General features: G+C 46.4%; 3 protein-coding genes across 7 annotated transcripts in view; 2 read left to right on the plus strand and 1 right to left on the minus strand.

The window, feature by feature from the left end:
* Positions 1-3,608: 3,608 nt before the first annotated feature.
* Positions 3,609-35,643, minus strand: tp53bp2a (tumor protein p53 binding protein, 2a). Of its 3 annotated transcripts, XM_056608815.1 has the most exons (21): positions 35,324-35,643; positions 34,944-35,095; positions 25,016-25,163; positions 23,347-23,460; positions 21,626-21,696; positions 20,727-20,828; positions 18,159-18,333; positions 17,564-17,745; positions 16,474-16,638; positions 15,921-15,959; positions 14,341-14,388; positions 13,493-13,676; positions 10,935-11,057; positions 10,713-10,834; positions 10,025-10,445; positions 7,930-8,774; positions 6,712-6,849; positions 6,193-6,326; positions 5,650-5,816; positions 4,755-4,954; positions 3,609-4,434 (listed from the first exon to the last, which is right to left on the minus strand). In XM_056608815.1, exons 2-21 carry the CDS (start codon positions 34,968-34,970, stop codon positions 4,393-4,395), a joined length of 3,447 nt encoding a protein of 1,148 aa, XP_056464790.1. In that variant the 5' UTR covers positions 34,971-35,095; positions 35,324-35,643; the 3' UTR covers positions 3,609-4,392. The 3 variants fall into 3 exon arrangements, with proteins under 3 accessions (XP_056464790.1, XP_056464789.1, XP_056464791.1); XM_056608814.1 differs by having other exon boundaries at positions 34,944-35,643; XM_056608816.1 differs by lacking the exon at positions 15,921-15,959 and having other exon boundaries at positions 34,944-35,643.
* LOC130404172 (exportin-5) lies at positions 35,583-52,224 on the plus strand. The gene is made up of 33 exons (XM_056608812.1): positions 35,583-35,981; positions 36,489-36,610; positions 36,700-36,772; positions 37,094-37,231; positions 37,672-37,854; positions 38,389-38,415; positions 38,547-38,732; positions 38,988-39,064; positions 39,363-39,407; positions 39,546-39,645; positions 39,930-40,013; positions 40,178-40,303; positions 40,415-40,505; positions 40,881-41,009; positions 41,245-41,351; positions 41,731-41,886; positions 42,310-42,354; positions 42,459-42,548; positions 42,995-43,194; positions 43,671-43,770; positions 44,203-44,384; positions 44,660-44,760; positions 45,020-45,116; positions 45,219-45,354; positions 45,612-45,710; positions 45,795-45,841; positions 46,265-46,371; positions 47,043-47,102; positions 47,193-47,287; positions 48,257-48,364; positions 48,794-48,931; positions 49,562-49,726; positions 50,576-52,224. Exons 1-33 carry the CDS (start codon positions 35,880-35,882, stop codon positions 50,720-50,722), a joined length of 3,663 nt encoding a protein of 1,220 aa, XP_056464787.1. The 5' UTR covers positions 35,583-35,879; the 3' UTR covers positions 50,723-52,224.
* Positions 52,225-70,072: 17,848 nt separating this feature from the next.
* efemp1 (EGF containing fibulin extracellular matrix protein 1) overlaps positions 70,073-71,417 on the plus strand; it is an 18,087-nt gene continuing 16,742 nt past the window's right edge. Inside the window, exons 1-3 of one of the 3 annotated variants that reach the window (XM_056609624.1) lie at positions 70,073-70,265; positions 70,712-70,821; positions 71,019-71,064. In XM_056609624.1, the coding sequence (XP_056465599.1) occupies positions 70,735-70,821; positions 71,019-71,064 (133 nt within the window). In that variant the 5' untranslated portion in view covers positions 70,073-70,265; positions 70,712-70,734. Of the gene's footprint in view, positions 70,266-70,337; positions 70,822-71,018; positions 71,065-71,417 lie in introns of those variants that run through there. The other 2 variants (XM_056609623.1, XM_056609625.1) reach the window with 2 other exon arrangements.

Below are 71,417 nucleotides of genomic sequence, written 5' to 3' on the forward strand. Positions count from 1 at the left end.
ATAGCAATACGCCCTTTATTATGTTGTCGATGCATTTACTGAAAACAAGGACACGTCTGTAACACTGGACTCTCTTTCAAAAACTCATAATAGAATAACTTTGGTTGTTAAGCATAATGCAAAGGGGATTATATTCATGGTAAAAAGAAAAAATCCTAATTTTTTGGAAAATGTTTAAATAAAAATATGTGTAATCAGATGTCTGAAGTATGTCAATCAAATAACTTGTGGCCTCTCATGAGACAAGCACACAACCCAAAAGCCACGACGAGCAACCCTGATGGGGACCGGGAGAACCAATCGTCGCGTCAAACACCTTCGTAGTAGGACAGTATTACGCGTTGATGGATGACTTGGTGGCTTTGGTGCTTCAGTATGAGTCATTTTGCTACATATCATGCGTCGCACCGTCCAATGTATGCTCAGCTGCTTAATCCCCATCGCTGGCACGTCATAAACAAACACCACGGGATATGATTAGTAGGCAAATATGATCCACGTCAGAACACAAGCGCATGTCGAAAGCACCAGCAGCTACAAGTATTGTCAGTATTTTAACACTTTTCGTACAATTTCCGATCATGATAACTTAAGTGAGACCAAATAACGTACTCGTATTCTCTATCATTTGGGATATCGCCTATTATATATAGGTTGTACAATAAATAGGATGTATAAGACACGGACTCTTCTTAAATGTATAGGCTACGACGTGCAAGATCGGCAGTGGTGGTCTGGTCCCTCTCTGTCATATGCCGCGGACTCGATCCATGTTCATCCGGATGCGCTATACTTCCTATAGCGCATCAGGTAGGCCTATATTGCTACATTAAAAATATAACTTATTAATAAAACACCATGTAGAGCTCAACTTACCTATATCGGGTGTGGATTCCTTTATAGAAGATCGGGAATAGCCAACCAGTTGCGAAAGTCACTGAGGGTAGTAAAAAAAAGTGGACTTTTCACCCTATAACTGAGACGCCAGACTCTTGAATATCGCTGTAGTTTCGTCTTTTTGTCACAGGTGGCACGCCCTCTTCACTTATTGGAGACGAGACTGTCACAATGGCACGGGTCGTTCATTTGTTTCATTGATAGCACTGGGAAACAAAAAAAATTGCTCTTCTCTCTCTCCCTCTCTCGCTCGCTTACTTGTAGTGTCCGCGACGCAATATTGAGCGATAACCTACGCAGAGTGTTGGTGTGAGAAAGGTAACGCAACCTGCCCGGTAAAGCGGGAAGGCGGCGTTCCACTGCCACCTGCTGGACAGAAAGTGCACATTTTCTAATTAGGCTTTATTGTCTTTATGAAGGAACACATTAATCAAGACTAGTTACATAAGACTACAAAAACACAAGATACTTAACATATAAAAAATAACTTTGTTTGATGTTTTGACCTACATAGGTCAGTTATAGGACCTAACACTCAGAACCACTTAAATAATAAATGGTGATAACTGCTGGTCCTTCAGAAGAATGGACCAGCGGTTGCATTCATTTATTATTTATAGAGCAAGCAGACAGTTGTTCATTCTTTTGCTGCAGTTCAAATCACTTTTATCTGTGTTGCATCGCTTTGTGTAAGGTAGGCCCGGGCTACTCTTACTGCACGGCGCAGTTTTAAAATTATTTTACTTATTAAAGTGTCTGGCTCCCCAGGGTAAGAAGAAAGTGAATCGTCTAAATGTTTAATAACAGCCCATTTGGTGTTATTGACGGATTCAGCCCAGCCGCAGAATCTTCTCTCAGCCATTATAATGGTTAGGGGGCACACAGACGTTGTGCTTGGCTTTAATTCCTCTCATCGTGCACAACACTCACGTTATGGTCATGTTGAATTCCTCTTCAAGACTATAACACTAATGCAGTAACTGTAATGCAACTCCTGTTATAATCTTTGACTGCAGTCTGTAACCTATATAAAAAGATTGAGAGAGCAGCATGATCTTACTTGATTTGGTTCAAATATACATTCAAATGGACCACTGTGTCCTAGTAAAGAGTAGACGATTGAGCAGATATTAAAATTGAATAAATCTGAGGCTTATTATAAATTATTTGAGCATTTGAAAATAGGCCTTTCAATGATCAGTTATTAACAATAGTTGCTAAATATATACTTTATCTTTGGCAGCATTCTTAAAAACCTTTTTGGAGAGTTGATGTTTTTGCTAGCAATGAGAACATGTGTAGCCGACACTTCTTAGTACAAAGTATTTTATTGTAAATATCTGAAAATCCTACATGTGTGGTTACAACATAGTCTTGACAAGAAGAAAAAAAAAAACAATAGTAAAAGGTAACAAAAATAAATACATCTGCTTTGACAGTGATATGCTTTTGGTGGGCTCTCAGTAACGTAAGCGGTGACTTCAATAGAGGATTCATCAAAATCTCTTCAAATATGCTTGGACTTGTCAGCCCGAATGAAGTGGGTGATATTACTGTTTTGACAAAAAAAAATGTGGTTCTTGTTACTTTTTCTACATCTGTAACCAGCTGGGATAAAAAAAACGCAAAACAAAAAATTAGTTCATACATTTCCATTTTAGTTGCCAATGGATGTATTTCCACAAAGCCGTCTGTACAAGTGTTGCATTCTGTAGCATTAGCTTAATGTTTGCCGTGACAACAATTAAAAGAAAGGAAAAACAATGTGTCCTCTGGTATCTCAACCGTATCGCCAAGTCTGTGCAAAGGAAGATGCGTCAGTTTGGTTTCCAGGCGTCATACACCAGGGAGGAGAGTGGAGTGAGTGAAAGAAGCAATGTTGTTATAAAACAAGGAAAAGCCATGTTTATGCAACAACAGCGCTGCCATTATTCCTAGAAAACAACGTATCTCATCTCATCATCTCATTTTCTTCCGCTTATCCGGGGTCGGGTCGCGGGGGGAGCAGCTCAAGCAGGGGGCCCCAGACTTCCCTTTCCCGGGCCACATTGACCAACTCTGACGGGGGGATCCCGAGGCGTTCCCAGGCCAGTGTTGAGATATAATCTCTCCACCTAGTCCTGGGTCTTCCCCGAGGTCTCCTCCCCACTGGACGTGCCTGAAACACCTCCCAAGGAAGGCGCCCAGTGGGCATCCTTACCAGATGCCCGAACCACCTCAGCTGACTCCTTTCTAAGTAAAGGAGCAGCGGCTCTAATCCGAGTTCCTCACGGATGGCTGAGCTTCTCACCCTATCCCTAAGGGAGACGCCAACCACCCTTCTGAGAAAACTCATCTCGGCCGCTTGTACCCGCGATCTCGTCCTTTCGGTCATCACCCAGCCCTCATGACCATAGGTGAGGATAGGAACGAAAATCGACCGGTAGATCGAGAGCTTTGCCTTGCGGCTCAGCTCTCTTTTCGTCACAACGGTGCGGTAAAGCGAACGCAATACCGCCCCCGCTGCTCCGATTCTCCGGCCAATCTCACGTTCCATAGTACCCTCACTCGCGAACAAGACCCCGAGGTACTTGAACTCCTTCACTTGGGCTAAGGACTCATTTCCTACCCGGAGTAAGCAATCCATCGGTTTCCTGCTAAGAGTCATGGCCTCAGATTTAGCGGTGCTGATCCTCATCCCAGCCGCTTCACACTCGGCCGCCATGACGTATCAATGACTGCATTTTAGTTCTTCTTCCATTACAAGGGATAAGACATACATTTTTAGACATACGACACGCCCATGAAATCATGGTTACTCAACAGAGTTGAGGTCAAAGCCCCAAGAGGATTGTCATGGTAACCGAAATATATCCTACAATGAGCGGGAGTTCCATCATCACCGTGTAGTTAAGACGGGGCGGAGGGGGAGTAATCAAAAGCATAGCTCAAAGCGTTACAAATACTGCTTGTTCGATTTACACACCAACAGTTGAATCACAGTCACTTTTCTGTCTATACTGTCCCAGATGCTATAAATGTGATCATGACAAGGTTAGGAAAAAAATAAATCAAAAACATAAAAATAGAAACTAATTATAATATAATATATATAATGCCATTCGTCTCGTCCCCTCAACACATTACACAGACTAGCCTGGAAAATATTGTGGAAAAAGTGTGGAAATCCTCTGTTGGAGGTGTAGGAAAGTGCCAGGGGAGCCCTGTCCTTGTAGAAAGATACGGGGCCCAGACGTAGTGTATACTAGTGTTCAGTCTTTAGAAAATATCCTTCATTTCTTCTCGTTCCTCCATTCTTCATTTGCTTCTTGGCCCCATTTGTACGCCGGTGGTTCAAACAACTACGCCTGTGCATGTCTTTAGTACACGTGCCCACGCATGTGCATGGTTTTAGTGCACGTTTGTCTCTAGGACACATGGCGAGCTGTGCGTCGTTTAAAAGATACTTCTTCCAAATTTGGCGGATGAGTAATGTCCAGGTAGTTGTTGTTGTGTCTACGCGAGCGTTCTCTGCCGCTGTTTTATCCTGGGGTAGAGCTGCGGAGGACAGAAGAGGAAACACAGGTCAGACACAATTCATTCTCGCCCGTTTAGTCTGGGTGTGCGTAAGGAAAGTTCGAGACAGTCTATTAGAGTAGAAATATTCACGCTGGGCGACTTGATGGGTTAAATAAGAAAAAAACGGTATTCAAATATTCCTTAAAATACAGTGAGGAAGTTAGAGTTCTGAATTGAAACTCGTGATTCATTTCAAACGGTTTCCCTCCATGTCATCTCTGAGCCCTGTGCCACAGCTCCTCCGGGGGCGCTGTGTGTGTGTGTGTGTGTGTGGGGGGGGGGGGGGGGGGCTTCCTCACCCCCAGCAGGTTGCGGGGCACGTAGCCGGTGGCGTCGCCCATGCGCGCCCACCACCACTCCACCTCGTCCTCGTCCTCCCGCCGGACCACCGTCATGCTCTCGCTCTCCAGGATGGCCAGCTCGTCCTCGCTCTCGCCCGCGTAGTCCCACAGGCCGTACACCACGCCGCGGTTCATGATGCCCATCTTCTCCTGCACACCTGGGGGGGGGGGGGGGGGGGAGTTCATCAAAACCCCTCACCTGAAACTCTCAAACCATTCCTTTTTTTGGTTTGGCCATATTCAATCAATGGTTATTGCAAATGCTTAACTAGTAACTTGCTGGTTAAGTTAGTAGCTTAAAAGGGACATAGTATACAACCAGGTGTGAGTGTGACTAGCCTTACAAGCCGTTTTGAAAATCTGCCCCATATGACATCACTAGTGGGCGTGTCCACCTAGATCTGTGCTGGATAGATGAGCAACGTTTACTTCAGCAGTCCACTGGGTAGGCTGGTAGACTGATCTATCCAGCACAGATCTAGGTGGACACGCCCACACTAGGGATGTCACATGGGGCAGATTTTCTAAACGGCTTGTAAGGCTAATCACACTCACACCTGGTGGTATAATATGTCCCCTTTAAGTAACTTACTGACAACATTGTGTCCTCCAAAAAACGACATTGCACGAAATTTATTTCCTTTCTCATCAAATGGTACGTGTATAAAATGTATGCTTGCAAAACCCCGAAAAGCGCACACGCACGCGCACACACACACACACACACACACACACACACACACACACACACACACACACACACACACACACACACACACACACACACACACACACACACACACACACACACACACACACACACACACACACACACACACACACACCAGCTTACCATAGAGGAACTGGGAGCACTGGGTGTAGCCCTCCTCCATCTCCTCACACTTGTCGGCGGCCGTCTGCATGTCGCTGTAGGTCATGGCGAACACCGCCGCGCCCGACTCCACCAGGAACTTACACACCTGCACGTTGTTACAGGACGCCGCGCAGTGCAGGGGCGTCCTGGGGGGGGGGGGAGACGGAGGGTGGGTTAGAGAGGGGAGATGGGGGGGAGAGGGCACGTGGGTGGGTGGGGGAGGAGGGGGAGGTCGCGGATAGAGCCGAGGAAAAAAATAAAGAAAGAAGAATGAAGAATTGACAAAAGCACTGATAGGACTCAGAGGAGAGGGGGGGAGAAGGGGGGAGAAAGGCTTCTTTGTGCTGCCTGCTGGTACTATATACATTAGCGATCACACACTGTACCATAGCTCTATTATCGCCGTGGTGATGAACAGTGGGTTGATTGAGTAAGGCAGCGTGATGGGGGGAGGTGGCTTGGTGGGTGGATGGGGGGGGGGGTTGGGGGGGGGGGAGGGAGGGAGTGGACGAGTGGACCTACCAGCCGTCGCTGTCGGCCGCGTTCACGTTGACCCCGAACTGCACCAGGAACTTGACGATCTCCGTGTGGCCGGCGCACACGGCGTTGTGCAGGGCGGTGATGCCTTCGTCGTTGGGCTGACTGGGGTCCTCCACCTGACGGGGAGGAGGGTCGGAGAGAGCCGTGAGTCACGCAGTAAAGGCCTCTGCCCTAGTTATTGTTCAGCCTGCTGGTATCAGCACTCATGCACAAAAATACAGAGATTCCCCGAGAGGGTATACAAACAAAAACAACATAGGAAGCAAGGAATCAACACATGGGGGGTAGGAGGTTGGAAAGTGGCTACGGAGCCGAAAAGTTGGTTCTGGGTTTGAGTCCCATCTATCTGTAGGCATCCTCCAGCAAGGCTCCAAACCCCTACCTGCTCCTGAATTACATTAATCGGTATTCCCTTCAAGTCTCTTTGGAGAAGGCCTGCTAAATAAGAGAAAATCCTACTTTATTCAGCCCCCCCCCCATGGTTATAGATGGGTGTCTCACCTCGTAGATGATCCGCTGCACCAGGTCGTACTCCCCCTCCAGGGAGGAGTCCAGCAGCAGGGCCAGGGGGTTGAACTTCACCCTCATGCTGTGGTCGATGCGCTCCGAGCCGTCCTTCCGCAGATTGGTGCGCTTGCCCTGGAAGGGAACAAAAAAACACATGAGGTGAGAAAAGGTTCCTCTCGCTTCCACTCCTACGGTCTGGAGATGAGGAGTAGATATGATAGGTGTTCTCATTTCTGCGTGGATGTGGAGGGGCCATCTCTTGCAGAGGATCAGACTCATTTCGTCTTGAATTATACACACTCGACTGCCAGGCTTAATTGTCTTCCGAGCTCCACACTCACTCTGAGCTTTCCCTGTCTTTTGACAAAAACAACCAGTTCCTACAGTTCTTACTACATCTCTAATCCAACCTAACACAGCCCACTATTTGCTTGACTAAAACACCAATGGTTATGCAAGATGATTAGTCAAGTGGGCAATAAAAAAAAGGTGCATTCTTTACTTTATTTTGGGCTGGAACATGTGGAGTGGTTTAAGTGTCAGGGCCCTTTGAGAAATAATTGGGTCAAAAACCTCTGCGACCTGCAACACTACAGTGAAACCTCTTATATCCAACAGAGGATACAGAAACTGAGTTCAAGCTATGGATCAGATTATTTTAAGCTGAATAAGAAAACTTTCCATGACCAACCCTTTCCCACTTAATAGATTACTATGAGGGGAAAGAGTTTTGACAGGGATTCGTTTTGCAGACTACAGACTACTATTGACCCAGCCTGTAATTCCTGGAAGCTGGGTTTGACAATAACCCAAGACCAACAAAAAACAGACCAAGCACCTCAACAGTGCTACATGCTAGCTCCTAATGAGCAAACACCTCAACAGTGCTACATGCTACGTCCTTATGAGCAAACACCTCAACAGTGCTACATGCTACGTCCTCCTAACAAACAAAGACCTCAACAGAGCTACATGCTAGGTCCTCCTAACAAACAAAGACCTCAACAGAGCTACATGCTAGGTCCTCCTAACAAACAAAGACCTCAACAGCGCTACATGCTACGTCCTAACGTCCAAGCACCTCAACAGCGCTACATGCTACGTCCTAACGTCCAAGCACCTCAACAGCGCTACATGCTACGTCCTAACGACCCAGCAACTCAACAGCGCTACATGCTACGTTCTAGCACTAGCGCTCTAGAAGGTACGTACCGGCGGCAGCTGAACCTGTCCGGTGACCTCCGGGGCCCTCATGTTGAAGGAGTCCTCCGTCAGACCCTGCTCCTCCGCACCGCTGGGGTAGGGGGGCGGCGGGTACGGGGGGAACTCCTCCGGGAAGCCCTCCGGCGGGGGGGGAGGAGGCGGGCTGGCGGCCGTCTGATCCTCCAGGAGCGCGGGCGGCGGCGGCGGGAACAAGGACTCGTCGATCCTCGGCGCCGGGTGGGCCGGGGGGGGCGGGGGGGTGAAGTCCTCCCGGGCGGGCGGTCTGGTGTGTTCCGCCGGGGGCGCGGGGCCGGGGGCGGGGCGGACGGAGGAGCTGGGCCCGCGCTGCGCCGGAGTCCGTTCCTCGTCCTGGCGGGGGGCGCCCCGCTCCGGGTGGCTGTAGGGCCCCTGCGACCCTCCCCCGCCGCCGCCTCCGCCCTGGGGGGCCCTCTCGGGCTCCCCGCTGGGCGTGTTGATGATGGTCTCCAAGGCGGCCAGCGTGGCCTTCTGGTAGAGCAGCTTCTGGATGTTGGGCCCCGCGGGGCCCTCGGGCTCCGTGATGGAGCTCCTCTTCTTCAGGGGCCGCGGGGCGTTGTACAGCTTCTTGCGCAGGGCCTCCAGGTCGCCGTCGCTCTGGTGGCGGTAGGGGTTGGAGATGAACGGCAGCAGCTTGGTGGGGCTCAGGGGCCGCGGCGTGCGCTCCGTCTCGGGCGGCGCCCCCCCCTCGCTGGGGCCCGGGGGGCCCTGGAAGGCAGGGCCGGCTCCGTTGTGGTCCACCTCTTGGTCGAACGAGCGTTGGTCCATGTACGGGTTCTCTGGGTACTGGGGACCCGCAATCACTGGTTTGCCGTACACTGCACACACACACACACACGGGCACACACACACACACACACACGGACACACACACACACGGACACACACACACACGTTATTAATTGTACACAACACACACATTAGGTTTAGCGCTCTTATGGTGAAGCACAATGACGTGGTAAAATCCATCCAGCTCAATAAACAACACAATATGAATTGGCTTCGCATCAGAGCACTAAATGAACACTTATCGAATGGACGTCAAAAATGTACAGCCAATGTAAATTTTCTACATACTTTCACTATGTTTATGCAAAGGTTGTTAAGCAGTTCAAAGTTAATCAGATGAAATGAAGATAAACAAAACCAGACAAACAGGCCAGCGCATTACAACACAACCACAGGCATTTTGTGCATTACCTACACAAATTATGCAACACACGTTCCCATGAATCTAATTCACTGTAAGAAATGGTTCTATGAATAGAACCGGGCGCCGTTGACAAAACAATATGCCCTCATATCATTTCCATATTTGCTTCCGGCAAGCAGCATGAATGGGGGGCCCATCTCGGTGTGTGTGTGTGTGTGTGTGTGTGTGTGTGTGTGTGTGTGTGTGTGTGTGTGTGTGTGTGTGTGTGTGTGTGTGTGTGTGTGTGTGTGTGTGTGTGTGTGTGTGTGTGTGTGTGTGTGTGGGGAAGGGGCCAGCTGGCCTGGCCACCCTGTCGCTGCTCCTCTGCCCAGTGGCGCGTGGGTAATTGTTTTTCCCGTGTACGCGTAGATTCAACAGGGCGGTGTAATGCAACGTTCCTCTTCGGAGGGAAAGATCAGAACGGCATATGCAAATGAGCAGAGTGCATCTCCGTGATGTTAGCCCACCCCACCCCTCATACTGAAACAAGGGGGGGGGTCATTAAAATCATTAATATTACATATCTGTGAAACGTCTGAAAAGGGGGTTTATTTGATGGCTAGCAGCCTGCATCGTATACCTTGTAGACGCTATAGATGACATGGTGATGCATCTATTGAAAAAGCTTTTTCCGCAGTCCGTGTCTTTAGCGACATGTTTGAAGATGTATCCAACAGGATAAATAACAATTAATTTAAAAGAGGATATCCCATTTCCAAACGATTTTTTTCACCATCATGGAAAATGTATACATGATAGTAATTTGAATCATTTGCATTTCATTAATTGTGGAATCGGAACGGTTTGGTGACGGTTCGACCTCCTGAGCGCTACCACTAACCCCCGGAGGACACAGAGAACCAGGACGGGTCTCACCGCTGACGAAGCCGTTGCCCCGGGAATGCGCCCTGGTGAGGGCCCCCTGCACGCTGGGCTGGAAGGGCTTGGCCGAGCCGGGCTGCTGGGTGTACATGGAGTAGATGGAGCTGGCGGTCTGGGTCTGGGGCTTGGAGTTGGGCAGCTCGGGGGTGAAGGGCCTCACGGTGGCGGCCGGCGGCGCGTCCTGCTTGGAGGGCAGCGGCAGCGTCTGACTCTGGTTGGCGGGGAGGGGGAGCCGTCCCGGGGCAGGGGCCTGGGGCTGCTGCTGCTGCTGCTGCTGCTGCTGCTGGCCGGACGAGGAGGGCTTGGCCTTGGGGAAGGTGCCCGTGTTGAGGCCCGGCTTGCCGTACGGGGCTCCGTTCGGGCCCTTGGGTTTGGTGGGCACGGGCGGGGGCACCTTGACCGGGTGTTTGGCGGCCTGGGGGAGGGGGGAAGCACCAGACGGACAGGGAGAGCTGTGATGATGGGACTCGTACACTTTCGGATGACGGGGACAGATTTAAGATCATATACGAGATTACTGGTTTATTATCGGAGAAGGGGGAAGTTGTGTGGTCAGCTGGACTTCCTAGGGTCCAAAGATATCGCAGAAGTCACCAACTACAGTTTTCTAAGACTAAATAAATTAAGACAATAACTTTCAATGAAATAAAGATCACATTAAGACAGCAGTAGTTCCTCTCACCTGGGCGTCTCGGACCAGGTCGTCACTACTCTGGTTCTTGCGCAGGCCGGTTGAGGGCTGTTCCGTGGCCTCAAACATTGAGAAGGGACGCACCTTCCTGTCCCTCTTCTGCTCTGGATCATCTGGGACACAAACACACACGTGAGCCATCAAGGTCACATTTATAAACCATGAAGTGTGCATGTGCATGTGCGTGTGTGTGTGTGTGTGTGCGTGTGTTACCTGGCTCTGCGATGGGTGATGCGTGAGAAGGCATCCGTGGCAGCGTGGCGGACTGCCCGTGACCGTTGGTGTTTGACTCGGGCCCCGAAGGGCCCCATTCAGCCAGCTTGGCAGACTGCGGGCCTAGGGGGACAGAGAGGGAACGACATAAGCGCGTTTAAAAAAGGACTGGATCAGGGAAATCAGGTCACACAACGGCAAGTAAAACCCGACATGGGACCTAGATCAGACTTCATCGGGACACTTCCATGGCATCACACTGGATCAGGTAGACAGAGACTGTATTTAAGGCGTCTATTTGCTTTGCTGTCATAGCCATTCATTGTTCTGAACAGCAGTCGGGAGCTCTCTCTAAATATGCTCTCAGTCTTCTGACTCAAACGCACACAACAAAATAATAAGGAAATCAAAGTGGAAACAAGACGGCGGGGGACAGTCGGACTCCCCCAGAGCGTCCATTTGTTTCTGATGACCCAATTAGAAACACACAGACGTGCGTTGAGAACCGAGCGGAACAAACTGGAAACAAACCACAGCACAGCAAGTGCAAATCAAAGAGAAGAACAGGATACAATAGTCGATAAAGGGTCAAAACCCGCATCCTATCTTTCGAATGGCGCAAAGAAAACAACAAAGAAAAACTATTTTAAAAGAGTCACACGCACGCAAAACAAGAAATAATCCACACAAAGAAGACGACGCATCACACAGGTCCAGCAGTACCTTTTCTCTTGGCGCGGAGTTCTTTCAGAGGCTTAAGCAAGAACATGGCTTCTAGATGGGACAACCACGCAAATAAGAGACAAGAAACAACAGTAAAAAGATAAATACGAGTCCAACGGCCGAGTCCCCTCACTCTTCTCTAGGGACATGTTGCAGGCCGGATCGAGGCATAACGCAGCTTGGGTGTGGTGGCGGGTGTATCTCTCCCCCCCCTCCCTCCCACCCCCCTTAAGGATCCACACGTGGAGCCCAGCGACTCGGGTCTTGAAGCTCGATCCAGTGGCCCCCGCCCCGTAGGACAGGTGCTGGGGATGGGAATGAACCGGTGGCGAGACTCCGCCTGCCCACACTGCCTTCCCCCGCACCCCAACCCCGCCCACACCACACCAAGTCCTCAACCAATCCTCGGTCTTCATCCCTCCCACCCAAACTGCGTAACAGTTCACCCTGCAAAGGGAGATAGCATGCACCACCACAGCAGACCAAGAAACCCCCTCCCTTCTTCTGAATAACAGAAAAAAGGGGGAGAAGGAAGAGAGGTTTGAGAGATACAAACAGAGATAGAGAGACTGCAAAGGAGATGGAAAGAGAGAGGAAGAGGACGAAAGATAAAGAGAACAAGACAGAGTAGGGACGTCCCATAGCCGTTGTTTTTCGTTAGGAATAACTTTGGTGGGGTGTCATTCATTTTTAATAAAGCCGGTGCTCCGTTGGCACGGCACCCACCGGGAGGGGCGTGGGGGTACATTTTGGAAGAGGGCTGCGGGGGAAGTGCTCCGGCATCTCTGAATAAGAGATGTCTCTGCAGCCAAACACCAATACACACCCCCATGTACAGGGGAGTCGCCTATGGTCTTTTGTTTATTTTAATTTTTCAACTTTGCTATAGCAATTAATTGTAGCCATAAAAATAGATACCAGGCCAGCCGGAAGAGAACAGAAATTTTTCATTTTTCTTGACCTATCCTACAACACTAGCTACAAGTAATCTGCATTCCACCTCCACCTTGTGGTAGCATAGGGAAACAACAAGAGAGAAAGAAATGCTACACATTTGTTTCCTAATCGAGGGGGCATCCTGAGAGTGGAAGAGAACAACACACACACTGCAAACCAGAGTGCACATGGAACAGAACGCAACAGTGATCACAGATGTTCCAGGGCCAGTATTCACTGCAACAGAGCAGCAGCCAAGGCAGAAAGGGGACATAACCAACTACCTTCTGAACTCAGTGTAACATCACAACCACACGGCATCCCAGAATCCTCTGCTCCTAATGACGGACAGCACACTCCAGTCATATTCATTTCAAGACTTTGTTCAAGACCAACAAACAAATTTCAAATTACATTCTTAAATTACAAGTTAAGAATGCATTCATTTAAATAATTAGTACACAGAGTACTACAGGGTGTAGCTCTTAATCTAACCAACTTCTGCTTTGTGTTGCTCTACCAATATATATCTGCTCATTCAGCACTTATCGGATTCCTAACCCTCCCTGGAAGGAGGGGTCCCTCTTCTGTGCTCCTTCTTAAGCCGTCCATCTAAATCCAAGGGCTTACGGTTATATAGGGGGTGGCACATTATGTGGCGCTGTAAATCCCTTTGAGACCGTAAACTGAAATGAAGGGGCTATCCCTATAGACGGACCTGACTAGCACGTCCATTTTGACTTTGGCTTCAGTCAACCTGACCAGAAGTTACAGATGGTGTGTGTGTGTGTGTGTGTGTGTGTGTGTGTGTGTGTGTGTGTGTGTGTGTGTGTGTGTGTGTGTGTGTGTGTGTGTGTGTGTGTGTGTGTGTGTGTGTGTGTGTGTGTGTGTCTAATTACCGGTGCCCGCCTTGCCCTGGGGGTCTGGGGCCGGCAGCGTGGCGGTGCCGTCCGGGTAGGCGGGCTTCACCAGGAGCTCGTGTCTGACGGGCCCCCGGGGGACCGTGGAGGACTGGATGTAGGGGCCCACCGCGGCCACACGGGACGGGCCCGACTGCTGCGCCCCGGGACCCTCGGAGGGCAGCTGGAGGGAGGGAGGGGGAGAGGAAGAGAGGACGATGGGCAGAGGGGGAGATAAGGAGAGGGGAGAGGGGGGAGAGAGAGAGAGAAGGATCGGGAGAGGGGAAATAGAGAAGCAGCATGGGTTAGAAAGAGCCAGGCAACATGGAAAATAGAGGCTTTTCCATTTAAAGTAATACGTTTTTTTTTTATTCAAGGAAAAACATTTCCTTGAATGCTAGGACACCAGATCAACCATTACACAGTGAACCCTTTTCAGGGAAGTCAGACGGAACCAAAAGTACATTCCAAATTTTATTTCCTTCTTTTTTTGTACCTAGCAAAAAAATAATCCTAGACTTCAGGAATTTAATAACCACATTTAAAATTGCAAACAAAACAAAGGCCGTCGCTTGGCGCCTCTTTTTTAACGTACAACCCAAATATCGTGCAATCCGCATTTCCCTACAGAGCATTGAAAAGTGGCTTTGCTAAAACCTACACAGCCAGGAGCATTAAGAGGAGCTCACAGGCCCGTTATAAAAACAGGATGCACTTGATTTGCACTCTTCCCGCCAAGAGTAGGACGCCAAACGCGTCCCTCTGGTTTTGCAGAGTCATGCTGCAGATATTTAAAGTAGGAGAAGAACAAGAACAGGAGGAGCAGGAGAAAGAGCTGACTAAATTACCTGGGGGTGAGGGTCCTTTGATGCCCTCTCTTTAACGGGATAGCCATTCTTGAGAAAACAAAAACACAAAGCAGTTCAAGAACCCCAACAGTGCCATCATGTCCAGGTCTAATACGCTCCTCATCTCTCCATCTGTCCCTCTGCTGTGGGGGAACTGAGACGATGATAGGGGAGGACACCACACTGACACCCATGAAGAGAGAACCTCTGTTGGGTTGGTGTGGTTGGACGGGGGGGGGGGGGGGGGGGTGTTGGTGGAGGAGGTGGGTGGAGGGGATGATGTCAGCCAGGCCGGGGCTGCCCGCGTGGGGTCCGGGAGAAGCCAGGAGAAGGCGGGATGGAGTGTGTGGAGGGTGTCTTTGTGTGCTTGTGAAAAACAGCCACTCATTGTGATTCTGTGCAGGGTGTGGGTAAATCACCTCCCGACTGAGGGCCTATTCAGTGCTTCGTCACCATACACCCACATATTCATGCACACATATTCATGCACACACATTTAATGTCAAACTTTATGTATGCCTTAAAAGAAAGATGATTGACACATTTCCCATTTCTGATTCATTCAACAAGATTTGGGAAATTGTTATGTACTGTGAAAAAATAAATAAAAAAAGGTATTAAAAAGATACTTCAAATTGTGCTGTTAGTCATGAGAAGGAAACAAGACGAAGAACCCGTTGTGGTAAAATCTTTTTTTTATGCTTTTTTTTTATCATGTTATGACGTAATGCATCTCATTCCCATTCAACTTGCCGAAGATGAGGTTAATCCCCTCTCGGGTTCAAAGAGAAGTTTGTTTACTTTGAATTAGCAGTCCCCGTGCAGCGCTGTGGCAGACCACCTTAGTGTAGGCTGGGTGGAGGGGCAGTTCAGAGAGAGAACAGGCAGATCCGACGTCTAAAGGGAGCGAAGATGGCTTGGTCGTGGCCTCTTTACTTGTTTTGAGCCGTCCTCCGCTTTTACTGTTTAGCAATGACACTAGAATTGAAATTGTTCCAAAGCGAGTGACAGTGATTTGTTTTTGTCCCATGAACGAGCAGGTTGGGTGTTCAAGGACACTGGGAACATTGGGCTGTGAACCCGGAACCTTTCGGCTGGGAGTCAATCACCCTTACCACTACGAAACTATCCCTGTCTGTCCTTCTGTGACAAGTTGAGCGTGTGAGGGGTAAGGCAGATCATTTCAGCAGTTTCCTGTTGGATTAACAACAGTGAGCCAAGCTGTGATAGGATCTCTCTCCCTCCCTCCCTCCTTCCCTCCCCATTTCCACGCCTGATTTCTAACTGCTAAACTATTCGCTGTTCGCAGTTGAGGGGAAACAGGCATGCTAACCCAAAAAGATAAAACACCTCTGTCATATGGTCAAACAAATAAATAAAATCATTAGGCCTCCACCAGAATTGTTTTTCAAACAGAGTGAGGATGTAGAGAAATCAAAGATAAAAGGGGTGAGAGGAAAAACATAAAGAAAACGATGGATAGATGGGTTAGAAGGGAGTGTATCTCTGGTCGGTAAAGTCGTGAGGGGTCCCCCCGGTACAGAGAGGAGAGTGCTGTCGGGGTCTGAGGAGTCTCTTACGTGGGTAGAGGTCTGTTCTGAATGGCTGGGGTGCTGGGGCTTCCGGGGGTCAAACAAGACAAAGGGAGAGGGAGGGAGACAAACAGTATTTATTCTTTCTCTCGCCACTAGGGGGAGCTCTGATTGAGCCTGGTCCAGCAGGAGCATAGAACACCAGGGCAATGTGAGTATGTTTTACTGGCAAGGAGAAACTACCTGGGTAGACATCGAGGGAGTCTCAATGTGGATGGTGGATGTGGTGTGGTAGCAAGGTGTGTACGTCTCTGTGGGACAGGTTTGTGTGTTCTCTGTGAGACGTGTGTGTGTGTCATCCGAGATCACTGTGGTGTGATAGCAAGGTGTGTGTGCTCTCTGTGAGGCAGGTGTGCGTGTTCGCTGTGAGACAGGTGTGTGTTTCCTCCAAGACACACCTATGTGTGTGTTTGTGTGTGTCTGTTTATGCTCTACGTGAGGCATGTGACTAACATCTTTGTAAGACGAGTGTTTGTGTGTTTGCGTTTACGCGTGTGCGCGTGTGTGTGTGTACGTGCGTGCGTGTGAGACATCTTCTCACCGGAAGGTTCTCCTTGTGCTGCAGCGCCGCCTTCTTCTTCCACAGGCGGTCTCTGAGCTCGCTGACCCTCTTGTCCATGGCGGCCACCTCCAGGTTACGCTTGTTCAGGCTGTCCCTCTGCTGCTGCAGCTTCGAGTTCTGGTCCTGGTTCAGTTTGTTGCGCAGCTGCACAAGACACACAGTGGACGGGAAACGGGAGGGATTTAGAACATGGGTTAGGGGCTGGAGGGTGTATTATCGCTTGAATTCCAGCCTGAGAAGTACTGGGTTTGAAGCTTAATGTCAACCTCAAATTTATTTTTATTTTTTTATCGCCAACCCCAAAATGCTACTAAATGACATTTAAAGCCCAAAGCTTAAATTGTTCTTCTTTGTAGCGCAATAAGTCAATGTATAATGGAGAAAAGGTAAACCCAGGGAATATATTATTATATTGGACGCCAACCATAAAAACATTATGTTATGTCCGTCCCATCTATTTTATTAGTCTTGGTTTGTATTCACCATCAGTGACCACCTGTTTGTTACTATATGATTGCACCCTAATAATTAAAATACTATTGACGCATTGCACATAACGTCATACTAGCAGGCCTATAAAAAAAATGCAATGTTCTTTGTTGCAATTAAAACGACAGGTACTATCTGGTACAGTAAAAAGTTGATATCCAACTACCGGTAATAAAGTAAGTCTTATGACATTGGATCGAATCCCTTAAGAACAAGAAACAATCTCATAATAATGACATAACAGTTTGAGATCCCATGGCAATTTCCGGTTCAGTGCTGTTCAGTGCTCATGTCAACCACTGGTCTGCATCACCAAATGTTGGTGGAAATCAGGCTCTGGCTTGTTGCAAATATTGAAACATAACCATGCAGAGAATGTGTTTTCCCTTGCAAAGAACCTAGATGAGTTTCAACTCAACACATGGCTGTTGAGTTGTCGGATTGCCAGCGAGTTCCTTATTTTGTTTTCATTCCTCGAAACACGTGAGCACAGGGTAAAAAGAAACCATGCCAGAACATGCACACACACACTTACACACACACTTACACACACCCTCCCCTCCCACACGCACACACTCACCTGCAGCTCCTTGTACAGGCGGTCCAGCTCGGCAACGGAGCTCTGGTTGTCGTGGAAGGCGTCCATCTTTCCGTTCTTCAGCATGTCCAGCTGCCGGCTGAGCTCGTCCACCTTGGACACGGCCACCACCAGCTCCCGCTGCTTCTGCTGGAACAGGCTGTTCATCTGCTCGATCTCCTCCACTGCAGGGGGGGGGGGGGGGGCGCAGGTGAGCCAGGGGTCAGCTCTAGTGGACTACTTTGTTTGTCTCGTGAAGGTATATATAATAACCGTAGGAGTCGAGGGCAGACGGTGGAGAGGTGAGGGAGGCAAGGGCATGAGGGAATGAATGAAACCTCGCCATGTGCGTGTCTAACTGGGGGCACGCATGAGCAAGATGAGCCCTACCTGCTCACTGATGACTGATACTGTTTCTGAAAACATTTCAGATTGAGACTCGATCAGGCTAAATAACCAGATCGGTTTTATTTGTCAAAGTGTTTTTTTTATTTTTGGCCTGAATAAAATAAATGTTTACTAAATAAATACCATTTAGAAAAAGGGAACGTAAGCCAGATGTCGGAGCGCCACCATAGTGTTAATCTGAATGGCTCACCCAGCTTGCCGTTGCTGAGGCGCTTCTGCTCCACCTGGCCCTTGAGGGCCCGCACCTTCTTCAGGCGGCCCTCCTGGTTCTCCACGTTGTCCCGCAGCCGCTGGAGCTTCTCCTGCTCCGAGGCCTGCTGCTGCTGCCGCTGCTCCTGCTGCTTCAGGTAGCGCAGCCGCTGCTCCTGGTGGGGGGGTGGGGGGGGGGGAGAGAGGTCTTTAGCGGGTTACACTATGGATTAGTGTGGCGAAGGGATTCCCCCACCTTTGACTCATAAGTACGGCTCAAGCGCCGCTTCAACCACACCCAACCACAACACGTTTCGTCTAAGCTGATGTTGTACCACGGTATCATCATAAATATTGGAGTGGTGTTCTAAATCGAAGAGGCAGAGGCGTACCGTCTTAACTCTGGCCTCAACTTTATTGATTTACCGAACGTGATGGTACTTTGACCCATTATCTAAAAACGATGTAATGTTATTGCAGTGTTTAATTGGTTCTCCTACTGAAACACTGGCCAAGAACCTTTCGCCCACAGATAGGATCCCCATGCAAGCACATTCGATTATACGTTTGGATTACATTACTGAAATTAACAATTTCGGACCATGTTTAAATAAATACATTTCAGCTTCATCAGCAGCCCAATAATCCTTAACATCCTCTTTGATGACATAGTATATCTATACATCAACCCATGAATGCTGGACTCTTGTTCACACCTCATCACATAAATAAGCGGCCACAAAGTGGGGAGCCCAGCCTCCGTCTCACCGCCTCCCACTAAGGTACGCCATAAATCACATCTCTTCCTTCACATGTACGACAGCAAAACGCAATGCCGTGACCTAATCTTCAAATGCTGGGCGAGCCGCCCCCATTGGCCGACATGGGTCAAGGCTGCGGACGAATCAGATGAAACCATGTCCTGAATGAGTCATATCAGCCAACCGATGAATATCAATGGTGATTGGGAGCACCAGGTTTGGGTGCGACCACCGGATAGTTTCTCCCAGGTGAGAACAAAACAAGTCTCTATCCGGCGCTGGCTCGGTCGATGGTGGGAAGATAAGAGACATAATAGGGACGTCTGCTTGTTTACTCAACATGTACCTCTGCTAGCTTACGCCGTTGTACAGGGTCACATTCCTGCACTTGCTACACTATCCACAGGCCACAATGCTCCGAGGGCCTGGGGCGATGCACGTAAACCGGCTAGAGAGGCTACATGACACTGCAGGGCCCGCACAGAGGAAGCATGAGAAACAGAGACAGGGACAGTGACGGAGAGATTAAGGTACTGCTATTCCAACCATCACCTCACATTCTACTGTACTTGTACCTTATGTTTCACTTCATTTACCTTCAGTACGTAAGTAAGTAAACAGTGAAGATTTCCTGATGAACAGAGACAGGTCATACTTCATTTTCATACCGATCACAATGCAATAAGCAGTCTCAAAACATTAATATAAATGTAAAACAAAGAAAAGGTATACTTATATGTGAAATCAATTTGTTATGATTTTTTCCCCTCTTGTCACCGATCAAACCGAGCCGAGCTCAGAAATAAGTCACACACCAGTGAAGAAAACATATACTTCGAGAGTCTGGTTCAATGGTGGGCAGAGGCCACCCTGGGGGACACACACACACACACACACAAACACACACACAAACACACACACACACACACACACAAACAAACCACCTGAAGCCTACCATGGGGCTGTTTCTACCACTGCCTGGCCCCGTCTCATGCACTACATCTTCATCTCTACAAGTGCATCCATTCTGTCTGCATACCTTTTGTTGTTGTCTTCCCCTGCCTCCAGCCCCCCCCCCCCAACCCCACCACAATCACTCTCTCTCTCTCTCTCCCTCTCTCCATCCTCTGATGGGGCTGTGCTTTCATCTCTGGGTCTTTCAACCTTGCTCCGCACCATCAACCCATTTGTCTGTCTAGTCACATCTCCATCCATCCCTCTCCCTCTCCATCTCTCACTCACTCACAGCCTCTACACCCCCCCACCCCCCCCCACCCCTTTCCCCTCTCAATCTCTCTCTCAATTCACTTCAATTGCTTTATTGGCATGAAAGAAAAACATGGTCATAGTGTCAAAGTATAACAATCGAATCTCTTCCCGTCTCTCCCTTTTTATCCCTCTCTCCCCCCATCTCATGACATTCTCTCGACTACTCTCCCATCCTCTTCCTTTCTCTCGCATACCCCTTTTACACCAACATGGAATGGGTTCCATTGCAGTTCGCGCACCCAATTTTGACTGAAAATAAATAGATCGTTTCGCAGCTGGAACCAAAAAATGCCGGTCTTCCTTAACCTGAAGTGCGAACCATGGTGACAGTTGGTGTATCATTATTGTACACATTGCAAAGACAGGATGGAACAAAAGGAATGCTACAACCGTTTACCTCCAATGTGAATGGTGCAATGATGATTCTGCCCAAAACTTGTGGAAACGCGGGATGGTTCACTAGACAGGGCCTAGGTTCAAAGCATCGGTTCAAGAAGCAGAGCTAATTTGGGGGAAAAGGGCCATCTGTGTCCCTCTACCTTGGTAGCCAGCAGTTGTTGCTGGGCCTCTATCTGCTGCTGTTGCCGGGCGGCCATCTCCTGCAGCTCAGCCAGGGTCATGTCCATCCGCGGGGCAGCCACCTGACCAGACATGAAAGTCAGCAAAAAAAAAAGAAAACACAACACAGGTGCATCCCAGACTCAAAGTCGTCCCGAGTTGTTATTGCGATAGCACGGATGGAAGCCCTGGAGGCCAATTCATTAATCACCCGGATGAAGGTGACACATAGACTGTCAAAACTACTAGCTGTTTGCGTGAAGGACTTTTGGCCAAAAGCATACCAACACATTGATTGACTTAGTTATGCTACACTCATACACGTATAGAACATATACATGCATATCATCTTAATAAGCCTAAAGTCAAAACAACATGCTACAGTAAATATTGGATGCCTGTGATCGCACTCTGGTCTGCTGACACGAGCAGCAACCGACCAAACTAGTTTCCTTCTTCCTTCCCGACTACAAATCCTTCAACATCCTTCTGTCATGTGCAAAGGTGAAACCTTGTAATTATACTGATGGATGGAGAGTCGGAGACACTCAATATATTTGAAGCGAAAAAAAAAAAAAAATTCACACACACACACACACACACACACACACACACACACACACACACACACACACACACACACACACACACACACACACACACACACACACACACACACACACACACACACACACACACACACACCAGGAGACATTGTTTGTCATTCATAGTAACCCAGCAGCTTTGTAAATGTATTTTAATATCTATATAATTCATATAGGTCCTAAAAGATATCATCTTGGAATGTTACAACCATTATCATACAGTATAGAGTATTCTGAAATGACTGTACACAACACAACAGCAAATAGGAACTCACCCCGTTCTCCATCCTCCTGTCGGGCGGCCCTTTCACTCCGTTCCTCTTGGGCTCCGAGCCCCGTGAGCTGGCTAAAGGGCGACGGGCAGAACGACACATTGCCCAGTCAGACATGTTGTTCCCCTGAGCGAGCTCAAATCACCAAGTCCTCTCAGAACACAACGAACACACTGCTAGGACAACCCCCAAGGGACGCCTCCTCATTCCTCCGGCGGCCTGGTTCCCTTCTAGGCGCAACTAGTGAGCGCACACATCTAGGGGTGGGTGTGTGTGTGTGTGTGTGTGTGTGTTGAGGAGAGGCGAACGCACACCTATTAGCCAGGGGTCGAGAAAGAGCTTAGGAGACGCACTGTAGGAAACAAAGATGGGATCAGTGCTGCTTTGTGACTGGGTATAATCTTCAAGATTTGCTTCACTATACAATCCCCCAGCCAGCCAAGGACCCCTGTTAATTAAGCGCGTGTCCAAGTACACGTACGGTAAGCAGCATATGGTAGAGATTGGGGGAGGGGCCCACTGGACCATATTTGAAGTTCTGTGAGTGCCCTATGACAAAAGCCACTTAGGATTACATAACGGTGTGGGTTGACCTTTGACCAGTTACATACATAGGACTGTGTTGGGGCGGTCAAAGTGAACAACTGAGCCTTTTATAGGAAGGGGAGAAAAAGCGCGCACACACACACACACACACACACACACACACACACACACACACACACACACACACACACACACACACACACACACACACACACACACACACACACACACACACACACACACACACACACACACACACACACACACACACACACTTCAGTCAAATGAAAAAAAAAAAACAGTGACAAAATGAATGCATAACTAAGGGATGTTGGTAAAACGATCCCCCTTTTTTTATCATTAACAGTTGATACACGGTAAGACATTAACCATGCTGATATTGAATATAAGAACAAACTGCAGCAGTGGCAGAAGGGAAGATCTGAGCTAGGCTTGCTTGTACACCCTCCGTTTCTGTACCCTCAGAAAAATTCAGTTTAGGTAAATTTCCACCCTGGTATTACACAGCGGGCTTAGCTTAGCTCAGCTAGCGGAGTGGTAAAACAAAAAACAACAACAACAGGAGCGGGCCAACACAACAGGAAGGCGGTAAAGTGCCGTCTAATCCGGCTGCCAGACTCCAGCCCAGAAGGATAAGAGGGCTCAGGGTTACGCAAGTGGGGTCTGAGAGGATCGCAGGCGGGACAGAAATACTAAAGCATTTCTGTGTACTCGATGGAAAGTGAACAGTAACAGGCTTATGATGACATAGCTGCGACCGCCAGCACACCATATACAGAGCTAAGAGTGGAGGGGCTTGTCTAAGAGTCCCAGACCAGCTGATATGAACTGAGAGTCGTCCTTGGGTCTAGATGTCTGCTACAACAGCAATGAGAGGAATTGTGCATAAATGATTGCCAGGCGAACTTGCGTGTGCATGTGAATGTGCACTTGCGTGTGTGCGAAGTGCGTGAGTAGTTCGTGCAAACTCAAAGATTGCCAGATGGCCGAGAGATAAATGTGTAAAGGTTGGCACCTGTCGCTATACACTTCTGCCAACATAGCTGTACTTTAAGGTGTGTTTGTGTCTCTGTGTGTGTGTGCATATGTAAATAGCTATAAATGTGCATATTATGGTCTGTGTGCGTTAGTCTGCGTCTTTGCATGCGGCCACTCACCTGACTCCCTGCTCGGCGCGCGGTCATGGCGGAGGAAGAAGCGCACCTCCCCCCTGTGCTGCCCCCATCGTTGGAGAACATCCAACATCCTCTCTCCGTCCCCTACTGGCCGCTCTGCAGAACAAACACCACCACGAGATCACACACACGACCTACTCATGATCCCAAACACATTGTGGACGGACACACTCCCGCTCCCCCCAATACACACACACACAGAAGCAATGTTTGGGTTTGTGGGCAAAGGGTCGGCTTGTTTGGATAACTCAATCCCAACATCCTCAGTCTAGCTACAATACACCCATGTCTGTAGATGTCTGAGCAGGATGTCCAACCCCTACCTGCTCCTTAATGACATGATTCTCGAGCTCAAAATGACGGCTCGTGCCAGCTACTCACTCGCACGCGCGTGACGGATACGCATGACCATGGCAACGTGAGCGAGTGCGTTGCTCAGACGCTTTGTAAATCCTGTCAGACTGCACGAGCCTGCTCCCAGGCTGCCCTAGTTTCACAGAAGATTCCCTTACAGCACATCCGTCTCCGGCTGATCCTGAGACAAGGAGAGGCCCGGGGCCCCGGCGGTGCCGTCTTGAAGTCAATTATCGTGGCCTTAAGTTAAGCCATAGAGCTCATGGATCCATTCTTTTCTCAACCTCCAAGGTGTTTCATCATATAAAACATCCAAGATTACCAGCACAGCACTAAAGTGTACCCTCTTTCAAAACTAGATTTTTAGATCACAACATTACACAAACAATACATTTTCTGGACGGTATGTAAATCTAACTTCAGGCATCAGCCTTACAAAACGGTAACACACAATTAGTATAAAAAGCGTGCATACCAACATACTGAAATCTGTCCCGGATTGTTTTTCCCACATACAGGTTAGCCAAGTATACGACTTATCGAGGGCCGGGTTGATATTTAGCACCGGATACGTGAAACCACACCATTGACAGAAGAAACAGTATACTTCTCCTTTCACACCACCGCAAAGCATATTCACGTAGGCGGCAAAACTTCAGTGGAATAAGAGTGCAAAACCGTCCATCTTCTCCAGCCGTCTTCGGCCCTCCATAACAGCCGCTTCATGAATATTCTCCTAGTGAAGGTACTTGCGCACCATAATTGGCGTTCTCCTCTCGACTGCTTTATGGTGGCATTACCATGGCGACGGGGCAGCAAAGTCCCGCGGTCCTTGAGATGTGATTGTGTGATGCGACCACTTCCCTGGATTCGCCAATTATCTTCACTCTCCTCCGTGAATTTGCATCAAGGCGCCGCAAGACTCTGGTCGAGGCTGAGCCCCCAACCACAAGGACATCATTATACACCGTTTGCCGTTGTCAACGCAGAGGGGAACCGACAATAAAGCGAGTTCAAACCTGTGCGACGGGTCCCTTCACGGTGTACACAACCACGTGTCCATACCTCCAAAACATAATCGATATTTCTCAATCCTGATTTATATCCAACCCCACGATGACCCCTCCCCCCAAAAATAATCACCCACCTGCCATGATTCACAGCCTTCCTCCTCCTCCTTCCCACTTTCCTACCGCCTCCTTAATCCCCCCCCCGCCCCCCACCACAAACCACCCATCCTCTCTTCTGAGTGACTTTCGAGGTAGAGGACAAAGTGACCGACCAAGCCAACACTCACCAGACCCGCGCCACATCTCCGCCAGGTGACAGTCCGCCTCGCCCGGCTCCTTGCAGAGCTCCACCACGTCTCGACACAGCGTCTCCGGGGTAACGGGCACCTCAGTAAAATGCTGATCATTGTTACTAAGGTACACTGTCAGGAACACCTGAAGGAGAAAGGAGTGGGGGGGGGGGGAGAGAGAGGGACAGAGAGAGGAGGAGAGCGGGAGGGGGAGAAGGAGAGGGAGATAGAGGGCAAAGAAGGACAAAGAATCACAAAAGAATTGCATTAATGGAATTGCATATAAACATGCAGTTATGATTTGAAAGTGCTTCAATAAAAGTGATAAAGGCTAGATTAAACTGTTAAGGCTGATCGAAATAATGAAGTGTCTAAAATCCCCCGTTTACGCAGTTAACAACTAGAAGACCTCGTCAAACTACTGATATTGAGTTTCAATAGGGCGAAACTCGAATCGGTCAATATTGCCCAGCTCTACCTCTGCCTTCATTCTCGTCTATCAACAGAAAAAAGAAACCACACAAGCCAGAGACAAGCATTCCAGCTCCGGCCGCAAACTGCTAACAAGCGCTGTCACCACGGTGAGACCTCCCCCATCACCCACACACACAAGCCAACCAACCCCCGAAACACACACACACACGCTTAATGAATGCCCCTGCTGAGGGGGGCATCTTAAAGGGCCGAGACACACAGACACAAGCTGGCCGTCTGGACAAGCTGGAGTGGAGGGTCTGGCTGACAGAGAGAGAGAGAGAGAGAGGAGGAGGGTCGTGTTGAGTGGGGGCACACAGTCATCTACAAAGGACACACTCTCCTGGTCAGAGACTGACCACTGGTATGAGGTGGCCAACCTGCTATAGAGAAGCAGTCGGCCGATTCCTTGCAGCAGTGTTTTGTATGTTTGTCACGTAAAATGTTTCCTCCATAGCTGATGAATGATTAGCGAGTAGAAGAAGCCCGATGGAGTGAAGATTAGATAAGTAACATTGCATTGAGAGACGGTTCACTGGAAATATGTTTCTTACAAAAGCCCCAAAATATAAACAAAAGATTAACTAGAGTGTGCAATTTTTTTCCCCTGTGTCATTTCATGCATTGGAGACAAAGCTGATGTGCTTAAAAACCTCGGTCGGTGTGGGTCATACACAGATGTGTGCTAAGAAGCTTTTAGGGGCTTGCTGGAATATGCTCGGTGTGTAATCTGGCCATCAGTTTAACACAAGAGCTTAGGTTAGGCTTTGATAAAAGCCAATTTTATGACTTGAAGGCCATGGGGCGCATGGGTCAAGCTGATCTTATTGAGCCTCCACACACCTCCTGGGATGGCCTCAAATTAAAGAGAGAGAAGGAATTGAATAGAGAAAAACAATCAACAGGGCAGGGTGGCCCCCTTATTTGTTATTGACTCCCAGTAAAAGCTTTAGAGTTTGAATGTCAATGTGCCCAATATGCCCTACCTGCTCCTGAAGACATCAAAAAGATTCACTATGAGTTACAGATGAAGATGTTTCAAATCAGTTTAATGCCTCAATAGTAAAAAGGAAAATAGACTAAATGGTAACCAAACCAATAACTGAGGAATTTGTTGGCGGCCAATTTTAAACACGAAACAATCACCCCAGTGTAACGAGGAGCCCCCGACCATATACAATGTAGCGGCCCTGCGAGACCTTTCTATTCTGAGAGTGGCGGCGGCGGAGGCCTGGCCTACCAGGGCTTTGCCGGGAACATCAGGTCAGCTAGGTCACGCTGACAAAAGGGGGCAGAGGGGCCGGTGTAGAACAGTCAACAGTCAGACTGGGGCGGGGGGTTCAGATCCCCCGTGGGGCGCCCCATGCGTGAGCTATGTGCCTTCTAATCCCCTCCTTAACGTGGGCCTCTAACCCGGTGAGTAAGTAAGTAAGTGGGCAGGTGGGTAGGGGAGACGCCGTCGCCCTGGCAACTGAAACAGGCTGCTATTATCAACAGACTTTTCCCGCACCACCGGATGGAAGCCATGAAAAAAAAAAAGAAGGGATGGTAGGCTGGGGTCTGACTCACCCGGATTTCCGGCACAAGAAGAACAGTCGACCTCCCATTGGGCTGTAAATGATTTATCTGATCTATGGCGCTCAATGGGCTAATGAGTCATCCTATCAGGCAGCTCTACTGTACATGGGCTGTAAACACATTTAAAACACGCCCCCCTAATCCGTCACCACCGGCAGTGGATGACCCAATATATACACGTCGGAAGGGCCACCCCTGAGAACATTGCCCCGCAGAACTCGATCAATTAGGGGCGTTGTCCTCCCTCCCATCCGGCCCTGTCCGCCCACACTTAGAGGTGTCCATTGTTGTTTGGAGATGGTCTCAAGTTGTGGTCCAGACATAATGGGCGAGTCTCTGATGAGACTGCAAAGTAAATACTTCAAAAGAAAAACACACGAAAATGTACAAAGTTTGGAGACTGAACAGGTCAGTGAGCAAAAGACATCACTGGAAGCCGCCCAGGAATGCAGGATAGAGATAGAGATTGGGAGAGGTATTAGAGTGAGAGTGAGAGCAACATAGAGAAGAAAGAGGGAATATAAATCGAGAAAGAGAATACCTAGTCAATTGGAGAAAGCGAGAGAAGGGAGGAATGCGATAGAAAGAGAGTGTTAAAAGGAGATTGAGATAAACTGAGACAGACCGAGTTGGAGAGAGCAGAAAGAGACAAATGGAAGAAGGAACTAATGAGAAACAGAGGCAGAAAAGGGAAAAGGAAATCAATGGAGAAGGACAGTCGGAATTAAAGAAGAAATGGCGAGAGACAGAAAGAAGAGAGAGAAATGGAAAGAGCAAAGGATAGGACGGCAGCAAGCACAAAAAAAGTGGTAGGGGGATGGGGAGCTGGAGGGGGAGGAGACAGCAGCGATGGTAGCGGAGGCATTCTGGCCTCAGCACTAAACTTAATGATCCAGCCCTGCCACCGGCCACTCCCCCGCCCCCATCCAGATGAGTTGGCACTTTGCTGCATCTGCTGCTGACCTTAAAACACACACACGCATACATACATACATACACACACACACACCTCTCAGTCCACTGTGGACGCAAACCCAATGCTTTACATAGTGCTGAAAACAATACAATGGCTGGAAGGAAACACTGGCTGGAAGGAAAACAGAAACTGCCTCTACGTGTGCCTGTGTGTAGAGCACGAGTGGAAGTAATGTGGCCAAACTTTGATAGTAGTATTTTACCTAATTACTTTATGACCCTAAGGAGGTTGTGCCAATATATCAATAACATATATCGGCCAATATTCCACATGCCACAGTGGAATAGAACATTTATAGAACATTTCCCCGCTGATGGGGAAATGTTCTATTTTTGCATTAAAATTAGACCGCTAAGACCGCTTGTGTGTTCTTGGCTTAGCCAATGCTTTAATGAGACCAATAGTGAATTCAGATAAAAGGTCATTTAGTAGCAGGCTGGGGTCAGGGGATATTGCTCAAGGATAACTACTACAGGTAGACTTTGGACCTTAGTGATAGAACCTAGTATCTTTAAGCTGAGAGTCCACGATGCTAACCGATACACTATCCGGCCACTTGGATTACTGAATGGAAAATGCATTCACACACCAGCAAATCAATGGAAACCCGACAGGGAGAGAAATTAAAAACAAGCATGTTAACAAACACAATCGCGGGTCGTAGCTAAAGAACATTGATGCAGGTACCCGCAAAATTAGAAAAAAACATTACAAAAGGCCTGAACTAAAGCCACTTTCACACGTGCACGGCACCCCTGAATCGTGCTCTAGACTTTACCCAAAGGAGCTGTCGGTGAGAACTCAAATGTCCGAATCAGCTCGACCAGACATTAAGCAGTTCTCTGTGGTACCAAGTCTGTGCAATATCTGATTGAGGCCATTTGTGAAAAGAGCAGGTCATTGTCCAGAGAATTCACAGCCACAGATACTGTCCTGCATAATCCGCTGTATGCAAATGCATGCAATGCATGCAATGCATAGAAGAGTTTGCAGCCGATTGAGGTATTCTGCATGTGCTAAACCAGAAATAGGCAAACATCCACAGGATAAGGAGGAGATATCAATGGGTCATTATTTTGGATGAATCAGTAGTCTCATCTCCCATCGTCAATGTCTTAATGCGTCAGGTCCTGCATCCTGTGTAGGCTTTACCAAAGCGCCTCCCCTACATAAACCAAACATATTTCTAGTATGTTAGAACGGACAATCTCCTGACGTGCGAGTTTGCAAGCTCATAAGAGAAAATCATTCTCATTTCAGAGGGATTGAGGCAAAGATGTAGTTGCTGTTGTCTCACGTAGATTCCCCAGTGCTGGTGAATGGGAGCATGCTGCTGCATCATGCTTCCCCCTCTTTCCTCTTACCTGCGACAGAGTGGAGGAGGAGTAGCGCAAGGTTCCACTGCAACGCATGGCCATAAAATTTGAATTCCCCTTACGGTGTCAGCCGGAGGACAAACTTCACTGTGGTATTCTCTGCTTCAGAGGGCAAAGTATCACGACACGGAGGTGTCACTCACAACCAACAACAAATAAATTGAAATGTGAATGAACACAGAGAGCAATGCGCCAGTACGATCACACACACACACACACACACACACACACACACACACACACACACACACACACACACACACACACACACACACACACACACACACACACACACACACACACACACACACACACACACACACACACAGCATACCTGTGGGTATCCTTGAGCAAGATACCCTACCTGCTCATTAATTAAATGCTTGTTCAATTGGAAGTCCCTTTAGTGTCTGCTAAATGACTAAATAGTCAATATTTAACAGGTTTCATCATCCTCCATATCTCAGAGATTACTGAATAATCCACAAGAAAATATATAGTTCTGCTTTGATGGACTACTGGTAGAGTATCACATTTGAAAGCTAAAACTCAATAGCCTGTACCTAGGTTTCAGGCTGCAATACCTCTAGAGAACTTATCCCTGGTTCTCCACTACAACACACCGGACTCACAAATGTAATTTGAATGCAAGCGTCGTTCAGTTCCAACGCAGAGACACTCATGTGTTTTGAGTCATGACACAGCATCAAAAGCGAGTGTGTGTGCATGTAAGATTAAAGGCTGCAACATCAAATAGAAAAAGTCATATCTCATCGTTGGCAGTCTTGACTACAGCATACATCAGAGTGTACCACGGCATGCGCCAAGCGCTATAATTCTCCCTGGCAAACAATCAAATAAGTGTTACGGGATGAATTTACAAGATGACGACCTACGACACAGTGTATTATTGACTAATATACCTCATCTTCATGCCTCCCTCTCACCACAGATTCCTGCGGTCCGCAGAGAAACAGGATTTTCCAGCCTCTCTGGGTTGACTGATCACCTGTGTGACAGTCTATGACTTTAGGTTTCATAGATAAACATTTAACGTCACAGCCAATTACCGGGGGTGTGTGTGTGTGTGTGTGTGTGTGTGTGTGTGTGTGTGTGTGTGTGTGTGTGTGTGTGTGTGTGTGTGTGTGTGTGTGTGTGTGTGTGTGTGTGTGTGTGTGTGTGTGTGTGTGAGTCAAAAAAGCTCACTCCAACAAAAAAGGGGCAGAGTCAGGCACGTGTGTTTCCTAACGTGGGGAAAAGTGGATGAAAAATAACAGGAAATGGCTTTATGAGTTGATATTAAAAAGCGAGTAAGCAGACTTTGTCCTTGTTTGGGGATCATTGAGAACCGCGACACTAAACCAGAACCAATAAATATCCCTAACAGTAGTACAGTACTACAGTGAACAGAGACCCCGCCCACAGATGAAGTGCCCCATTATCCCCTTATTGTCTCCTCGTAAGGGTCAATTCCACTTGCGTTAGAGTCTCCCGAGGTCTGGGCACAAAGTCAATCGCCCTCTTATTAAGTTAGCACGAAGCGCCTGCCACTGCAGTTTCCCCATCGCACGTGGTCCAAAATAACACGCAGTACCATGGGTTTAACCCAATTACACAAACAATTCCAGATAAGTACCACACAAAGTCCCATTATAGAGAATACAAATCAATATCTTTATAGTGAGTCCTTGTATCCTTGGGGTATTTTGCAAAGTTTGTCTCGCAATTAAAGATAAACTGTAGCAAGATACTAAAGTTGGCCAACTATGTCCCATCACTAGGGAAAGTGCACTGCTCTCCATCTGTGCGTGTGTAGATCTGACGATGCAACCATCTGGCTCATGATGGCACAAGTATATATGCCATGATTGTTGGCGTATTCTCATTAGTACAATGAAAGGCATACAGCAACTGCACCAACATCTACATCATCAGAGTTAAACCCAGCCAGAAGAGAGCTCTTGACTTTGAGGGTTCTTGGGGAACTGAAGTAGCACAGTATGCCCAGTCTTAAAATAAAGATCTTCTACACCATCACCGAATAGACCGTGTATGGAAATTCTCCATGTGAATTTTGATCCCCAGGAATCTTCTGATCATCTCTAATGCACAACACTAATATCAAAGAAATATTGCTGTGGCTAGCAAGTCAAAGCCAACTAGGCCTGGTTGCGTTTGTAACCCCTAAATGTGATTACGAGGACTTTCTAAGAAGGGCTCCAGCTCCGAGACTGCGGCAGAGGCTCCCACTGTGTCTGCCCGCTCAAGCCACAGCACCGGGTTCCAAGACTTGAATCCCGTCCAGAATGGCAGCCCTTCAAAATAAAAAAATAAAAAGGGGGGCCTGGCAGCAGCAAATTCCCTTGCAGCTTTATGCATTATTCCTCTTCATCTTCCCTCTCTCTCTATCACAATCTACCCCATGGTGGTCAAGGAGGCGAGGGAGAAAAGGTCAGGAGGAGGAACAGCCGATGAACATAAGGGAGGAAGCATTAGATAACTATGCCAGGTCTAATTTTATCTACGGTTTATTTGGAAAGAGGAGTAGAACATACAGGAACTGGAGGGAGTGGGAACTGCTGAAGTAGGATTGGCCAGGCTCTATCCTCCATCTTAACTGCACAACTGTGTTTCTTTTCAAAATCTATAAACATTTTGTACACTGTTGTGCTCCTAATCTAATCTACTCATTTCCTGGATGAGATAAGAAAATATTTTCCTTGACCTATTCGGTGCAACATGCAAAAGCCTAATGCCTTTAGGTGACGCAAAGTCGGATCTAGGCACTGAGAAAATGCAATCATAAGAATTGCTCAAAAAATAAATCTGCAATTTTGCTGGGGGAACGTTTATCAAACCTTTTTTGGGAGGTAAATAAAAGCAAAAGATAATTAAAATGTAGGAAAATGTGCTTAGTTGACCTCTCTCGAGTATGGACACTTTGGGAACGCTATTGTGCTGATTCTACCAGAAGCCCAAGAAAAAACACTTGGTGAAGCAGGGGAATACATTAGCTGGCTGGATGGGGAAACACTGTTCTCTTTTCTCTGTCTATTCACAGAAGATTCCGGCAGATTTCACAACATCAAGTATTTTTTCCCCATATTAGGAAGTCGACTATTATAACAATGGCTTAATAAAAAAGAAAAATTGTTTGTTCATAAACTGCATGTCTTCTGGGGAGATTCTTCTATTCTTGTAATAATTAACTTCTTACTCTCATAACTCGTCATAACTCTTATGCATTAGACAGCATTTTAAAACATGGATTGATCAAGAGCCATTCTTGTCCACACAATCTGGTTTAGTTGTGCCATCTATTCATCTCCCCAAAGGAGGATGACAGTACAAAACATTTGCCAGGAATGCCCTTTATTATCCCTGCTATGAGAGTCTGGTTACATAACGACAGAGACCCTCCCAGAGTAAACACAACGATGTAGTGGCCACAGATGATTCATGCTTAGGTGGTTGTTGATACACAAAGCAGAGCCTGGGCTAATCAGAACATAGCATCGCTTTTCCCACCATCAACATAAGAATATAGTTGTTGTGGTCTTAACCTGCCAATGCATTCCTAGATCATTGGCATTCGTACTGTAGAGCAAACATTTAAATGTACGTAGGCCAGACCTGCTTGATTCTTATCTGAAGGAAAAATCCACCTGCCAAGCAACTCTTCCATGGGAGAGGGAAGAATGAACAATATTCACGATACAAATGAAAACAGAGGAAGGAACACCGAAACCAATTAGCATTATGCATAAAAAAGAGATGCAATGAGACATTCTTTATGGCCAGGATTCTGTGAAGAATCAATTAAGGCTGCAAAAGAATGGTCCTTTCACAGTAAAATACAGACAAACACATGCATTGAGATCAATCACTGCCAGTGGACCGACAGCTGCTCTTACTGCAGATAAGGACAAGTGGGGGGGTAAACAGAAAAGATAAAGAGTTGGGTCCTGTAATGGTTCAATAAATAAGGCACATCCCTTATCAGGGTGGGACCATGAGCAGGCGTGGGGGCCGTATACAATATGATTCTCACACACAGCCCCCCACCCACCACGCTTACATATTGTGCTCAGTTGGGGCCAAGTCATCCCCCCCTCACCCCCTCCTGTATCTCCTCTTTGCCCCCTGCCAGTAATCACAACAACAGAAGAGCTAACCCTACCCCCAAAGTCCCAAGCCTGCAGCAACAGGGTCATGGGATATTTGTCATGCTCACTATTAGACAATACCTCTTGTCCAACAGGGGCCATATATAGGAGCCCCCCGTTCTCTGCTGATGAGGCTGACACAACATACATGCGAAGAGAGCCAGGGCTCAATTATCTGACACCAACAATGTCCATACACATAAGGTACATGGGAGGTGCAGCAGAGAGGGGAAGGGGGGAGTGAAAGGTCTCAATGTGGGTATATAAAGAGATTCAGGGTAAACATGTCACAGTGACAATTTGTATGGATGTCGATGAGAACGCAGGCATGGCAGTCACAAGCGATGTGACAGAGCTTGGCTTGAATGACAAAGCTTGACCAATCGGTCACCATGAACAAGGTGACTAATTTACAGATCAGGACTGTTTTATCCAAGAGGAAGGGTAATAGAGGCAAACTGATTACACTTGGCAGACCACGGGAAAGAGGATTAAATGTAAAAAGTCTCATTTAGTGTGCTTCACAACATGATGAATTTAATTTCTTATTCTCAGCAACAAGACATAGAAAAGACGCAAATTGGTTACAAGAAGCTTGTATGTTCAAAATAAATCCATGGGTTTCATCCATTCATTTAGATGCAGTATCAGTGCCCAAGGAACTGGAAGTCTAGTCTGAATACCTATGTAATGCATTCCAGACAGTTATCTCAGGCCTAAGTTATATAAACAAAATACATCCTCTCATGTGAAAGAAAATGCAATCCAAGGGCAGCGGCTATAAAGGCTTTAATCCCTAAACCAAAAGTTCGTTTTGAAGCAATCCTCTCTCATACTCTCACAGATGCATTACTGACGTATCTAACATTTGAATAGAGTAATGAGAGATTGTGTATAACAGCTAAAATATGGACCTTTGTCACGAATGATGAAATCTCAAAACCATAGCTTTTTTCAGTAGTACAATGTCTATCTGTTCGACGTTTAGGTTCAGACTCAGTTAGTGTACTTTATATCATAATATCTGCACATCTCATTATAACATAATTCCAAAATGATCATCAATGACCCTCATACATTTTGTGCATAATATTACACTTTGTTCCATCGACTTAATGCATACAACTGAACTAAGTGGGAACTAACAGCTAAAAACGATTCAGAATCTGAATAGCAGATACAGAGATGCAGTACAACACGCGACAAAGTATCATGTTGCCACGTCCATTTAAATGCCCAGCCACCACTAAGTCTTCCGTAAGATAATTGTGGTGACAACACAGACTCTTGGCGACCAATATGATTAACATAATATGTTGAATATGTATATATAAAAAAGGGAAACTTGAACTCACCGGCATCATTTTAGCTTCGTACCGCATCTAGATGACCAAACAGAACGAATCCCACTGGTAGTTTCGTCGAAAGCAATGGAAAGGCGATCGCTTTAATCTCGTCGCCTGACCCGTAATGGGCAAGGCTACTTTTCCCGTTTCCGAATCCCGTCCTGTGTTTAAAACATAACACGTTGCTTTTACCGAACAAAACAAATTCACAGCAAAACCAAAACGACCTCCTACAATGCTTTACATTAACAACAATTGGACCTGTTGCAACAAATAATGAGGCCTTCACAAGAAAGTTTCCGTGGCGATGGTTGGCATCACTTAGAAGTTGTTTGACTAATTGACGAGCACGGTGCACAAAACAACTTTAATGTATATAATTAACGTACCTTAAAGCAATAACACGATAAGTAACTTCGTGGTGAACTATAATAATACTACTTGCCCGAGGAGGTTTATCCGTCTGCCCGAAACCCCGTTGACAGTGTTGTTCGGTGGCTTGTGAGCCTTTCCCAAGTGACGTAGTGGGAGGAAACTCATTCCAAGTGGGAGTCAAGCTCCACCCCCTGTCGCGAGGAGCACCGTCGTAACCCTACACTTCCCCCCGTTGTCATGCCAAACAACGCCTAGCAATTCATCGACATCAGAAATTGTTATTGTACTCTTTTTTTTTGTTGAAGAACTAAAAAAGAAATGTAAACGGTATGGCAATGCAATGCCAAGTATCGTATACCAAGCATTAGTCTAACAAGCTATTCATAAAAGCTCTTCGTATGAATTAATAGCCTTCAACTCCCAGTGTTCCTCATCGACGGCAAGCGAGAGTTTCCAATGTGGTGCAGCACGTTGTTGAGCAAAGCGCATGCTGTCCTGTGCCCTGCAAGTGTTTTGCGTTAGGGTACCACTCGCTTGGTTTTATACGTCTATAAGAAGCTACCCTTAAACATGTCTGATCAGGTGGCAACTATGTGCGACCAGCTTATTAAAGCTGTAAACGTGATGATGGATCCGGGAACAAACCAAATATACCGACTGGAGGCCCTAAAGGTAGCTTAATGTGTCTGAGATGCTCGTTAGCTGGCTAACGTTAGTGAACTGGTGCTAGCGTTTATAGTAATGTGTGAAAATAAGAAGCAAGTGCCGGGGATGGAATTTTAGATAAGAAATGCTTGCTCTAGCAATTGGTTTAACGATGTAAACAATCAATCTGTTTACACGTCGATCAAATCAATAATGGCTGTTTTAGGGAGAATGTCAGCCTAATACTTAGCAGGCTATTTAGCATTTCCAGCTGTTCAATCAACCAGTGAAGCTGTTTTTGCAGAATATTGATGAAACTTAATAAACCAAACATGTTTGCAGCCAAACTGTTCAATTTGATCGTTGGTCCCCGTGCCGTAGTTAACAATTATTTAAAGTCCCTGCAATGAGATTTTTTTTCTTCACAAAATACCAATCTGATTCAAACATCTAATTGTTAAGTCGTTTTAGCCACAGCATACAGAAAGGTATTAAAACGACTCTCAAGATGTCCATATTTCCTTTCCATTTCAGTTTTGTGAAGAGTTCAAAGAATCCTGCACGTTTTGTGTCCCTTGTGGCTTGCAACTTGCGGAGAAAACGCAAACATCTGTAGTGCGACATTTTGGCTTGCAAATATTGGAACACGTCATCAAGTGAGTAACCATCGTTTTTTTTATGTCAATTATGTATACAATCCTAAATCAATGCAGACACTTTCAGAGTTTTCATTCTTGTTTCACAGGTTCCGATGGAACGACATGCCGCAGCCAGAGAAAGTCCAGTTGAAGAATTGTGCCATGCAACTATTGTCGACTGTAAGTCTTGCTTGGTAATATTGGCCGGTATTCCTAGCATCCCAAAAGGGCAATAACACTATTGTCAAAGAGGGATATGCTGTATAACAAACACGCTTTTGTGTTTAAAAGAAAAGAGAAAAAATACTTGTTGACATTCTTGGTGTATAATTTTACAGTTGAGACAATTCTCTTACATCGAGATAAGACCCTCATTATATCCTGGTGTCGGCTTCAAAAACTTTGCTAGGAACTTAAGCGCATTGCACTCCCATACTTTGTACATGAAGTTCAATACAAACCGCAGCCACACTGTTAATTATTTGTTTTGGGTGTTGCCAGGGAACCCTCTCAATTCTGGAGGAGGAGAGTCACATCAAGGACGTCCTCTCCCGTATCACAGTGGAGATGATCAAGAGGGAGTGGCCCCAGCACTGGCCGGACATGCTGAAGGAGATGGAGGCCCTCACCAGCCTCGGGGTGAGTGACTCGTGCACTATTTGCATAAGGTGATTTAATGTGTCACGGAAATGCAGACCAAATATGGGCATTGTAAAACTCAAAGCATTACCTATGCAAAGTTAAATGGTTTACCAATATATATATTACGATGCCGTTAAAACTGCACGACAGAAGGGTTGGTTTAAAGCAAGAGGGAAATGCCCCAGGATGGACCCTTGATCCCCACAAGCATATGTGGTTGTTGCTCTGGTGCATGTTTTTTACATTGGTTGAATGATCGGCAGATTTGTTTTGAAGAAGAGAAAAAATGTGTGTTTGTTCCTCTCTCGATAGTAAATAAATAGTATTATATTATTATTTATATTTTTAGAGGAGCAACTGTGTGACCGTAACAATTTCCCGCTTGTATGATGCGATTCTCCGGATCAATGACGGATGCTCTTCTGTTGTTCCTGTAGGAGTCCCAGACGGAGCTGGTGATGCTGATCCTGCTGCGGCTGGCGGAGGACGTCATCACCTTCCAGACGCTGCCCACCCAGCGCCGTCGGGACATCCAGCAGACGCTCACCCAGAACATGGACAACATCTTCAGCTTCATCCTGGCCATCCTGCAGATCAACGTGGACGACTACCGCAAACTGGTCAGTGGCACCGCTGCTCACTGTCGTTCTCATACGCACATTTATTTTTTGGTCATTTAACCGATGCTTTAATCCAAAGTGACTGACAAGTGAGACTGATCATCATCCAGGCATGACATATGGTTTGGGTAGCTAAGAGAAAAAGTATATAATTTTTTTTTTTTTTGTTTGGTTGTCTGGACGGAGTGCAGCCATAGGAATCAGGAAAAACAAGGTTGATCATTTATTTTATGGTGGTGCAATGTAGACAGTCGTGTATTGTTGGGTAATCGGGAGCAGTATACATAAGCCGATTGTTGGAAGCTTTATATCCAAATTTTAAGTGGGTACATTCTGAGCATGGGGGGCCACCCAGTGGGAAATTAACCCCCTACCCCTGGTCAGCCTCTGCCAGCACAGCTTGGAAGTTCCACATGTGATTTATCTCCAAATGTATTAATTTGCAACTTTGGAATGTTACATTAAGTTTGCTCTTGTATATGTCCTTTTTATAAAATATTTTTGTTTACTTTTTGTCTTGTCCGGGCGTTTCAGAAAAGTATACCGGGCCAGGAATTGCAGGTAAACAAACCTCTGAGATTTCCTTTCTCCCTATTACAATATCATAAACATAGTTAGGACGCATTCACGGCTGTGATGATAACCAATGGCCCCTCGCCCGCCTTCCCTCCGTGTTTCGCCTCCTCCCGTAGGCCAAGGCTCACTGCCGCGTCGCTGTGACAACGCTGAACACGCTGGCAGGCTACATCGACTGGATCGCCCTGGCACACATCACCAACGACAACTGCCGTCTGCTGGAGATGCTCTGTCTGCTGCTGAGCGAGGGCGAGCTGCAGCTGGAGGCCGTCGAGTGCCTGCTCATTGCCATCAGCCGCAAGGTAGGGTGTGTGTGTGTGTGTGTGTGTGTGTGAGCCTCGCTGAGCCATATTTTGTCCGTCTTCTCGACTGGGATGAGATTGCACGTTTCTTATAGTGTCATTTTTGGCATATGTTTCTTCTCAAACGCCAAGGCATTATGTGACACAGTTCTTTCGGGGTTTTGGCTCCTTGCTCAGAAGGTCCATCAGACTAGGCTGGGACCTTTTTGACGTGAATATCCTACCCTCTATTTATGTGTCGTCTTTCTCCCCCAGGGAAAGCTGGAGGACCGCAAGCCGCTAATGCTGCTGTTTGATGACCTCGCCATTAACTACATTCTCTCCGCAGCCCAGTGAGTACACACACACCCTGAAGGCCCGTCCTTGGTGGTGTGGCACATCATCGACTCATATTACACACAAAAACAACAAGAATGAAAAGCGCAAAAAAATATATAAATGTATATAATTGTGTGTGTGCGGTTTGAAAGTGTGTTTTAATTTTTCTATGTTAGAAAGATATTGGATAATCAACAGAAATTTTTGCTCTGAATTATCAATGTGACCGAAAGAGGCGGTTTACTTTTGTCACTGCGATTAACCCTAAAGCCCTGGGCATCCCTAGTTACCATGCATCTGTTTGGATTGCAGGTCAGCCGATGGCGCAGCCATATCTAACCAGCCCTCGCCGACGCAGTGAGTAGCTCCACCTGCAGACAGTAGCGCTGTCTGCATACAGTGTTCATGCCAAGGGCTGTAGAGTTTTAGGTCTAGGGGAACCCTTTGAACTTAAAAAGTTCTGTGTGTGTGTGTGTGTGTGTGTGTGTGTTGTAGGCCAGTGGAGAAGGTGGTTGTTGTGGAGCGACATTACATCTTCCTCAAGAGGCTGTGCCAGGTTCTCTGTGCCCTGGGCAGTCAGGTGACCTCGCTAGTGGTGAGTATGTTCTGCATTAGAGATGAGCAATATCACATCCGCTGTACAGCACATTAGAAAAAAATTATAAAATGCAAAGTTGGTATTTATTGTGTTTCTTGTTATAGGTCTTTAGTCTGTATATTTCGAAAGCCTGACAGCCGGATTTAGAATTGATGTGTCCGATTATTAAAAGCTCATTCTCATTCTGTATGCAACAGGTTTTGCCAGGCCCACCACAGCTGTGTGAGTACAGCTTTGTGATTGGTATTGATGAACATCTTACTGAATGAATCTGTTCTCAGGGTTCAGACGTGGCAGTTGAAACTCCTGCAAACCTCAACAAGTACATGGAGGCCATGCTGTCCTTTACCACACACCACAGCCAGGTGAGATGCCAAGTCCAATGCTTGCATAACGTTGTTGTCCTTGAGCCAGATTCCCTAACACATACCTGCTTTTCATTTACCTATATCTGAATGCTCACTAAGTTGCTCTGCATGAAGGCATCTGCTGAATGGAAAATGTGAACCGACATTGTGTTCCTCTCCAGTTCTTGAAGTCGTCCACCCAGATCATGTGGGGAACCCTCTTCAGACATGAGATCCTGTCCAAGGTGCCCGTGGTCGTGGAGATGTCCTTGAAATACCTTAAAACGACCAGGACCAACTTAATCAAGGTAAGGATTGTCTGAATCAGTGCTACAATACCCTTGGTTTGCATCAATATGGAGAACAATAAGAAAATATTATTATGATAGAATATGGATATTTTTCATTCTTCCTTCCAGACGGGCTATCCCTCCAGGAATGACTGCCCGAGCTGTGAATACTCCCGAATGGACTTTGACAGCGATGAGGAGTTTGGCTCTTTCTTCAACTGTAAGTTTTGCTTTGGATTGCTTACATTTTGGTCAACTATTGGTTGACCATAACAGTCAACGATGCGTAAAGCAACACTAAATTACTTCATTAGTTATCCAAATTAATCCTATTGAGTGTTGTAAAACATTGGCAATCACATTACAAGAAAAATGTAATAAAAAACATCTGGTCAAGGAACGTAATCAATCGAAAACTTTCCTGGCCCATACAACGAGACATGAACAAATGGGTCTCGGATTCGGACAGGAAACCTCGGGCCATGACGTTGAACAAACGACTTGACAAGACGGTCAACAACCAACAGATGATGTGCTACAAACAACAACTGAGTATCGGTGAAAAGAGGCGTAAGACCGCCTGGTGTCTCCGCAGTGTTCCGCAGCCAGCAGGGGGAGGTGGTGAGGAGTGCCTGTCGCCTGGTGCCCATGGAGGCCCTGGGGGACGCCGCAGAGTGGTTAGGCTACCAGCTGTCCAGTCCCATCATCACCGGGATCACTAATGGTACGTGCCCCCCCCCCCCCCCGTCCTCACTCGAGTGTGTTCTGAGACCGGCCGTCATTGGGTTTTCTATGTCAACTGCTAATTAGTCCTTTTACGTAGTTCTGAAAGACTTCTAACCAACTGCAATTGAATACTAATTTGTACAACTTGCCTCTCACTCTAACACTGACTCCCTCTCTGTCTGGGTCTTTATCTCTCTATCCATCTCTCTTGCTATTTCTCTTGCCCTCCTCAGCTGAAGGGCTGTGCTCCATTCTCTCTCCATCGGTGGTCCAATGGGATGCCATGACGGTCTTCACCGAGTGTGTTCTCGGTCAGACGTTCCGCAATCTCACTGGAGAGGTATCCATATCGTCTAAAACAGGGCACAGTCTATACAGAACGTGTACATACTGTCAATGTGTACTTTATTAATCCCATATTTGAATATTTCGAGTGTCACAGCAGTACATGACAGTAATGTTAATACAAAAGGATGTATATTCTTTGTAATATTAAACAGGAAAACAACTGAATGTTGATGCCTACACATTTAATGTTTTGTCGTACATATTGTTTTCTCTATTCGGCTATTACCTTTTAATGTCTCCTCCTTTAAAAGGGGGTACCCATTTTGTCTACTCAAAGTAGACCCAAAGTGATTGCAACGTGGATGACAAGGTTGTGCTGGTCCACTGAAAGCCTGTCCCCCTCTATTACCCTCCTGTCTCGCCTCGTGCAGAAGCTGCCCATCGACCAGGGTATTGAGCTCCTCCAGGCTGTGCTGAGCTATGAGACCAAAGACCCCCTCATCCTGTCCTGTGTGCTCACCAACATCTCCGCCCTCTTCCCCTTCGTGACACACAGACCCAACATCCTGCCCCAGGTCCTCACCAAGGTCAGCTCATAGTCCGGGGATTCAGTGAATGCTTTTATGCTTTATTTTTATTTTTACAATGACTTAATGTCATTAATGTGCCTGGTGTAGGGGTTAGGCATTTTGCCCAAAGGTGCCTACATTTGGGAATCGAACCCTGGTCCAAAACGTCAGCCACTGCCCATTACACTATTCTGTCCCTTTTTTCTAGAATGTAAATTAATAATATAAGCCGTTTTTTTGTTAACTTTGACCTGAAGTTCCATACAATTCTCCTAACCTTGGCGAAGGGGATGCCACGCCCCACTTGAGACAAACAGGACCACTAATTGAGCATTCCGTCATCATTGGGTCTATCTTTAGCATTCAGCCCCCTAGGGCACCCAGAGGAACAACTGTGTGTATTTTGTATTGAATGTGCTAACCTGTGACCTTACTACTCAGGTGTTTGCAGCGATCGTATTCGACATCCCCCAAGGTGACAGCAAGGTGAGTGCTCCTTTTTGGTTCTGTGTGATCGAACTCTCCTCCTCACTGGTTAGGATGCAGTTAAACTAACTACGGTTAAACTGATTGACCGTGTCTCTCTCCAGGCGCCCCGGACCAGGGCGGTGAAGAACGTGAGAAGGCACGCCTGCTCCTCAATCATCAAGATGTGCCGAGACTACTCCCCGTTCATTCTGGTGAGATAACATCTGGGAGTGGGACAGAATGATATAAGGAGTTTGAAGTATTAGGAGTATCTGTTTTGCAATATGAATAGACCATGGAAGATTTATGGACAGGCGGGTGTAGTTATGTAGCATCCTCAAGCACGACGTCTGTTCAGAGTGTGAGCAGAAACCATAACTTCTTCTGACTAATGCAGACTTTCAAGGCAGTCAAATATTGGGAAATGTTTGTCTTCATTATCGGATGGAGGTGTTGTATCGTGATGCAACATATCCATTCTGTGTTGATTTCAGAATGAACGGTTAAGCAAATACTTACTAGAACAAAGCTCATACGTTACTATGCTAAGGCCAATATAGAGACATGTGCTCACGGTAATATGGACCAACGCTAACATTAACTAATGCTAATCCGTGCCCACTGTGAACACGCGCGTGTGACTTCTGCCCTGCTGCAGCCGTGCTTCGACATGCTCTACGACTACGTGAAGAAGCTGTTTGCTGACGAGGCGCTGCTGATGCAGATGGAGAAGTGCGCTCTGATGGAGGCGCTGGTGCTCATCGGGAACCAGTTCAAGGACTACGCCAAACAGAAGGCCTTCCTGGAGGAGCTCATGGCCCCCGTGGTGGCACGCTGGACCTCCAGCGAGACCAGCCAGTGAGTCTTTGGTGTATTGTTTTTATTTGAGGGTAGGCCAGATACTTCTTATTCGCATAGATATATTTTTTGGATGATTTTAGATTATTTTTGAATTTGTATATATATTTAGTTAATTCCTATACTTTCTCCGATATAGTATCTGAGCATATCTTTTATTAGTCCAATGGTATTTGTAGTAGTGCTATTCTATGCACAAAGGTGAATTGTTTGGTTATTTGTTTATGCGGCTACTATGATGGATTTTAATTAAAGTAGAAAAGGAAATAAATCCAACTAGAAATGGTCCACCTGCCCAAGCCATCAAGGCTGTGAGGTTTTCAAAAGCAGGACACGATTTGATATTATGAAAATTCCCAGATGGCACCGAGCCACATCAATAATACAAGTGAATAATAATAAATATATATATTTAGTTGCTGATATCACACAACCCCTTCTCACACGCGGCGCTCTGCTCCCCGTGTCTCTGCCAGTGTGCTGTCAGACGCGGCCGTCTTCCTGTCCTACGTGGGGGCCGACCAGGTCAGTGAGCAGACCAAGGACACGGATGTGTACGGAAACAACAGGGTGCAGGTAAGCCAGGCCACTTGCACTCCATCTGTATTCGTGTACGAGCCAACATGGAGGAGGATGGCATTCGATGCATGCCTTTTACTCGATTGCTTTCCTAACGATTCAAACGGAAAATGTTTCAATCGGATTTGTTCTTCAAACCAAATCCTTTTTTTTTTGCTTATCATTATTTTTATAACATTTTGTTTGATCAAGAACCCAACATTTACGATTATTCCATTTCATGCATTTATTTGCTTTAAGAAATATTTAAACTGAGAATGTTAAAATTAGCAGAATAAAGCATTTATTCCATATTATTAATTCTATCTTCTCTGTTGCTGGAGGAGCCAAAATGGAGGAAGACATCATTGATGCGTTTCATTTGCATTTCTCAATGTTGCATCCGTTGTAAATTGTGACATACATGGTGTTCTTTTACTCCTGGCCCAGTTGAGTTACTGCCTCCAGGCCATGCTGGCGGTGGTGAAGAGGTCGCGCTGGCCGGCCGACCTGGGCGAGGCCACAGCCGGGGGCTTCTTGGTGGGCTCCACCCCCTCTGGAGCCCCCCTCTTCAGTAACCCCTGCAGTAGCCTGGTGCTGGCCATGCTACCCAACGTGCTAACCCTCATCAGGTAGGCTAACGTAGCTCCCTTGGCTGACTGCTTCCTATGTGCTCATGTGTAAAGAGGCTATTCCTGAGGGGGAAGGGATTCTGCTTGATTTATGATTTTTACTATTAACTCATTAAGCAGGTGCGTTTATGCAAAGGGGTGTCAGATACATGTCATTAAGGACCAGGTAGGTGTTGGGGCATATGTCTTGCCTATAGGTTAGCTGTGGATATTAGCGTTAAAGATATCTATATATTTTTTTTAATGTTATGATTCCTCTGTCCTTCCTACGTTAGAACCCAAAACAACCTGTTTGCCCCAGAGAACCTTGCCCGTCTCAGTCCGGGCTACGCCAAGGCCTACGACCTCATCGATGTGGAGAAGAATTGTGTTTTAGGTGGGTGGTTTGCTTTCCTAAACTAACCCTGAATCACTTCTTTTTTTAATTTTTTTATTATAACTAATTATCTATTAAATCTCCTTAAACTGTCAAACTCTTTGAAGCAGTATGCATAATGCATCAAATAAGATGTACTTTATTAATCCCTTAGAGCAAATACAAGCTTATTTAAGCTTGTTTGTTATGTGTTTTGTATTAAATTGAGGTATGTTGTTGTGTGTGCTCCTCCTTCATTATATTGTGTATTTGTTTGCAGGTCTTCCCCATCCCCTGATAGACATCTATGACACCCCCGTGTACAAGGGCAACCTTGAGAGGATGCAGGGATTCTTCTGTACGCTCTACGATAACTGGTAACATTTATTTTTATTTGCACTTAGCTAAACCATTAACGTTTGCCTTTTTATTGGTTGATGGATGAATCAATTAATTGTTGCATTTCTATTGGTTGTCAGTTATCACATTCTGGGGAATGCTGGCCACTCACTGACGAGGGACTTCTACACCATTGATGGATTGGCTGAGAAATTAGTTGGATCCGCCTTCGTCTCCCTCGACCACGTGCCTGATCACAGATTCCGGCCAATCATTCATATCCTTACTTTTCAGTGGCAAGACTTCGGATTTTTGCCAGTTGTAATTGTACTTTTCCGTACTTTAATGATAAATGCCTGGTTGTAGTGTTATCAAGAGCGAAGGAACAGAAAATGGTCGAAGTGGGCTAGATTATAGATGCTAACCAACTGCACTCAAATAATAGCTTGAATATCTTGACTACGGTCCCTTTGGAAGAGGTTGGATGTTTTGTTTTGCAAATGTACAACACCTGTAGTCCTTAACGTGTTCCACGGTTGTTTGTGAAGCAGCTGGTGCTCTCCTGCCCTCAGGAGTACTACGAAAGCCTACTGTGCCCCCTAGTGGGGCCTCTGTTCACCTACATGCTGCAGGTGCTTATCCTCACTCTTTCTGCCCACCGCTGAATGGTTGAATCAGTCCACATTGTTAACTGTGTCCTTTTGTCTGTACCGCAGAGGCTCAACGTCAAGTGGCAGATCATTAACCAGAGGTCCTCTTCCAAGTAAGTTGCTCTGCAGGGATGTCCATTTCGTCATGAATGTCCACAGAAAGATCTTTCATGTATCTGAAGGGTGAAGATATAGGTGACTAGACAAAAAATTGAATTAAAATCAGGTTCTTTTAAATCCCATTAAAAAAATGACAACAAAATAAATTATATTCACGTAATGTTGAGTCATAGAAATATACATAAAAGTAAAAACCATTATCGACTTAACAGTTGCGGTAGACATTATTTTCATTTAATCCTTTAGCAGATACTTTTATCCAAAGGGAACAAGTGAGGCTGAAAGCGATCACCTCAAAGCAAACTAAATAGGAGTAGCTACATCATTGACCGTATATGCTACGTTACTGGAGCTCATTGTTTATTTGGTGGTCTAAATGATTGGTGTCTGTCACTAATGCATGGTCTCCTGCTCAGTGGGGAGGAGGAGGAGGAGGCGGTGTCTGAGGAGAGTCAGGTGACCCAGGAGATGCTGGAGGAGCAGCTAGTCAGACTGGTCACCAGAGAGGTGCTTGACCTTCTCAGTAAGTACAACAGTTTTTATTTTACTGCTAAAGTATTGTTTGTTGACCAAATGCAGAGGTGACCGAAGAGAGACTATCTGAAGAAGTTGGCAAATATGTATAAAACGTATTCCCATCTTCATGTTATGAAGACCCCCATTTCACAGAATTTGATGCTAGAAACAATTCAGCGGCCTTTGCAATGCAATGAATAACTGTACTTAATATACCCTTCATAATGAAACTTCTGTTGGAAAAAGTGTAATGGTTTGATTTGACCAAGTAAAACCAATTATTAAAAGGGTATAAAGTCTAGCACGGTGGCTGAAGAAAAGGCCCCACCATTCACTAATGGCTATGCAATAAAATTTCAATCACTTCTAAGACATTCCAATTTTCACCTACGGGTTTTCATCTTTCACTATTTTGGAGGGCGAGGAGTGCAAACATTTGCAGTATGTTTCGTACTCTTTGAACATTGCTATCACACACTTCTGAAAACAAAGCGACTGCATGGCATTTAAAGTACACTATGAAGTACTGTACAATGGATTATATGACCTTTCTAAACAGATGTTGCGTAATACTTGTCGCATAAGCCTTAAATCTATACCAACTTACATGGGGTTTATGGGAAACACAAAGAAGTGATGTATCGGTATTTAAAATCCCTTCCCCTGCCCTTCTCCTAGCTGTGAGCTTTATTTCCAAGAGGGTGCACGAGCCCGCAGGCAACAAGGACGACGGAGAAGGTAGGCCCCGTGGTGAAGGACTCTCGGCCCTGCAGGTAGTGTCGACCTCTTGGTGACCCTGTATGCTGTGGTTGTTCTTTTTGTGGGCAGAAGAAGAGATGATGACAGACCTGGTGCAGACGGCGGTGTCTGGTCAGCCCGCGGAGGATCTGACTGAGCTGGGGAAGTGTATTCTCAAACACGAGGTGAGCATATGTCTCCTCACAACCTCTTGAGTCGGGTACCCAAACCTGGTATGAAACAGCCCTGGGGCTGAGTTATGACCCACCGTAGTATCGGTAAGCTCTGACAGTCCCGATGTTGCTATCGTTATTTGAGAAATTAAAAAAACCATATTTTCTTTTACTTTCGGATAAATAAACGTTGCGGGTTATAGACCTCACATATCACGGGATGGTTAAGATGCCAGGCTTCTCGGGTCTGTATTATCTCAGACCCATAAAAGTTGATAAGCTCTGGATGTTCTGGATGAACGATGGCCAGAAAAGGCAGAAATGCTGATTTACCTACAGAATTCTCTTAAATAAGGTTTGTGGCCATTTTGTGGCCAAGCTGCATACATCCCCTATTCGTGTTGCTCTATTCCGCTGTCTTTTTTTTTTTTTGCTGTTAATTGTTTATTGATTTTTGTTTTGGTTCTACATTTTCACTTTCACAATAGTATAGAATCTATAATAGTTATTTATTCAAAACATTCTAAGCTGCTGCTGCTGCTGTTGAAAGATGTCTTATTCTTAATTTGTCATTATCTTCTCCTAAAATGACCGATAAGAGTATCGTGGTTAAGGTCCTGTATCGATAAGGCTGCTAGTATCATTAAAACCCTAACGATACCCATCCCTCCACAACAACCACCAGAGCACATCCCTAGCCTTAGGCTTAGATTACCACATTACACTAGATCAATGTTTAAGATGCATCTTAAGCGTCTTCCTTACACCAAGCGAACATTTTCCACCACAGAAAACGCCCATCTTCCGTTGCAGTTTGGATGGGCCAAATGCATGTTTCTGAAAACGATGACAAAATTGGCATGAGACGCCGACTTCGTCGGCCAACTAGAGAAGTCGAGACATGTCTTGACCACATGATATGTGTCCCAAATCCCAATGAGTACTTGGTCACTTCTTACCTCTTTCCCCCTTGCTCTGAAGGACATCTACATGAACCTGCTGACCATCTCGTTCGTGGCACTGTCGTGGAAGGACACCAACATCTGCCACCGAACCGCCTCCATGATCTGCTGGAACTTGCTTAGACAGGTAGCACACGTCTAGACCAGTGTACTGTCTCTCTATATCCCTTCATCAAAGTGACAGTCTCAAAGGGCTTCACTCCCCCCCCCCCCCCCCCCCCCCCCAAGCCCCCTTTAAAAGGCATGGGAAGAATCCCAGAGGGAAGGTACCCTGAGAAGGAACATGGAAGAAGGATCCTTCCTTCCAGGGATAGTTAGCGAGTTTTGTACTATGTTTACCAGACATTTAGTTTAGTAAGAAATCTGTATCGGTAATATAGTTGTTTTATAGTTACTCGAGTTATCAAAAACAAGAATGAAAGGCAAGCACAGCAAGAGAGCGACACTAGCCAATCGACAACATGATCACGACAACAAGAAATTGTTCATTGTCTTTTTGATACAGATGGTCAAATGATTGTGTCGTACAAATTTGTGTGTGTGTATGTGTTTGTAGGTCGTCGGGGGCAACCTCCTTCCGGACGCGGCCACATGGTTCCTCATCAGCACCCTGAAGGGCCTGCAGCTCCACGGGCAGCACGAGGTGTGCTGCGCCACCCTCACCCTGCTGGCCATGCTCATCTACGAGAACCTGGTGAGAGCTCCTCCACAAACGGCACCACGTGGGGATCCCATTGAAAGACTTTGGCCGTTGAACACAGCCTTGACGGTTCATTTGTGGAATTAAATGTTTGTTTATCACCCTGGCTTAATGCAACCCGTAGAGTTTAGCTGTGTCCGACCCACGGACAGCGTTGTTCTCGTCCAAGAGAAGGTTAAGCGGGCGGGATTAATTTCATAGACAATATTTCTTACACCCTTCCTGCACGTCGACGGTACTGAAAATAATCACATGTGTCGTAGCCATGGGGATAACAAGGAGCCTGCCTTCTTCCAACAACTCCAAAACGTCCAAAACACCTTTTTTTATAAACCGTGTTCTCTCTCGAAGTCTGGGCCGCTGTGAAAACATAGTGGCGTTACATGGTGTGTTCTGTGGAAGGGGACCCGCTCTCTTAGTAGAAAAAGGCTTATTCTAAGACGACGAAAACGTGATTCTTATGTTCAGGGGATTTTTAACTCATCACAACATGCATATGAAAATAATATTAAATTACAGTTAAATTCAAAACTTTGTTCCGCTAGAAACCACTGAATTCTACACACTGCCCCATAAAGGACATTTCCAACTAAACTCTTTTTCTGCTCCCTTTCCGCCCGCTAGCGGCCGCGCTATGCAGAGCTACGAGCAGTGATGAGCCAGATCCCAGACATCAACATGGAGGCGCTCGATCAGTACGACCATCGGCTCTTGGACCCAAAAGCCCAGAAGTTCGGAGACAAGAAAAGAAAAGACCAGTTCAAAAAGCTCATTGCAGGCACCATCGGGGTAATGTGACTCGTGTTTGCCACTAGGGGGCATCGTTGCTCTTACAATGGCCACCAAAGACTGCTGAGTCAATGCGTGTCAGGAACAATGGTTGCTGAAATCCCTCAGTAATATTAGACTAGAGAAAAGTGCATTATCTCTGTTGAGTAATTGTAAGGGTTTAAGAAGATGAGGATTATATAACATGGCCCCTAGTCTGACCCAATGCGCTACTTTTACCGATTGATCTCCCCCACTACCATTTGCATTCGTATTCTTGGTTGCAGCCAGCCACTGGTCCTTCAGGCGCCTGTTCTTCCCTTTTGACTCGTGCTAAAAACAATCCACCCAATCACAGCCCAAGGACCTACAGATTGGATTGCCAAAAGTATATTTAGCCGAGCATTCTTTAGCTCTTAGGAGTCCGAGTGAAATATCTAGGTAAACCGTTGGACAATTTGGAGCGGTCTGTGTGGAAGAACAGATTGTTGGTGCAGAATTATGCAGCGGGTGCATAGCGAGGACCTCTGCTAGGGAGACACCTCGGAGCCCACGGCCTCTTGTTTAGTGTTGAGCCGGACAATGCACATCGTTCATGTATCAGTATAGGAACACGAGTGGCCATTAAAGCGGAGCTGTGTAAGCTTATATAATGTACAAATACGATATGTATGAAGAATCAGGGAATTCCTCCACAAGCTCCAATACCACTTTAACAGCGTTTTTAACGCAAAAAAATTTTTGCTTCAAAATCCACAGATAGGCCTCCTACATTAACGGTGATATTTGGTTCTTCATTACAATCGGTTGCAGCTCTTTGTGGACTAACTTCCCCCTCCTTGTTTTTGGACCCGTTGCTTCCTCTCACAGAAAGCGCTGTGCGAGCAGTTCAGGAAGGAGGTCCACATCCGCAACCTGCCGTCGCTGTTCAAGAAGCCCAAGCCTGAGAGAGACCTTCTGGCCACCGAGGCGCTGGGCTTGGAGGCCCTCTTCTCCCCCCAACGGGCCAGTGTGTAGTGTGTGTAGTGTGTGTGTGTGTGCGTGCGTGCGTGCGTGCGTGCGTGTGTGTGTGAGTGTGTGTGTGTGTGTGTGTGTGTGGCCAAAAATCCTCCTGCCCCCTCTACTCCTCCAACTCCTACTGCAGCCACCCCACGTGTAGACCCCCTCACCAGGGACCCCTCTATCATAGACCCCAGAACGGGGGTATGATACCTCGTTAAAATTTCCATTCTCATTTGTATTTTTTTATATTTTTGTTTTAACACTTTTCTTTTCTTCGATACTTCTAGTTTTTTGATGTGCTTGATCTGGTATGGGTCAGGCTGTTATAGTTGGGTTAGTTATTTTGTCTCTTTTATTATTATTCCTACTTTTAATCCAAGGTTGCTAACGGAGATAATTGTTCCGTCTTGCATCGTGTGTCATGGTGTTATTTATTTGTGATTTATTTCATCCAAATTCCGATTTTTGCTAAACCAAATTGGTCATGAAATAATGACACTTTGTTGGTTTTAGGAGACAATTGCTGCTAACCATCTTATAAGTGTGCTGTTTTTATAATCATACAATACTTATTATACTTTACAATTATTGACAACAAATTTGCTAGTGTTAAGTACCACGATGGCCGCTGAATGAATGATGTCCATTGCTCATATTGACCGACTAGCCCATCTGTGTTTTTGAGGATTTTAAATTTCAGGTAAAACTGATGATGCTACGCTTGACACATTCAAAAAAGCTCTGTAGCATCACAAGGTTGAAATTCTGTATTTTAATGTGAGGCACTGTACATTTTTCCTCTGTAAAGATAAACAATGTGGCTATTTGGCTTTATTGAAAGTGCTGTGCCTGCACATTAAACTGTCTTTTACATTCTCTAGCGAGATTCATAATCAGTTTGTACCAAAACAAAACACTATACATATCAGCCATTAACCTTCTGCACTGCTGGAAACCAGTTTGGAAACAGAAATGGTTTCAGATCGCTACTTTCCTACATGTGGATATAATAAATGGTTAGTTTGATCATAAAACATATAAGGGTGGACTTTACAATAAATCGTGAGTTAGTAACATATACTTTCAATTTGAAGTCAGTGTTTTCAGAAATGAAATGAACATGCATTATATTCCTTTGTTTAAGGGATTGTATTGAGGAATGTTTTTTTCTTTTACATTGTGCTCTAATTGAGTAGACATCGGAATGCACTTTGTGTTTTTTCTAGATGTTCATTTAATATCAAAGATTCCTTCAGGTTCCCTGTCATCAAGGCTTTTATATAGAATATGAAATGACATCCTAGTTCATTAGTACAACTTTATCAGGAATAAGAAATTATCCAAGAAGTTTGTTAACATGGCAGAAACAAAAGTTGTCTATTGTATATATGGGGAAATGTTTAACGTGTAGTGATGTTTATATTTGCCATTTCCAAATAAAACAATTCAAGCCCTGTCAAAGGCTTACATTTGTGCATTTGTATTTCTGATTAAACAATTGGACACATTTTCGTACTCATAACCAGCGTGTGTGTTAATTGAAGTTAATTGTTAAAGATTCAACGTAAATGCGGTACAGGTGTGTATGATGCCGCGCCAACATTCAAGACCAACAATATTTCTAAAGCGCTATGCTTAAAATCATGACCTCGTTTACGTTGCTTTGTATTCTCGCGTTGGCTGAAGCGGCCGCACTTGTTGACGGCGCTGGCCAGCCAATGACCGGGGAGCCACGCGCGATCCCTCAAAACAGAACCGATGTCGTGAGGGCAGCACGTTTTGCCGTTGCTAACTTCAACGAAGCCAATATCGACGATATTTATGCATACAAAATTCTTAACATCACTACGGCCAAAATCCAGGTAGGTTCAAAACTTGTGTACATGGTTTTACTGAAGATTTCTTTCAATTAAAATTGGACATTCCTAACCGGAGTTGTGTACTATCGTTATATTGTAGATAGTTGCAGGCGTTAACTACATACTGGACGTCCACCTGGGACGAACCTCTTGCAAGAGAAGCACCCCTTCACCTGAGCAGTGTGTTCTGCAGACCCAAGTGAAGGTAAGTTGTGAGCCGACATGATGTTGACGGCACTCTACAAGCTACTGGAATATCTCAATTTCAACAATAAAGTCAATTCATTAATCTTCTATTTATTACAGACCCTTCAGTGCCATTTCATCATAACGGAAATACCTTGGAAGAATCTGTTTATACTCGCACTTAAACGATGCGTCTAATGTCCCCCCCTAAAAGCTTCCCCGAGTAAACAAGTCATCACTACCGTGTTGCATTGTTTCTCTCCCCCCCACCACTTCCACCCCCATCCGTTTGTTTACTTTCTCATATTCTGATCGATTGAATTAAAGCGGTGGATGGCCTGCTATGATGGTTTTATAAAATGGGCAAAGTGTCTATTAAACGTTTAATCTACTACATCTCTACTGAACATGTGGCTGTATTTACAATATCTATCTGGTAAAAGGTTGCTCTGTGAAAGTTGGTGGGGTGGACACACACACCAGAGTGTCTGTATTTGAGAGAGCAAGAGGGGGGCACACGCAGCTCTTGTTTTGAGAGGAGGCTGCACCTCTCCCCACCGCCACTGTGTCCAGAAGGCCGGATTATAGACATTTCCAGATTACTGCTCAGCAAGAGTGAACTGTCTGCTTCCCTGACCCCCTTTTTCATATTCAAAAAAAAGTGCACAAAAACACACCCACCTCATGTACCATAACCACGTTCTAGCAATGGCACGCTACATTAAAACGCATTATTTTGAATGATGCGTCGTTTTCTTTCACCATTAATTTCCGTACACATTGTCTTCATAATTGCACCGTAATAAAACACGATCGTGCTATTAAGCCATGCTTTTTTTTTTCGGAGCCAGGGGAAAGGCGGTTAGGACGCCGTAAGGTATCGTTAGCCTGGCGGGCTGCGCCTTAACCAGCCCTGTGTGTGGATAAGCTGCTCACACACACATCATCACACCCAGCTCCTAATGTCTCTCATTAGGGACGTCTTAATCAAAGCAAACATAAAGAACTGGCCTGACACGCGGCCGGTAGTAGTAGTTTGTAAGGGGAGAGGGGGGGGTGGTGGGGGAGTCCTTACTGTCTTGCATCACTGCACCAGTGCCAGGAGTATGCTTGCTCCATCTGCCATTCCACGCACCCACCCACTGACACACAAGCCTGCATACACGCACATGGCATGTGTGTTTGTAGTGTGTGTGTGTGTGTGTGTGTTTCAGTGTGGCTATATACACTTACACACCGTACAGACCCCCAGTCTATGGCCCAGCCCTGCCCCTTGTCCTCAGTTAGCCAGGGGCAGCAGATGGTGAGGGGGTGAGGCTTATGCCCCCCCCCCCCCCCCCCTTCTCTGTATCTCTCTCTCTCTCTCTCTCTCTCGCTCCCCAACCCAAAACCCACCACACCCCTCTTTGTGTTGTCGAAGAACCCTGGTGTTGAAAGGCGAGCCCTGGCCTGCCCCCCCCCCCCCCCCCCCCCCCCCCCCGCACCCCAAACCTCACCCATCTCCCCTCCCTTCCTGGCGGGCTGCCATTGGCGGGAGTCAGTCAGGTGTCCTAATGCTTCGGTTAGGGGAGGAAGTGCTGGTTAATCTGCCCATCGCGTGCCACCGGGCCACGGCCTGGACTCTTTGTGTCTGGCACCCCTCTGATCACGCTCGCCCCCCCCCCCCCCCCCTCCACCTCCTCCTCCACCACCCCTGGCCCACACCCCTTTTTATCCGTCTTATTTTTTTCTCCACCCCCCCCCCCCCCCCCCCTTGCTCCTGCAAGACTACTTCTTATTCGTGTGACCCCCCCCACCCCAACCACCACTCCCTCCACCATCTTCTTGTCCTCCCTGTTGTTTTGTGCTACAGTAAGAAAAAAAAAAAAAGAAGAGGGAAAAAACGTTCCTCATTTGTTGCTTTCTTCTTCACTCTGAAGTGATTGTGACATGTCTGCCCGGGCATTGTTGTTCTTTAATGGACCTGACTGATGCGTCCTTTCTTATCGTCAAACTCCATTTTGTGCTGACTCATCACCGGCGGGACAGCCTTTTTCAGTCCATCCCAACATGTGGCCCTAACACCCGCTCATGAATTTTGTATTAAGTTCTACCTTGTCTTTATGTACAATCGCAGTAAACCGTCCAGGCAGTTGTAATTCTGTTTGGTGGCCGCTTTTTTTTTGTTTGTTTTTGCGTTTAGTTCTGTCATCACCGATGAGACAAATGAAAAGAAAGAGGCTAGAGATATAACAGAGCATACAATTATGCTCAACCTATTCTGAAAATGTGGGACTATGTTAATGTACTTGAATCCGTTCAGGTAGCAAAACAATCAACTTTCCTATATTAGAAGCATCCAAATATAAAATAATATATTATGTATAGAAATACTGTATATATATATATGTTGCTTTTGAAACACAATCATAATCAGTTTTTTGTGTTTATTTCTAATGCTATTTGTGAAAACAACAAACAACCCCAGAACAAGAATTTCGCAACAAAAAAAGAAGAAATCACAAAATGTATTTCTTCAATTCTTTAATCAATATATATATATATATATATATATTAATGTTTGAGATTAAGCTTAATGACGTCAGGTAACCTTGCTCTTTGTGAATTGCCTTCCGCCATCACCTTCTCCACATGGCTGATGAGGATAGGGGGTGAAGGTCCTTTCCCCCGCTGTAGGCTTGGGCACGCTGTGTTGCGTAACCAGCAAGGGTCATTGTCATTTGACCCCCCGTGACCCCCTGTTTGATTGACCCTGGATTTGGTCAATGCTTCAGAGCCTTAGCAGGAGCATTAGGTCAGGGTTCAAAGTGTATCCCCAGCTGTGCTGCCATGGAAACGGCAGTGTGTGCTCTTCGTATGGCTTTGTTTGGTTGGAGTGGAGGATGGTTTTACCTGCTCATTCAGAGATAAGTGGCTCTTTGTTTTAGAGGGCAGATCCTTTATGATCACATTTCTTCCTACCTGCCCTGAAGTCAATGCGGGCGCATTTTTTAATGATAGTGGGGTTTTCTTCATTTATAACACTTTCCATTAGGGTTATCCTCGCGGGCACTCGTCCAAAGTCACACACTCTATTTAAGATGTATTGGCCTGGTTCATATTTCGTTTTCTGTTACAGTATCACTCATAATATTGTCCCAAAGGATTTACCCATTTGTTGCAACAGAAGTCCGGGTCACGATCTTGTGTGTTTTGTGTGTGTGTAGCAGGACACAGATCCCTCACTCTCTCTGTGCGACTACAGCTTTGAGTCCGCCATTGTGGGCAATGGAAATACTCTCGAGATTTGTTTTCCACTTCCTGTTGTGACCGCTGGAAGGGTTTCATGGCAGTCGGCGCAGAGGCAGGGGGGGGGGGGAGGAGGAAAATCAATACTTTCAATGTAATGTGTGGCCAATGAAATAAGGGAATGATTTATGTAGGGATGACTGTTCCCCTCGATTCAGATGGGATTTCAGCGTGCTGTCCAGAGAAGTGGAGGGAGGGAAGAAAGGATATTGGGGGTGGGGTCGCTGTGTTAGCAGGGGGCCGTGCGATGAGCTGCGGTCGTAGAAACGGAATAGATGGAAGTGTCTGATGCGGTGGCGCCTGATGGTCAACGCTGCGTTTGTTTTTTTTTGTTCAGCGTTGCTACTGTTTATTTGTTTGTGTCACACGAGTGTCCCACGTAATCCCAGGTCATGAGAGTAATCGAGTGTTGGAAACACAGCACACACACAAACACACACACACACACAACACACACACACACACACACACACACACCCCACAACACACACACACACACACACACCACACACACACCAGGTGGCTAGCAAGTTGTCAACTACCAGCCAGAAAGAGCATATGTCCGTCTCCCTTCCAGATTAATGGAAGCCCGTTAATATCGTGGTACAGTCAGAGTGGAGGGGACGCGGGGCAGGCGAGTGTTGGGCTGCAGGGAGAGGGATGGATAGAGGGAGACTGAGAAAGGCAAGGGGAGACTGGCGGAGATCCAGCCGATAAGCGATGGAAGGAGAATGTGGGCGGGAGAGAACAGAGCAAGTCTTGGAAGGGAGATGGAAGTGTTTTCTAGAATAAACCGAGTTGAACACGCCCGCAAAAGATTCTTCCACCATGCTACCATGTAACGACCATGGAGAAAGGGGGTGTGTGTGTGTGTGTGTGGTGTGTGTGTGTGTGTGTGTGTGTGTGTGTGTGTGTGTGTGTGTGTGTGTGTGTGTGTGTGTGTGTGTGTGTGGGTGTGTGTGTGTGTGTGTGTGTGTGTGTGTGTGTGTGCCTTACTGCGGTTGCCCCACCTACCCCTCCATCCTGTTAAGGAGGCAGAGCCCTAAGAAGAAAGGGGAGGATCCTCTTGTCTCAGCCCCCCAGCCCCCTAGCACAGGCACACACACACATACACACACACACACACACACACTCCTCACCAAGATAACGCAGCCCCTCTCACACACACACACTCCCCACCACCGCGTGTGAGGGAGCAGTCGTCGGAGAGCTGGATAGAGCTTGCCAGGTTCTGCAGGTGTCCCACCCTCTCTACACTACGAGCCTGGAAGGTACTATATCGCTTCTTATTTCTCTTCTAGCACCCCGGTCTGTGGTTAGTTTTAGTCTCTTAACTCTGTCCTCTCATTTCTATTTCTTCTTTCCCCCGTTGCTCTTTTAAGGCTTCTTGTGAGTCCATAGAATGAAAGGGCTACCGTAGCTAGCGGCTGCCTGTGAACTTGCATGTGGTTGTGTGTGTGTGTGTGTCTCATGTCTCATGTGTGTACATATTGTTTACATGCCCAACTGTAGGCTCAGTTCCTTGCAACTTTGGATTTGTAGGGATTCTGCGTGGCTGCATGGGATTCAGTTTTACTTTAAATGCAATGTTTTCCTCATTTTTTTTCTTCTCAAAATGTAATTTGCTCACATGCAATAGGTTTAGAGTCAGTTGTTGATTTTAATTGCACTTTAATATGCTTATCGCTGCTCAACTCTTGTTGGAGGGAGACGCAAAGCTTGCTGGTGTATTTTGCGTGCAAATTCTTCATGATCCTGTGATATTTAGGTGGATATACAAGAGAGCTGCCTCATGTCGATTTCACATTTGCGTGTGATATTTTGAATAACGGCCATAATGCACAGTCTCTCCTTGAAATTATTTATGTGGGGTTTTTCTAATGAGAGAAAGGGTGGAGAAAATGGTTATCAATTTTGACAGTGTGAACCATCAATCACTCGCAACAGCAAGGCCATATTCATAGATGGTTGCCACACACGTACAATGATGCATGTAAGAAACAGATTTGACTGAGTTAAATTATGCGCCATTCATGTAAGAATGTAAATCAAAGGTAATACAACATTGGTATGCATTTTTTTTCTTGATATGAAAAATAGATCTCTCATAAAAAGGATTTGTATAATATAACCAGGAGCAACAGCAAATAAATTGGGAGCATGGTGTTGTGGTGCTTTTAAATGGATGGGGTGAGCATTTTGGACTAGGTGTGTACACCCTGGGGAAGAGAAAATGATGACACCCTTTTTTCCACCTAAAAAGAGCTGCAGCTAGTGTTAAACATTACCCCTAAATGTTCAATATGTTTCGATGCATATCGGGTGTAAATATATATATATATGGTGGGTGTTGTATAGCTTCAGGCTACGGTATTTATGAAAAGTGATCAATCAGTTTGTGTTGAATATAATCATTATAAGGCTTTATAGCTGGAAATGATAAAACGATGATTAAGCAAAAAAAAATCTAAATACACAATATTCCGTTTTAATTATGGTTTTGGTTTGGTTTTCTGTCTCATTCTGTCCATGGATTGCCATGTATATTAGTAATTGTATTCAGTAATCCATTGAGAATTAAGTCACACTTCTACCTCTACTGAAATCCCCAAATGAAGGGCACTCTGACACGTTTACCCTGCAGATCTGCTCCTCTTAACAATAGCCCTCGACCCTCTTCCTGACGTAGGCTGGAGGCAGGCTTGTAGCCCCCTCTGTTTGCTCGGTATTGACCCATTAATAGTATTATCAACAGAGCGTGTGGCAGGGCCCCGGGCCACATCTCTCCTGGGGTTTGGCTGGTCAGCCCCCCTCTGGCCACGGTTTGGCCAGCGGGCCCTCCACCAATGGGGACCAGAGCAGTGGTCATCCCTCAATCTCCCCTTCCTTTCACTGTGCAGGTCACGGGGGTCAAAGGGTAATAAGTTTAACCCCAGGAGGGGTGAGGAGTCAGGGGGTCACACAAAAGGCTATAAGGGAGAGAAAAGGGGCTTGCATCATTAATCAGTGGCACCGCTGGTTCTGGCGTAGTATCGATGGGCCATCCTCGTTTCTGCCAATCTTGTTTTGCATGGCCTGCTAAGCACATTGGTGCGGAAATCCTGATCAGTGGAAATCAGCATACAGGCCCATCCCCGGTTTAAGAAGGCCGAATCGAAATCGTCGGCAGTTGTTTGATTCAGAATTTCGGAGTGTGGATTAGATGGGAGTTTGCTCGTGTTTAGAATTGGTTAACCTCGTTGCTTTTAACTTGCTTTCACTCCCATTTCTTGGATGTTATTGCACTCTGAGTAAATCACACTCTGTGAGTAAAACACAGCAGATTGACCATTTTGATATGGTGACAAACCATTTAAAAAAATGCCACTGCCTACATTATTTGCACCTTTTATGCAAACAAACAATTTGACTCGGCACTTTATGATTTCACGCCCACCCGGCGAAATGCTGAGGGGCCGGACTGTCTGTATTGATCGTAAAAAACGCCGCTACTTTAAGTCAAAGGATAAACAAACTCGTTCTCCGAATGACGCCAATGTGCAGGTCTCAAATATGTCCCAAATCAGGCCAAACTAGAGCACCAATCCATCACCCCTGTCGGGGCACGTCTCAAAGGATCCTCCAAACGTCCCAAAGGTGTAGGTGGGGACGTTTCGCCATACGAATCGTTGCAAATAGTGCTGTGCTGATGTTTTAGCCTCCCCCCATCCCTGTGGTCTCCGGCCTGCCCTGGCTACTGTTAGCGATGTGTCAGCATTAAGCCGGGACCTGCCTCGCAATCTGCTAGGGCCGCTGTGGGGATGCGGCCAGACTGGCCCCCCGCCAGAGCAGACATGGCCTGGCATCGTTGGGGGGGGGGGGGGGGGGGGGGGTGGTGACAGGAGGATGGATGAAGAAACGAGGTGTGCTCATACAGTATGCAGTATACTGTGTACCGTAGTGGCCAGTATTCATTACCATCTACAGGGAGATTCAATCCATCCCGGAGTTGTTCTCTGGGCGAAATGCAAGGGGATATGAGCGGGGCAGTTGGCGTGGACTCAGTGCATTGCCACTTAAGGGGTTTGTGTGAGGAGGAGGAGGAGATGTACATGTTGCGCTGTCAGCTATTGCACGGCGAGACGCCATCAATCAGGAAAGCGACGTGGTTTGCATTGCTCTTTCCCTCTGCTGCTTGTCTGGCTTGGGACTTCCATCCCTTGGGCTGAAACTGCACCGCACTGTAATTGTGTGTGCAGCCCCCCCCCCCCCCCCCCCCCCCCCCCCCCCTCAACGAAACCCCTTTCCCCATGTCGCAAGCCCTTTTCTGAAGTTTAGCACTCTTCATTGTAACTCATGCTCGTATAACTCGCCCTACATATTCATCCTGTGCACTCGCTACCTGTGAAAGGGGCAGCCTTGGATTAAAAGGCTTTTGTGTCCGTCAAAGTTTCATGCACCACGAATCATGGAATGCTTCAATGGTTTTGCAGTGTGCATAAACTGGGGTTTTTAGTTATTTATGATGATTATACTGCTTCAATATGAGAGGGACATCGAAGAAAAGGGACTGGGCGATGAGAACCTTACTGCATTTGATGCAATAATTTTTTTTTTGTAGTAAAGGAGTTTTTCTGCTATAGGGTTGGGTACTCTCTGCATGTATGCCCAGCCAATGCCTGCCGATGCCTGAATATACATTTGAAAAAACATACACTGATACACATTTGTTGAAGTAGCCGACAAGCATAAATGAATAACTAGAGGTTCTGTGTACGTCTGGGCAACAGGCCACCTGTGTTTGACAGCCCGGAGCGAGGGCCTTGGGCTTTGGATAAGGGCTGGGACAGCTCAGACGGAGGTGTGTATGCCTTTCGTAATGGTGCTGAGAGTTCGGGACAAGGTGTGGGATTAGTGGCAGGTGCACGGGCCCCTAATGTGATAAAGGCTCACATCCAAGGCCCCGTCACTGAGATATGGTTTGGTCACCTCAAACGTTCACAGGAAGGTTCACCAGCTACTTCTTTTCTACAAAAGCGGGAAAAACGGGGGGTTCTAAGTTCATCAATGATTTACCCTCTCTCCGAGATCAAAAAGGGCAAAACCATTATTTTTTTCCTTTTTAGAATACTACTTCTGTTGTGCCACACAACTAATTAATAAGTAAAACAGGATCTGATGAAAGATGAATATGATGCATTAAAAGGAACAGGAGCATCCAGAAGTATTTGCTCTCTGAGTATCCTGGCCTCTGACGGAGCCACAACATCTCCGTGGCTTTGGTTGTCATGGAATGCTCTTTGCAAAGGTCACCAATAACCGCATGCTATGCGGAGCCATGGCCAACGAGGCATCCGATAACACGCCCTGTAAAACAGACTAATTAGGCTGTTTACCTCCGGGTTGTGGCGTCGAGACTCCGGGATCGCAAAATTGTCAATCCCGCTCCGAAAAAACCCCATCGACATAAAAACGACCCAATGCTCTCATGGAAAAAAAAAAAAGGGATGAGTTAACATTTTTGCGCCCTTCTCTCTAATCCCCCAAACAAAGTTGTTGCTTTTTAAATTGGCTGGTGTGTTTTCTACATGTGGCGCTCTAGGTGGCCGGATGAGGTTATAAAAGGAGACCACTGCGTCAGTCAGGCCATAATGAAATCCGTGGCGATGAACGAGACAGCGCAACGATGACACTTGACCCCCATCCGCCGCAGAACGCCGCTTGCTAAAATGCCAGTGCCTTAAATTAATCCCCCAGTCATTTACAGTGGGCCTGCATCAATTTACATTTAAATTGCGGGACAATTGCCACCGCGCCAGTGAATGATGTCGTAACACCCTAAGACATCGTAGTCATTGTTTTGCTGTGTGTGTGTGTGCGTGCGTGTGTGTACGTCGCTATGATATATATCGGCGAAGGTATACTTGGTTTGGTGTGCGAGGGAACTTGAATCTTAATACGGCGCAGTAAACGTTGTGCTGACGGCTCATCCCATCTTCCTACCGTATCGTCTGGGCCTAAGAGGCAGCCTGCAACACCAGAAGGATTAGCAATTCAAAAAGCCTTCTTCTCTATAGTCTTAAAAGTGAAGTGCTTCGTTCTAAAATATGAACTGCCAGTTCTAAACGACGGGCTTGTTTGGCAGATCACATTATCCCTGTGTTGCGTAACGATTTCTCTCCCCCTTATTGTTTGGCGGGGTAAAGATGAGTAATTGTTTTTCTCTTAGGGTTAAGTACTCGATGTTAGGGGGGCTTATTCAACCAACGGTTGGATTTTCTGCCGACACCGTTGGTTTTTGTTGTTATTGTCTATAACCCACAACAAGTGAAAAAGAAATTCAAATAAATAATAATTGTGCCTTGTTCACATATTTTGTGCAGCTTTTCTTCTCCCTTGTCTCCTCTTCATGCCTTCTCGGTGCCTCATCCCCGATCACTCCAAGTTTCTCTTGATCCTTGGCTGGTGGTTGGTGTTGATTCTTTCCCATGTACTGCAGGGTGTCTCTGAGAAAGGGCCTCCCACAAAATACACATGTCACATCGGCTCAAGGCCATCGGCAATTGTTCTTAGGCAACGTGCACTTCCAAGAGGTTGGGGGGGGGGGGGGGGGGTGTGGTTGTGGTGTGTGTGTGTGTTGTGTGTGTGTGTGTGTGTGTGTGTGTGTGTGTGGTGTGTGTGGTGTGTGTGTGTGTGTGTGTTGTGTGGTGTGTGTGTGTGTGTGTGTGTGTGTGCGCGCGCGCGCGCGTGTGTCTCTTCTTCCCAGCATGTCGTGGTCCAGCAGAAGCGAACGTGGCCTTAACAACCGCCACCCCATCCCCTGTCAAACACTCATTGACAGTCCAGCACCCATGCGATTCATACACATCTGCACTCGCTGCTGTCCGCGTTCTGACAGGTCCACTTTTCTTCCGCTCTTTTTTTTCTTCCCAACATGCATCTGCTTCCACCCCGTCTGAAGTCTGAACGGGGCCCGAAAACAAACAGTACAATATGCCCCAGCAGGAGGCCCCTTAGAGACTCGTCTCATAATTTGCTGGTGCCCTAACCCATTGTACCAGGGCCCTTTGATAAATCCACCTCCAACTGATGCAGCGCGTCTCCTCTCCCTCTGCGGAGAGGCGGACCTCGGCCCGGTACAGCGCGGGGCGTCCTAATGAAGCACACTGGCTGCAGGGCACCAGGGTCGTCTCTCGCTCCCTAACGCCGGATGACAGCTAACGGATGGGAGTGACACAGGGGAGAGAATAGCAGATGAAACCCCTACGCTCCGTACAATTATTGCTGTATTGTCGTCCATGTGCCCCGGTGTTGTTGGGGTCAGTGGAGCGTGGTGAAAAAAGAACAGCAGGCTTCTGAAATTGACAGTGATGAGTCATAGCGAGTTGGTTGAAAAGGGGGAGGGTTGGGAGGGGTGTGTGTGTGTGTGTGCGTGTGTGTGTGTGTTCCAGTAACATGCAGTGTAGTGCCGACATTCTCAGTTGCCCTGGGTCGTCATGATTCGAAAAGGGATTTCCCTGAGAAAATGTCCCTTTCCATCAGATCAGATGAACACTCACTGAATCATGTTTAAAGAAAAATAGACATCAAAATGTGTTCATTGTTTGTCCGAAAACATGTCAATATCACAACAGATATTTTGTCCATAGAGAATCTTTTTCTTTTGCTAGGTGACAAAATGATTTGTGCTAAGGCAATGAATTTTTGGTTTTAATATATTTTCCTTGCCATTCACAATTACAATCCATCACCTGAACAGATTATAAAAATATAAGTGAAGGTTCCTCAAATATCCGAACTAGCTACCCTTCAAATCTATAATAAGATGGATCAAAAATATCGCTCCTTTGTTCTTTATCCCTCTGTCTCTCTTCTTTTTTCCTCAGGTCTTTTTCGTCCGGGACCACAGATTCCTCGTAGCAACCCTCACATCACCACACAAGAACTGCTTCTGTGAAGGTAAAAAGGGATTAAAACAACGCTTTGGGACGTCATTAATAAGGCAACTATGTTATAATACACTGGTAGGATGGCATAATGGTTCTGCCTCAAGGCAGCTGCTCTAATGAAAATCTGGCCTCGGTCTAATTTCCAAAATCACTTGTGGATCAGTAAGGACAAACTGCTCTTTGTACGCCCTTGATCCTAAACTAAACTGTGGTTGCACATCAAACAGAATGAATTTAAATCAAATGGTTGTTTGATATCAACTTGTGGATATCATCTGCATTCACCTCAGTTTTCTGTGTGTCTAATTTTCTATACTAAACTGTTAAAGAAATGGGTGGGGGGGGGGGGGGGGGGGGGGGGGGGGGGGGGGGGGGGGGGGGGGGGGGGGGGTGGGGGGGGGGGGGGGGGGGGGGGGGGGGGGGGGGGGGGGGGGGGGGGGGGGGGGGGGGGGGGGGGGGGGGGGGGGGGGGGGGGGGGGGGGGGGGGGGGGGGGGGGGGGGGGGGGGGGGGGGGGGGGGGGGGGGGGGTGGGGGGGGGGGGGGGGTTCACCTCAGTTTTCTGTGTGTCTAATTTTCTATACTAAACTGTTAAAGAAATGGGTGGGGGGGGGGGGGGGGGAGTGTGTGGGGGAGAGGAGAAGGGGGTGCAGAGAAAAAGATCATGATGTTGGGACAGATGGCATTTAGCTCTGGCTGTGCTGGACTCAGCGGGACTCAAAGCTTAAGAGGTTAGGCCTGTCAAAACCACTCTGTTCATCCACTACCTAACAAAGTGTGGACTGTCAGCCTGTTCCGTCTAATAAACTTGAGATTTTTTCTTTTGTCAACGCCCGAACAATTCATTGCAACTCGGTGACCCGAATTTCCCGACATGCTTTTAGGCTCACTGGAGAAAAAAAAAAAAAAGGAAAACATGCACCCTCATGGGGATGAAAGATGTTTCAAAAAGTTGTTGTTGTTGTAGATTACAGAAGGGACTACAAGTTGGGATTGTATGTGCCTGAGTAATGCTTGGCCAGGATGGAAACTTGAGTCTTTTTACATTCTTTTAATAATCTATCCGATGGTGGAATAAAAAAGGTTAATATGCTACTAAATACCTGCAAATATGTTTGCCCCAAATGGATAAAGAGGCGATCTGCGTGGAAATGGCGTGATAAGGATATGAAGGTATTGAATTATATAATACAGAATACAGAAACCTATTGAGTCAATCCATAATGGCTTATGACATTCCTAGGTTATTTCATCTTCATGTATTCCCCTATATTCTGAGTGTTTATACACAGATGTATTTCGAGCTCTGCAAAAATGTTGTAATACGTTTATTGTGTGGCAGCACTTAAAGAAAATGTCTTTGAGTGCAATTTGACCACAAGAGGGGGACATACTGTAACAAAAGACGGGGAACTCCATGTAACCGAACCCTGCTCAGACTAGTAAACACTCTGTGTTCAGAACCAACAAGATGCATCCACTAAAATAACAACCCGTACTCTTCATACGACCCAAGCGGTCAGGCCACATCCTCAACGTGGCCCTGACATCCACATGGCCTCCCTTCTGCTGGGCTGTCAACCGATGACACCTTCACCTCCCCACCCCCCCCGCCCCCCCCGACCATCTCTCAATTTGTTTCAGTGTTTGATGGGGGCTCAGAGGCTGCGTCCTGGCGACCTACGACCCCAGCGGGAGAGGCCCGTGTGACACTTGACCCCTGACTGGATGTGCGGCTGACCCCTTGAGGATACGGTCGCAACAATGGAAGGCACGTGCCGTGGCCCCGTCACCATGGTAACAATGGACCTTTGGGGACGTGGGGGGGGGGGCATTAGGGTGGGGTGGTCCCTTTCAGGGTGTCCAGGCGGATCCATGTTAACCATCTGCTGCCAATTGACTCCGGTAGGTGCTACATTGTAGTGCACGTACGTGTGTGTGCGTGGGGGTGTCCCTTTTTTTATGTGTGCGTGTTTCCTCTTTGTGTTTTTGTGTGTTCTGTTGGTCCTGTTTGTGTGTCGGTGTGTGTGTGTGTGTGTGTTCTGTTTTTTATGTGTGTTTCTGTGATTGTGTGTGTGTGTGTGTGTGTGTGTGTGTGTGTTGTGTGTGTGTGGGTGTGTGGGTGTGTGTGTGTGGTGTGTGTGTGTGTGTTTGTGTGTGTTGTGTGTGTGTGTGTGTGTGTGTGTGTGTGTGTGTGGCACACGTGTACGACAGCTACAACCAAGGGGACGGACTGGGTAATCTCTGCAGGCAACTGTGATGGTGTGTTTATAAATCTCACAATCACCTGGAGAGATTCTGCAGTCTGTCTCACTAAGCGACTCCAGCTAGCCTGCTAGCCCACTGTCGTACAATGTACAAGGGAACCTCCGCAGAAAGGCTTAAAACTGGGTCGCCAGTCCAACGCCATGCTGCATTCACATGACTAAGCGAAATAAGTGATTTCAATCAGGGAGAAACGATTTTAAGATAAAAAAAAAAAGGAATTGCAGAACCTTAAGTAGCATCTTAAAAATAAAATATTTTATGTGGGGCGACAGTGGCGGTCTATTGAGTAGAGCATGTTTCCTGCATTTCTCAATATATGAATAAATATCTGCCATCTAGTGGACACTTTTATTCAACGTCTCTTAGAATACTGTGACCGATGCATACATCCTTAGCATGGGTGGCCCTCAGGGTAATCGAACCCCCAACCCTTTGCACTGTTAATGCCCTGCTTTGTACCGGAACCACATGAACCACATGAAGACCTGCTTCTCCATGTAAACTTGAAATTAACTAACGTAAAATGTGTATTTACTTTGATGTGGTGTTTAGAACCTGCTCCACTGTCTCCTCCCTATCCTCCCTATCCTTCCAGTCCTTACCCCTTGTACATTACACCCCTATCCATCCACCCAAACCCCTAACATACCGGGTCCCTCAACCTCCGCCCCCTCCCCACCATGTCATCCTCTTCTTCGCAAGTTCTGCTGCGCGTTGGTAAAATCTCAGCTGGCAACTGTGAGTCTTTCACTATCTGCACTCACAATGGCCGCTGGGATTATGCTAAACGTAGCGCGGCGGCGGCTACGCTGGCCCTGTCCGGCAGGCCCTGCAGTGACCCCCCCCCCCCCCCCCCAATTTAGGCACACATGAAGAGAGGAGGCGGCTCTCAATGAAGATGTCGCCACAATTACACATCAGGGTTCACCCAAATGGCCTCTCTCTCTCTCTCTCTCTCTCTCTCTCTCTCTCTCTCTCTCTCTCTCTCTCTCTCTTCTTTCTCTCTTCTCCTCTCTTCTCTCTCTCTCTCTCTCTCTCTCTCGCTCTTTTTTGCTCTCGCTTTTTTTTGCTCCACCCGCCACAATCACGACCGTCTCCTTCACCAACTCATCTGTATCCCTGTGTCACCCGTTTTTTTTCTTTCAACACAAAACACTTTCTTTTTCCAAGTGCCCGAAATCTTTTTCGCAGCATTTTTTCCTTTTTTCACCCACATTGCATGGTCCATTTTGAATTTGCATGAATGAATGTTCACTGTTGCAAGAAGCTTCTGCTGCCATTTCTACTTACTCTGATGGACACTGTGTTGGTTGTTTTGTGTGTGTGTGTGTGTGTGTGTGTGTGTGTGTGTGTGTGTGTGTGTGTGTGTGTGTGTGTGTGTGTGTGTGTGTGTGTGTGTGTGTGTGTGTGTGTGTGTGTGTGTGTGAACTGTTCAATGAGTTTATCCATGGGTGCCCCCCTGCCCCTGACCCGGGTCGTCCAGAGGGGGAGGTGGCAGAGGGGGGGCGTGAAGGCAGACAATCTGGTGTGGATGATACTGCATCAGGAACTGATTGGCTGATGCCTAGTGGCCAACAGTACCTGATGCATTTCCTTCAGCACCAAAAGAAGCATCTCAAAAGTCCCTCGCTCTATTGTGTGTGTGTGTGTGTGTGTGTGTGTGTGTGTGTGTGTGTGTGTGTGTGTGTGTGTGTGTGTGTGGTGTGTTGTGTGTGTGTGTGTGTGTGTGTGTGTGTGTGTGTGTGTGTGTGTGTTCTGGTGCTGATGTGTAATGTCAGCCCCCCCACCCCCAGTTACAGTATGTGTTGCCTTCCGTAACCTAAGCAAATAAAGATGACTCTTCTCCCTTGCTATTCTGTGTGTGGTCATTGCTCATTTGTTTTAAATATGATTACGTTGCTTGTTTTAGGCAGACACTGATTAAAGATGTCCTGATCAATTTTTTTCCAAGTCAACAACAAATTCTTACATATTAATTAAAAAATGTTTGCTGTGCACCAATGTGTTCGTGCTCCCCCCAGGTCTGTTTACTCTTGAGTGTGGGTAACCATGACAACAAGCAATTTGTCAACAGTGCGTGTGTTACACACGACAAGGTGCATGTGTGTGTGTTATAGTGGCAGGGGAATTAGCTAATAATCGTCATAGATGTTGTAAACCTCAAAGCGGTGCTTGCATTGAGCCAAGGTCCAATCTATCACTCTGACATTTAAATGCAGAAGTGTTTGTAGTGCCGTTCCGTACAGTAATTTTCTAGCCCGTTTACCAAGCACTCAGTTGGACCCCTGGGTGCCCTTAGGTCATTCATCAACGGGTTATGTTTGCGGAATATTTCAAAACCCTCTTGGCTTCCCTCTCATCTGCCTGAGAGAGACCGTCTGCCAGCGTATCAGTGGGGGTTCCCTCTGGGCGTCCTCTAGGCTTGGTCGTCAACAGCCTTTTGCTATAGTGTTAGTTAGCTACAGACCTCCAAGAAGAATCACTGCCCACTGTATCGCTGTGCTGCTATCTGCCAGCAGGAATTCAGTTCCAACGAGGAGTAGACGACAAGAAGGAAACAACGTTCTCTGATCTTTTTTGTACATCAGGCTGATGATGGGAACTTTCCCCATTGATTTATTGAAAAGTTACACTTTTTTTTTTAAATGCCTTTAGATGAACATCATTTCCTTGTATTTCCTTTTTTTTTTATGAGTGGATCTTTTTTTTGTACATCTGTTTCATATGATGGGAAGTTAAATAAAGAGCTGAACTCTTGCACTTTTGTTGTCATTTTATAGGATTAACAAATCATCACTTTGAATTGGGTTTCATTTGATACAATTTTAAATATTTGCTTGCACCATGTTCTGTCTTTGGGGAACACACACTATGAAGTTCAACAGTGCTTCAAAAAACGTTCTAAGTAATCCTTCGTAATCAAGTTACAGATCAAGCAATATTGATTAAACTTTGAATTGACTACACTTGGCAACTTGTGTTACTTTGTAAACAGCACATGTTCCAAATAAAGCTCCATTAAATACCTCCACCCTGCATTGTATTGCGTGTGTTTGGTGTCCTGGGGTGCGTTTGATTTAGCACCCATGTGGCATGTTGCTGAATACCATTCTGCACCCTGCTGTCCACCACACCCGACCGGAGGTCAAAGGGTCGAGTGTAAAAGGTATCGATGCCAAGTCCAACCCAGTTATCATAGAGGAGAGGTTGCTGGCACACACACACACACACACACACACACACACACACAACATAAATTGCTATGTGTTCACCCATGGGGAGTCCGGGAGCCCGTGCCAAGCCCAGCAGATGTTCCCGAGGTGCCGGCATCTTGTAAACACCGTGACATGTAGGCCTGTTGGAGGATAATAAAGTGGTAGCCCATAGGGGTCTTCTTCAAGCAACCTCTTGTTATGCCACCTGCAGGGTGAGCTGACAGGCCTCGCCTCCCTCCATCGCAGCCTAGAGTTAATTATTATGCATTCTTCACATGACTGATGTTACAACAATATGATTCTTTTTTTTATTGTAAAATATTAAATCCATACCCTTTAAGATGGACAATCATTTTGCACGCTTGGTAAATACATAAATAATAATTTGATGAAGTTGTAAAATAGTAACTTTTTATACATTTTGTAGGCCTATGTAGTGTCCAAAAGACAGGATTTGAATAAACGAAATCCAACTATTCTAAAAAGATTGTTGGACTTGGACAGTCCATAGAGGGAGCCACGCTGCAGTAGCATCCAGATTAGCGCGCAGATAGTGTGCAGGCCTATCTGCGCAACCGACTGAGAGATATATCTTCAGATGTCCCACCGTACACGGAGCTCTACCTGGCCGGTACACCGCCCACCACATTCCAACAGAACCGTATGTTCGCCAGAAGTTTTTGCACACCAACCATCCGTTGCCACACTGTATCTCTCGCTGGTCGGTGAAGACTATCCCGTGATACGCACAAAAATAACGGAAAAGAGTTTTTTGCACAATCTCTGTTTGAGGTAGAGACGGCAGGTAGAACTACAGGTACGTCTCCAAATTTAGACGATACACAAAATACACACTCCTTTTGTGTATTTTAACCACAGGAGGAAGCTCGATTTCGTCCAAAAACTATAGATAGTAATGATATTCTGGTAATTATTAAATATTTATCCAGGCATTTCTACGAGTGAACAGGTTCGATGCACCCGTCTGACAAAACAGGACATGTTTACGCAAGAACTGCGCGCATTACGCACTAACCCGGTGGGAGAAAACAGCAGAAAAACACTTCACTCACTGAAGTCGCACATTCATTTGGAGTCATGCCAACATAAACATCGGGTCAGCAGCGGGGATTGTTAGGACTCGTTTAGCAATTCCACGAATGATGTAATAACTGGTATTAAAACGTGTGGGCTGTCAAGCACAAAATGATCGCGCGTACTGTATCCAATCGGCTTTCTGGTTCCTGCATCCATCTCTCTCAGTTCGACTCCAGCGTTTAGCCGACATGCTTGGAATCTGTGTGTGCCTCTGTGCCATCTTGTCTCCCGTCCTCACCGACCCACAGGATGCAGAGGAGCCAGTCATCTATTCGGTAGGCTGAATTTCTAAGAGATTTAAACAATTTGTTGTTTTATTGCAGTTTTAGTGATTATCTCACGTTTTTAAAAAAATGTTGCATGCCCGTGTCTGAGGTGCAATGCTGTGTGTACTTGCGGTTATCCGGATCCATTTCAATGAATCACGAGCTCACCAACATAATTAAGATCGGTTTTGTACTTTTTTACGCAGTGTACGGATGGGTATCAGTATGATCCTATTCGGGAGCAATGCAAAGGTAAGACATGGTGAATTACAACTTTGGCTTTGACTTCATATCGTACTGACCGAGTTTTCTGAGATAATAGTTCACGTCACCGTGTTTACTAACAATTCATAAAAAATGACTTTTCACTTTCTTTCTCCTTTTTCTGTATTTACTTTATTTCTATCTGTGATCTCTATCCTTCTGCCTTTCTATTTCTTTCTTTATATCTTTCTGCATCTATTCTTTCTTTCTTTAAATCTTTCTTTCTCTTTTTTCTATCCCCTCTCTCTCTCTCTCTCTCTCTCTCTCTCTCTCTCTCTCTCTCTCTCTCTCTCTCTCTCTCTCTCTCTCTCTCTCTCTCTCTCTCTCTCTTTCTCTCTCTC

The sequence above is a fragment of the Gadus chalcogrammus genome, chromosome 15 (genome assembly GCF_026213295.1).
Source record: "Gadus chalcogrammus isolate NIFS_2021 chromosome 15, NIFS_Gcha_1.0, whole genome shotgun sequence".
NCBI lineage: Eukaryota > Metazoa > Chordata > Actinopteri > Gadiformes > Gadidae > Gadus > Gadus chalcogrammus.

Coding starts and splice junctions, on each gene's coding strand:
- tp53bp2a (XM_056608815.1), bottom strand. CDS start 34,970: ATGCGGTACGAAGCTAAAATGATGCCG. Junction 25,164..34,943: donor ACGAAGCTAAAATGATGCCG/GTGAGTTCAAGT, acceptor TTTCTCCTTCAG/GTGTTCCTGACAGTGTACCT. Junction 5,817..6,192: donor GCGGCCGACAGCGACGGCTG/GTAGGTCCACTC, acceptor CCCCCCCCCCAG/GACGCCCCTGCACTGCGCGG.
- LOC130404172 (XM_056608812.1), top strand. CDS start 35,880: ATGTCTGATCAGGTGGCAACTATGTGCGACCAGCTTATTAAAGCTGTA. Junction 38,733..38,987: donor TCATTGCCATCAGCCGCAAG/GTAGGGTGTGTG, acceptor TTTCTCCCCCAG/GGAAAGCTGGAGGACCGCAA. Junction 43,195..43,670: donor ACCTCCAGCGAGACCAGCCA/GTGAGTCTTTGG, acceptor TGTCTCTGCCAG/TGTGCTGTCAGACGCGGCCG.